The 71,178-nt window shown below is 40.4% G+C and overlaps 4 protein-coding genes and 1 long non-coding RNA gene across 7 annotated transcripts in view; 1 reads left to right on the top strand and 4 right to left on the bottom strand.

Moving 5' to 3' along the window:
• LOC117822648 overlaps positions 1-514 on the top strand; it is a 10,350-nt gene extending 9,836 nt beyond the window's left edge. Inside the window, exon 3 of the long non-coding RNA XR_004633233.1 lies at positions 1-514. This exon is cut by the window's left edge and continues 1,080 nt beyond it. This is a non-coding gene — a long non-coding RNA (uncharacterized LOC117822648).
• LOC117822646 (kelch-like protein 38) overlaps positions 1-6,972 on the bottom strand; it is a 10,404-nt gene extending 3,432 nt beyond the window's left edge. Inside the window, exons 1-4 of one of the 2 annotated variants that reach the window (XM_034697495.1) lie at positions 6,888-6,972; positions 2,965-3,036; positions 1,840-2,360; positions 1-181 (exon numbers count right to left, since the gene is read on the bottom strand). The exon at positions 1-181 is cut by the window's left edge and continues 1,062 nt beyond it. In XM_034697495.1, coding sequence (XP_034553386.1) covers positions 1-173 — 173 coding nt within the window. In that variant the 5' untranslated portion in view covers positions 174-181; positions 1,840-2,360; positions 2,965-3,036; positions 6,888-6,972. Of the gene's footprint in view, positions 182-1,839; positions 2,361-2,964; positions 3,037-3,381; positions 3,464-6,887 lie in introns of those variants that run through there. The other variant, XM_034697494.1, reaches the window with a different exon arrangement.
• A 30,144-nt stretch (positions 6,973-37,116) lies between these two features.
• On the bottom strand, positions 37,117-39,626 carry lratd2b (LRAT domain containing 2b). Its single transcript, XM_034698040.1, has 2 exons — positions 39,402-39,626; positions 37,117-39,111 (listed from the first exon to the last, which is right to left on the bottom strand). Exon 2 carries the CDS (start codon positions 38,912-38,914, stop codon positions 38,084-38,086), a length of 831 nt encoding a protein of 276 aa, XP_034553931.1. The 5' UTR covers positions 38,915-39,111; positions 39,402-39,626; the 3' UTR covers positions 37,117-38,083.
• Positions 39,627-43,598: 3,972 nt separating this feature from the next.
• Positions 43,599-49,903, bottom strand: nsmce2 (NSE2 (MMS21) homolog, SMC5-SMC6 complex SUMO ligase). Of its 2 annotated transcripts, none has more exons than XM_034697740.1 (6): positions 49,452-49,903; positions 47,842-47,954; positions 47,391-47,553; positions 44,735-44,826; positions 44,404-44,510; positions 43,599-44,054 (listed from the first exon to the last, which is right to left on the bottom strand). In XM_034697740.1, the coding sequence occupies exons 1-6, from the start codon at positions 49,564-49,566 to the stop codon at positions 43,943-43,945; spliced, it is 702 nt and encodes a 233-aa protein (XP_034553631.1). In that variant the 5' UTR covers positions 49,567-49,903; the 3' UTR covers positions 43,599-43,942. The 2 variants fall into 2 exon arrangements, with proteins under 2 accessions (XP_034553631.1, XP_034553632.1); XM_034697741.1 differs by having other exon boundaries at positions 47,391-47,544; positions 49,452-49,901.
• A 36-nt stretch (positions 49,904-49,939) lies between these two features.
• washc5 (WASH complex subunit 5) lies at positions 49,940-65,243 on the bottom strand. Its single transcript, XM_034697739.1, has 29 exons — positions 64,909-65,243; positions 62,994-63,271; positions 62,533-62,678; positions 62,233-62,317; positions 61,900-62,000; positions 61,423-61,615; positions 61,099-61,251; positions 60,839-60,952; positions 60,213-60,384; positions 59,908-60,035; positions 59,534-59,663; positions 59,036-59,148; positions 58,254-58,420; positions 57,877-57,952; positions 57,627-57,737; positions 57,023-57,163; positions 56,368-56,448; positions 56,088-56,189; positions 55,704-55,883; positions 55,466-55,590; positions 55,185-55,347; positions 54,951-55,053; positions 54,659-54,738; positions 54,349-54,452; positions 53,335-53,464; positions 53,114-53,210; positions 52,687-52,840; positions 52,414-52,501; positions 49,940-50,457 (listed from the first exon to the last, which is right to left on the bottom strand). Exons 2-29 carry the CDS (start codon positions 63,177-63,179, stop codon positions 50,401-50,403), a joined length of 3,480 nt encoding a protein of 1,159 aa, XP_034553630.1. The 5' UTR covers positions 63,180-63,271; positions 64,909-65,243; the 3' UTR covers positions 49,940-50,400.
• Between the last annotated feature and the right edge of the window lie 5,935 nt (positions 65,244-71,178).

The following is a 71,178-nucleotide window of genomic DNA, read 5'->3' as shown; positions in this document are numbered from 1 at the left end:
AGGACGTTACGATGACATGGGATCTCTGTGTGGTCTGAACACAAGGATACGTCAGTCAGGATGTTCTCCTGCCTTAGTCTGTTCAACTGCAGCAGCAGGCTGGACGACTGCTCCTGGTCTTTGTAGTGGAAGACCTTCTCAGCTGGTTGGTCCATACTGAGGATGGACACCATGATGTTATCTGTAAATCAATTCATTTCAGGTTTGTTACTATTATTAGTTTAAACCCAAACCTCCTCTTTATCTTGTATAAGCAGTGGTAGGTTGGTTTCTCATCTTTTGACCGTCTTTGGGCTCGGTGTGAACCATGATTATCAACCTCTGAATGGGTGAACAGCATCTCTAATATAACATGGTATCTAGTTCAACTTAACTGGATTGAATTAAGCTGCTAAAAAATAAGCATACTGTAATATCTGGTAACTAATTGGTTCATAGCAGGAGACACCTTTTTAATCTAGCTTTTAAACTGGAGTAATTTTTTTAGCCCTGGACTTCATTTTTATTATTTTAATCATTGCTTTAACATTTATTTATCTTATTTAATTATTTATTTCATTTCTTGTGTTCATCTGATCTTGTCAACACGACCTTATTTTTGACTTTTCTTTCCACTCTTACTTATTTTATTAATTTTACTGTGTTGATTTTATTTTATTTTTAAGTATTTTATTTATAATAATGCCTTTTATAATTTTACCATTGCTGTTGTTTTCTGTCTCCCTTTTATTTTGTAAAGCACTTTGGGCTGCATGTTTATATGTATGAAAGGTGCTACAACACGTTTGTGGACAACACGTAACACCGAATCAAACACAGAACACAGGGAGTTATAACTTCATTAGGAGTATTTTTCAAATGGATAAATCACAGCTTTGAACATCAATATTAATGGATGACAACATGTAAGTAAATTGTGTTTTTCCGTTTCTGAAGTAACTTGACTCCACCCTTGTCTTGCCTTTCTTTGACTTGATAATGAGCTTAAGTTTTCCATAAATATAAGGATAATATCATTATTGTGAATTTTTTGGGCCATGATACTCATGAGGTGAAAATATGATACTGTGACAGCCCTGGTCCTGTGTCATGTAGCCACATTTTAACCTGCAATTAGTCAAACGTTTTCCCCATAAGTCACAAAAATGAATGTCTTGCAACCCTGATTCCAAAAATGTTGACATGCTGCGTGAAACCAAGAAACACAATGCAACAATTAATGATCTGAGGTGCATTTTCAACTGAAGAAAGCACAAAGGTTTGGACTGATCAGTTTTATTAATTTAGGAATATTAGTGGTAATATACTCATTTATTTATTCTAATCTGCATTTTAGGAACAGAGCCTACAGTACACCTGAGTGATTACTTTGGAGACTTGCTGTCTAGATAGATTACAACAGAAACACCTGCACAGCTATTTCTGTTTGGGGATTGTCTTTTATCTTTTATTTTCTTGTCACTGAAAAAGTGGTGCTGCTCTTATGTAAGGGTGTTTTATGCAGAGCTTTAAATAATGTTTGTGCTTTCTTGTAGATAAGCTGTATGGATTTGTCGGCAGCATTCTCCTTCTTTTGCATGAATTAGAGATGAGAGCAAAAGGTAAAAACAACATAGATAAATGTAGTTTTCTCCATTCAAAGAAATATCATATCAAATGTGAGCTTCAGGAGATGATAATACACATTTCGAAAGTAAGCTTCAAGTTGAACACTTTGAGAAAACCTTTACTTTGAGTAATATTTATAGTGAACATGTTTAAAGTAGTCCAAACATACACACAAGTAAAAACATGAATAAATGTACAGTTTAGCTCATGAAGCTTTGCTGAATCTCTTACCTGTCTCTCTCTCTTCTCTCTCTTTATATGTTTCCTGTTAGTCCCGCTCTGTATTCTTAGCAAGATCTCATCAGAAAATCTGACTTCTTGACATTTTTCTGTCCCTTCTTCTTCCTCTTAAATCTCGTTGATGCTGTGTGGCTGTTTGTTCTGCAGAGGGCTGTCTCTTTGTAGGAGTGTGTTGCGTACTGTTTGTTGTTATGGTCCCTTTCCACGAGGCCTCTGTGTACATTCCTCCTCCAAAAATAGAGCCGCACTTTGGCAACACTGCTGCAGACTCACATGTGACAGGTTACAGCGCTTTCTCAGTCTCTGTCTGACTCCTTAACTTAGTTTCCTCCTTTACTTCCATTTTCTTCTGTTTTTCTTTTCCTCTTCTTTCATTCATCATTTCTTCCCTACTTCCTCTCTTCGGCTTGCACTCTCATTCCCTCCATCATCTCTGTCTGGCTCATGATTGCAGTGAAAACAGCTCTGATACTTGACAACATGTTTGTTGGCTGCTCACACTGCCGTCTGTGCTGGATAAAAACAAAATGATCCAAAAACAAGATGAGGTTGCTGTAGAAACTAATAGAGGTATGATAAAGTTAGCATGTGAAAAAAAGGACCAGTGACATTTAAAACATATTGCCCTGAATATTTACATCATACAAAGTCACCAAGTTCAGTGATATGTGTCTGTTTTAGCACGAGGCTGGGGTCAGTGGAGAGGAATGAGTTTTTTGCCATCTGATTCTACATAATTTGGGTGTCAGGCGTGTTTCATCCTAAAAGAATGAAGAAATAACCTACTCCACCTTTCCTTCAGTGACACACGCCAGCATATCTCAGTCTCAGTGTATTTCTTGTTTCATATTCTCTGAAAAACATCAACTTTCCTCAGTTTTCTGGCAGTACAACTGTTTCCCCTTTCCTCAAAGTTAGAGGTAAATCAAGCATGCCAGGCTTTTTCATCACTGCATGGACAGAAAGTCGAATGCAATCATTTGGTCATCATGGAGAGAAATATTTATCTTGAACCCTGGCTTGTTTTCAGAGCTCAGCAAATGACGCATTAAATAGCTGCTTGAGATACCAGGAACACCAGAGGTTGGTTCAATGTGGATTACACAACAACATCACCTGCTCGGATCATGCAGTGCTTGTGCTTAATAGCCATCCTTTTGCACATTTTGTTGTCTTCTTGTTTGTGTGCTGCAAAACAAATGAGAAAACACCAGTTAAAGCTCCTTTTAGGAACTTTGATTTGAGCCAATGTGTTGGAGAGAGTGGCCATATCTCTTTGTGGAATTACTCTTGAACATGTGAAGTGTTTTTTTGTTTTTAACCAAACTTTCATCTGTTGAGGCACAAAAATGTACAATAAAGAAATGAATAATCTTGTTGAATATGGTCTGTTTTGCTCTTGCAGCTCTTACAGAATTAGTGGCGTACTCCGGCTGTTTGAAGGGCAGGGGTGAAAATATTATTGGATCACAACTCTACCCTACTTTTTCAGTTTTCTGTACACATGGGGCAATATTTCATAATGTGCCTCACCTGGCAGTCTGGTTGTATGTTGTTTTGTTGTTTCCTCGTTTATTTATTTGAATTACTCTCTGTGCACCTGGTCTATGATAAACGTCACCCTGGTCAGCTGCATACTGTGTATGCAAATGACTGATAATACATTTGACTTGACTTGTGCAGTCTAAATTAAACAGCACCATCTAGTGTTTGTGTGTGCAAACACTCTTTTTATGAAAAATGGATTCTGTCTCTGACCAGCTCCCTGAGATGTTTAACCTTTTCCTGCTTACCCACAGGTTTATATCAAAGTCAAATACACAACAACGAGGTCAGCTGAATTGTAAGGTTATAAGTTATCTATTCCTGCAGGATAATCCTTGCTGCATCACACAACTAAATGTCAAACTCAGTGTCTGCCCTTTCAGCATCACTGGCATTAAAATTGTCTCATGCATCTGTAAAGTGAAGGGCAGAAACTTAACTTGTTCCTCCAGAAGACATCAGTATCATTTTATAACCCCCCCTCTCATATTCAGAGCTGTGACTGCATCCTTTAAAGTGACGCTCATTGTCTGCTATCTGCTGTTCCTTCACCTTGACAAAAAGGACTCATTAATGTTCCGCCTCCAGGCAAAACAACTTATATTAAAAGTTAAGGCTTTGGCACGCAGTTTGCATCAAAGCATTTTCATGCAGCAGCATCACTGTTGCCTCCCACCGCCTGGTGCTGCGTCTTCATATCACTAAATGATTATCTTCCCATAAACACATGGTCTAATAGAGCCCATACCCAGGGGATTTAGATCTCTCTGATTAGTATTGTGTTTGTGTGAGCGTGTGTGTGTGTGTGTGTGTGTGTGAAGGACACAGCTCTCCTCGGTCAAATAAAAGAGTATGTGAGAGCAACATGGACACCGAGTTCCCTGTCAGTCTATTTCATGTTCTGCAATTGACTTAATTAGATTACGAAGTGCACGACTGCAGAAAATCATTGGTTTAACGTACAGTCGGCCTATGTATCCTTTTTTTATTTATGAGTTGAGATTGTGAGTAGAGTAGAAATTAATTAAAAGGTTTCTGAATACATGCACTAAAGGAAATAAACCATTGGCTTTACATAAGAGATGGGTCAGGACTCATCTCCAAAGCTCAGATAATTATTCCCTTTCATCTATGTTTGCTCAATTTAGGCCTTTCTTATGAAGACGATGAGAAAGTGAATGAGACCCTTTGTATTTGTGCAGGTTAGTGCTGTTCCACTGCCCATTAGGGAAATGTTAAAAACCAATAAGACATCCTGCAGACAATCATGTTTTCTGTTAGTGCTCATCAGCATCAGATCCTGAACAAAAACTCACCAAAAAAGTGTTTTTTCTGTTTGACTGAATATGGAGCTTGTTTTTTTTCCCTACGTCACGTTTTCTCCTTAATCTCTTTATTTTTTGATAAATCTGAATCAAGGTCCTTCTCTCCTGTCTATTTCGATGACTCGCCTTGCAGGAGCTCTGTTAGCTTGCTGAGACTTACAAGCTTTGCCTCAGTGATAACAAGACCGGCAAAGACATGAATAAAATGTTACTAATGATTCTCACTTTGCCAGTGAAGATGCATCACTTACTTTCCATGATTAACAAGGTCAATAAAAATCCTTATAAACACTCAGAGATCAACAATAACTGTCCCCATTAGTCAAGGTCCTCTGGGGATGCATTAACATTTGTTAGTCCCATATTACAATGGTCTTTTTGTTGAGGTAAACTATGCTAAGTCTAAGAATATTGTTTCAAATATTATTTCAGATTCGTACACTTTTATCTGTCCAGATTTAAACAGCTATTCTGTCAGAAATATGACAGAAAATGAGCATAAGTCCTCACATAACTAGTTTGTTGTTGTTGTACGGATGATGGCCTTAGTGGCCTCTGGTTTCTATTATTACTACAAACTTCAACACAACATGCATTGCTGTGATGTGTGCGTGTACTGTCCTATTATGACTTATGAATTTAACTCAGTGTGTTTTTCATTTGTACAAACACATCAGAATTAGAAATGTCTTGTGTAGTGTATCACATGTTGGGGGGCAGGCCGGTGAAATAGCCATTAAACAACTTAACTGTCTGTTTAAATAAACTTTTAAAACCCGTAACTGCCCAATATCATCACAGTAAAATCATCCTCTGAGCTTTGAGAGATTTAGATCATTTTAAAATGTATGTCTTATGGAATATTTTAAAAGGTTTGCCTCAATCTTCATTGCAACAGTTTGTCAACTTTCACTCTAGAAGTCTCCATAAAATCCTCAGGAATATCTGCATTAGATTTTTCTGTTGCCTGTCGTTGCCCTTCCCTTTGAGCCATCAGCTTTCTCTATAAAAGCCACATCTCAGTGGAACACACAGCAGATGATAAAAACTGCAGCTTCAAAATCACACTGAAAAAGCTACAAGATACTCAACTCTGTAATCAATGAGTTTCTATGATAGTTTTCAACTGGAATAACATTTTGTTGTTGCTGGTGTGAATATCTGTCTATGTGTGTTGGAGTGTGTGTGTATATTTGTGATGTATACTGCTCTGTGTTGTGTCCAGTGGTGGGTGTCCTGTTTATCCAGAGCTGTTTGAAGTGTGGCTTGCCAAGGTTATGGTGGCCCTGAAGGTCAACTAACATTTCATGATTACAAAAAAATCATTTTGCTGAACGTGAAAAACCCTTCACGAAATACAAAACTATTGAATGACTCTGAAAATACCTACCCAAGATTTTCAGGTTTACAACTTAAAGATTGCTCAACATTTTCTTCTGGTAAGCTTAGTTTCACTTAGTTTTTCTATTGAAAGTCAGAGGTGGTGATTGGTTACTCGCCTGTATGGTTTCATAGAGCAGTACTGTAGAGTAAAATGACCTGATGAACGGTAATAAAACAATTATATCCTGTGTAAATACATGTACATATGTAAATCTAACACTAAATCACTTAGAAGTTTATGTTGAAGTCGTCTGTTATAGTAGATTTGATCCGTGGGTGCAGTGCACACACAGCTCTTCAAAAAAAGCCAACCCTGATATCATTTTGCAGCTCAGTCAAGTGTTGGACAGTTGAATTAAATAAAAAAACACTATGAGAACAGAAGTAGGTTTTATTGTAAGCCCCCTGCAGATACCAAACATTACTGTATCCACTAGGTGTCAGGCCAACGTTATGCAGATCTCAGAGTGCTGAAAAGCTGAGTCTCCTGTGACTTCCAAGAAAGTATCAAGGCTAAATGCACAGTCAGAGTAAACACAACAGATTCCCAAACTGCAGAGATAAGAACTGTCTGCCTTTTATTTGAGCTTTTATAAGCCGACATGACAGAAAATTTGACTCCAAACAAAGAAAGAATTGAAGATATTAATCCACTCAGATATCTTCAGGCGTTATTTTGTTTTACTGCTGCAGACGTGCAGTTACAGCATTAAATTCAAAACAACCATTTACTCATACACAGATAGCAAAAACAATTGAGACCGATAGTGAGAAAGATGTGGTAACCTCTTGAGTCGATCTGCTGTGGGGTATGACTTGCAGGCGTCCACGCCGGCTGCTCTGAGAGCAGTAATCTAGCTTTGAAGGAGAGATGTCCACGCGTAAATCAACAAAGAGAGAGGGAGGTTTGAGGAGCAGCCTACAGAGACAAAGAGAGAGAGAGAAGAAGGTGTATGGATGTGTGTGTGTGTGTGTGTGTGTTTCGGTACATATACACACGCTCAGGCGGGGATGAGGTCTTAAAGGGCTTACAGTTAGCTGCTTAAAATTCCTCTGATGTAACCAACACATGCAGGACATGTTATTTAGTAGGAAAAAAAACATTGTAGCAACAAAAGATGTGGAGGGGAAATGCCTTGTGTTTACTTATTGTGCCCTCTAGCTCACTCAAGGTTCCTCCCTTGTTTGTATGACCACCGCTGTGCAACACGTCCATTAGAGTCAGCAACAGTGTGTCCGATTGTAGGTGGTGGTGTTTGTGTGCTTTTATGGCTGCTGTATATTGCTACATGTGCTGAAGGGAGGGACGAGTGTGTGTGCATGTGTGTGTGTTCGTATGTGTGTGCAGCAGATATTGATATTCTACCTGCAGCAGAAGCTGAAGCCAGTGTCTTTAAAGTGTCAGCCCTCAGCCAGCCAGCCAGGTGTACCTAAGGTACAGAAGAGGAAGGGCGAGAGAGGGAAGAGAAGGGAGTAAAGAGAAGGAGATCGAAATATATAGAGAGAAAGAGAGAGGCCATGAAAGACAGCAGACATACAAAGGCAGAGGAGATGAAGAGGCAGACGCACAGAGAGGAAAGCGCCACAGAGGGAGAGAGCAAGAGAGGAAAAATATGGAGATGGGAGCGGGAGGAAGAACACTTTGGCGGGTTTTCTCGAGGTGAAATTACTCCTAAGTCTTTGAAGGCCTCTGTGTCTGCCCTCCTCCTCCTCCTCCTCTCAGTGTGTTTGGGTGTCAGCAGACAGGCGGAGAAACAGATGGACTCAGAGGGAGTGATGGATGCAGCAACAGGCGGTGAAAATGTCCACTTTCAAAACAGAGGTAATTATAGGGTCAGTGAGTCCATGAAAACTAAAGAATAATTCTGCCATTACACCGACCAGAAGCTAACATGTTGCAGGACTCCAAGGTGAATAAAAAGGATTCTGTTTTACTTTCTTCTGTGTGTGTCTCAGTTTCTTTGGTGCTGGCCTGCTGTTGCTATTGTCAGCCATGTTTCCTCTCATACACTACTGAAAGGTAAACAAAAGGTGCTACTAGAGAAGGTAGAAACAGCACACAGTACTAAGATGAACACAGACTTATAACAAAGAAAAAAAAACCTTCCCCATCATCACTGAGACTGTATGAAATAATCTTACCTCCATCATGACTTCAAAAGCGTTAGCTTGCAAACAACACTTCTTTGAGTTCTGTGTTTCCTGTTGCAATCTTTGTTTTTTAGGAGCAGGGACCACACTGTTTTGCCTCTAATAAAAGAATGTACTAAAGATTACTGCTTGTCAATCACAGATAGCTGCAACTTAAAGCATGCCTTAGTAGGGGGGTTAGGCTAGATAAAAACAATGCACAGTTCCACACTGATTGAAGAGCAAACGATTGCCAGGTAAACAAAAGGCTGACTATGAATGTGCACCAATTGTCACAACTACTAAAACAATAACAAGAATGATTTAATGAGTCATTCCTCAAATTCTACTTGACCTGCACCGACGGTGGGCCACACACCAGTGAAAATTTGGAGTGGCAGGTTGCAGTGTCACTTTTAATTGCTTCCTTTGAAAGAGGCTTTTTGCTTTTTCTGTTCAATGTCACAAACTGAAGATACAATTCTTGACTTTTAGGAGGCAGTGTGCCAAATCATTCTTAAGACACAGGAATGTGCTGTTGTTTTCAGGACAAGCTGAGGGAAAGAAAATGGGAAAATGTTCACTAACATGATAAATCAACTGGGATTAGGCTCATTTTCTAATCTGGTTTCACACAATCGGACTACTTTTCTGAACCAGTAGAGTCCCCCCCTGCTGGACATTAGATAGAAAGACGGTTTAAGGCCCTTTTTAAATCAAAGGACTGCATTTGCTTCATATGGACAGTTTATTAGTGTACCCAAGACTTATTTCAACCATATAATTTTAAAATGTTTCAACTTATAGTGATAGACTTATCATGTGACTCTACATTCGTCCCGCCATCCATTATCTTTTCTGCTTATCCAAGTTGCAGGGGACTGGAGCCAAACCCAGCTGTCGTTGGTCAGGTACCCTCTGGACAGGTCATCAGTACAGTTCCCCTTGACTCTGCAGAGTGTTTGTGTGGTCTTTCAGCATATTGTTTTGGTTTTACGTCCCTGAAATTGGTTGTTTTAAGACTCGCTCTATTGCTCTCATTAGGGTTGATCAGCTGAAACCAGAAGCTGTTCTCATCAATAAAACTACCTAAAGAAGAATTCTGTAGTTTTTGCCTTGTATCAAAAAGTAGACAGAGAAATGTTTCAACTGGCCAGCAAGCATTAAGCAATCAAAGATCCAAAATGTCTTTGTCTGAAGATGGTGGAGACCATAACAGTGCAACAAGGAGAATTGACTTACAGTTGTTTAAAGTGTCGAGAACATCAGTTAATGCTCGTTTAATCTCATGAATCTGAGATTTTCAGAGAGAACAAAGCTTTTATGTGTCTACTTTACAGACTGAACATTCACACCTGGAGGCTTTCTACAGTCTGCTCTGTTGGCCACGGATCAGTTGGTGATAATAGCCAAACTCCTTTGTGGCAATGAGACGACTCATTTCTCCCTACAAAAGATATGTTCCTGATGCACACCTCTCAGCGATGATTTACCATTTCTGATCTTCCTCTCATACCATCCATCTTTTCCTTCTGGTTCTCCTCATCTTCAGCATGTTTTCATTCCTGCATTCACATAACCCTCCTCTTCTTCTCCTCCTCCCCATCTTTTCCTGGAAACCTGTTACACAGCTCTTCTCCTCCCTCATTCCTCAACCTGCCCTCTATATCCTCCCCCTCATTACCCTCCCGCACATTTCCAAACACTGTCCATTTAAAAAGAAATGTATCTCTGTGGCAGAGAAAGGGGAGGATGACTGTTCTGACCTTGTGTAAGATGGCTGTGATTTGTCAAACCTGAACCATCCAGTGCCTGCGTGTGGATTTACTCAGAAGCTAAACACTGATACCAGACTCTCTGGAACAAACACTCAAATGCATGAAGCACTCCTCCTACTTGTTAAAGTGTTTGAAAGCCCTAAATCTGATATGGACAGACACATCTCTGGAATGACTGCATGTTGTTACAGCTACAGAAGTGACTTAATTTCAGCAGCCAGATATCATTTTCTGCATTTGATAAGAGCAGACAGAGTGTTCGGTAGAAAAAACACAAAAGGAATACAATTGTTATCTCTGAAAATTGTTCTCTGCTCTGTTCAGTATCATCCTCTTTGGCCTCAGGACATGTTATCAAGTTTTCTTCACTGAGAATCAACTCAGAGAACTGTATCAGTAAACCCACATTTGCAGTTTTGTCCCATCTGCACTCTGATCTATTTCCACCTGACCTCTAAGAGTTACACTGAGTACCAAGAAACTGTGTAACCAAAGAAAACAGTGCAGATAATAACTTTCCATCCACAGAGAAAGGCCGAGCTGGATGCCATTTTCTAATATCACTAAATAACAGTATTGCTCTGTGTTGTCACACCATCATGTTGAGATAGCTTTGCCTTGAACTGCTGTGGGAGAGAGGCCTTTTGTTGACAGAGACATGGTTTACACAACCGACATGTTTGCATTGCTGTTCAACACCCCGAAGAAACTCAAACCAAACAAGACTTTTCAAATGCATTTCAAACATTTGGAGGAGTGTGAGATGTAATGTAATATGTTTTTTACTTTAAGGTTACTGGGTTTAAATATATAGACTGTCTTTATTATAAAACCAGCATAGAAAACAAAACATCTATTCAAAACTCTGGCTAACAGAAACTACTAGCAAACAAACCCATGAAGCCTGACATACTGAATATAATAGGTACTTATAGGCTACTGCAAGTTCAGGGAATGGTGATTCACAGTGTGCATACAAAAAGCTGAAAAACAGACAAAGACTGCAGATTGACCAACATAAGAAATGTTTTTTTCATTCTCTCTTTTGTGCTATAAAATAATGCAAGTAACATATGCCTTAAAATGTAGATTAAAAAATGCACAGGTGCCATAAAAAATGTGGGTTTGTAAAAGGCACCAACCTAAACATCAAAGAAATTCAAAGCACTCACAAAATTTTGCTCCTATTTTAGAAGCAAGTTTTATTATCATAAGAATTTCTGAAACAACAAATCAAGCATCAGCTTTCATTCATTGCAACATACATCATGTGAAGTTTGGAGAGCATGAATGAATACTCCTTTAAAAGCTTTGCTAAGAAGACAATATCAACTGTACGGCAGTGTCAGCCTAAAAATGTTAAAGCTAAATGTCAATAACAGGGAGCCACAGGGGTTGTCTTCAGGCACACTCACTAGAGTCAAGAGTCATGGATAAAGTTAAGAGCTTATATTCGCTCACGGCATATCTCATGAAATCTACAACGATCAGGAAACACGCTGACCGGTTTCAACTCTCACTGGGTCTTCATCAGGGCATGGAGACAAAACAGAAACAGATGAAACTCATTCATAACATCTCATGACCTGGAGGCTGAAACTACGTATTCCCAAAATGTTTGCAATGATGTGTCCTGAGCAAATAAAGGCTTTTTACTTTACCCTTGACTCTAGTGAGAGTGCCTGAAGACAGCCGCTTTGGCTTCCCTTTATTGACAGTGACGCTTTCGTCTTCTAGAGCACCTAGCTTTTACCTGCAGTTTACTATATTATCTACATGAGCACATATCTCTTTTTTTAAGGCTAAATGTGCCTGAACAAGAGAGTTTTTTCACCTGATTTCAACATTTCAAATCATGTGCCCCATCCTTATTGTTGGCACCTGTGTCTGATTAGTCTCACCTGCCCCTAATTAGCCCCAGTGTATCAAACCTTTGTCTTCCTGTGTTTCTATGTCAGTTCATGTTCTCAACCCTAGTCCCCATATGGACAGTTCTTTTTGATGCTGCTTGCATGTTCACCTTTTGTTGGGTCTTTTTCCTTTTGTCTGTAGATATAAACCTGCTACCCTTGGGCTCTGATCAGTGAAGCTGCTTCCTTAAAGTTGAATTAATTTCATAGTCAGCATCTGTTTCCTACGGTGGCCCTGAAGACCAATAGTAATAAATATTTCAAAAGTGCAAGATATATTTCACAAAACACAAATACATTTCACAAAACACAAATACATTTCACACAACACATACATTTCACAAAACACAAATACATTTCACAAAACACAAATACATTTCACAAAACACAAATACATTTCTTTATTTAAAAAGAAAAAGAAAAAACCGGCACGTGTATTCTGACTCAAAGTAAAGTTAACGTCTGAGTGAAGGCCAAGGTGATTCTGAAACGTTTAAAGTGTTTAAACTTTGACTAACTGGAGGTGTTTTAACTCTTTAACAGTAATTAAAAACAAGAAGAAGAAGAGTGCAGGTAAGAGTGAAGAGCTTCTTTTAAATTCTTTAAAAATCCTACAATGTGATTTCCTGGATTTTTTTTTCTCATTTTGTCTCTTATAGTTTAAGTGTACCTCTGAGGAAATTTACAGACCTCTCTCATCTTTCTAAGTAGGAGAACTTGCAAAATCAGTGGCTGACTAAATACTTTTTTGCCCCACTGTACATTTCACGAAACAGAAATACATTTTACAAAACCCAAAAACATTTCACAGATCACAAAATACATTTCATGAAACCTGAAAGGCCCACATAGGATCCGGTTGGCATACCACTTGCTATGCCGGCAGTCAGCCAGCAGGGCCGGATGTATGCCAGATCCGGCCCAGACCAATATCCTAGGTGGGGGGTAGGACCGTGGTACGTGTTTGTGATTGGTAAACCCAAGTCTGTCCGGCTCAGTCATTTATCATTTCCTGTTTACAATGGATACCAAAATAGCAGAGCCAGCGGGAAATTTCAAGTGTTTACCAGGACGGTAGAGGAGCTTGAGTTGATAACTTCTCTTTGTTTTTTAACTTCCTGAGATTAAGGAGTCATAACTGGGTCAATTTATTCAACATTTGTTCATGGAAGGTCTCAACCCATCCACCTCTTAATGTCATGAGAAGTAATTGAATCAGTTGAGATCATAAGGATAAAGATCCTCTGGGTACAGTACATGTAAAAAACAAACATGGCATATTTAACTTTTTCTTGTTTTTTTTAAGTTATATTTTTGTCCGTTTTGCCTTTATTTGAAATGACAGCTGAAGAGAGACAGGAAATGTGGGGAGTTGAGAGCGGGGGAAGACATGCAGGAAATGGTCGACCGGTCGGGAATCCAACCGGCGACCCCTGCGACGAGGATTGTAGCCTCTGTATGTGGGGCGCTTAGACTGATAGGCCAACAGCGCCTCGGTATATATAACTTTAACAGTTCCTGACTTATTAAATACAAATGAGTACCTGCGTAGTTTCAGTATCCAACTACAGGACCAGACGAGAGTTTCATCAATTATTATGTGCAGACTCAAGCCAAGGCTTTTGTAAAAATAACGAGTAGGCAAAGTTTCCACCAGGCCGGAGGAGATTTACATACAGTTAATCATGTCAATATAGTCCAGGAGACAGGTGGCTGAACAGGAGCTGCGTATGTTAATGTGTGAGTCAACGGGATGATGTTTTTTTGAATCAAGAAAAGAGCAAACTGGTCATATTCCCATGAGGAGGCAGATGGAACAAGACTCAGTGAAAATATGTCAAATATTCTAAAATCAGCCGTGAAAACTGGCCACAGAAAAGATGAACAAACCCGACAACAGAGCCTCACATGAGCATCATTCACAGATTGTGAGGAGTAGGGCTGTAATCAAGCTAGCAAAGCAGTTAGCATTAGCACAACATGTCCAGCAAGATAGAAGAGCTTGTATGCATCTGAATAAGATGTCTGAAGCCTATTAACAGTTTTAAGTTTCTCAAACAACCAAGCAGACATCTCTGCCTATTTCACACAGGAGTTAGTCCAGGGTTTGTAACAGAGAATATAATATTAAAGGATTGAAACATCTTGATTGCTGAATGTCTCCTGTGTTATGTTACACCATTCATGTTATAAAAACTTGAGGTTTTTCTTCAACAGGTTTGAGGCTGTTGGTGGAATGGGGCTGGCCATGTGCTAACTCCTGGATAAAAGATCAAGCAGTGTTTGACACCTGTGGGCTACTAGCTTACATAACAGGAAACCAGGAGCCCAATTTGGACAGGGAATATTGTGTGCTTAAATCTGAGGTTAGTAATACAATAAAGTGTATTTATCTACAGTATGCTCCTTTCACTATAAGGGCCTGCAGTTTATGTACAAACCTTTTTGGCATATAAATAACCAAACTTCACAACACAGGTGCATGAATATTTTAAAGATGGCTTAAGTTACTAAAGATAGAAACACATTCTGCTACTTTTGAGTTCTCCTGTCTACATGAGCGATCAGAAGCAAACCAGTTATTTCATCTTCAGAGGTCGTTGAGGTAGTGGGAGGGGAAGCCCGCCCCCTTGTTTCCACAAATAATGACCATTGTCCTTCTGCCGGCTTAATAGAAAAACACAGCAACACCGGTCCACTTTAACGTCTCCCCTGTTAAATATGAACAAATGTGAGTACAGGGGGGTGAAGGTTATTAAAAACCATCAGTCAGTCAGATTGGTACTCACAGTATCACTACACTGCTGCCAGCCTGAAGCTGTACACGTCTCTGTGGAGCCACTGATATTGAATAAAGACATGCTTGACTCAGAAAATAGCTATGCTATAAAATGAAGACACAGTTGGAACTTTGATTTTCTCTTAAGGTTTCAGATTTGAGTGCTCCTGCGGTCCACATGGAAACAGAGTCAAACAGAGATGTGGAGGAGAGCGTTTCATTGGATTTGATTATTATAGACAAGACCTGCTATTACAGTACTGGTCTATACTTCCACATCTTCCCCTTTTATTATATAGATGGGCTTTCAGTGACACCTTGTGCACTGCAAGTCTTAATGTAAATGTGGGGAGAAGAAAAATGTGATTTCAATTCACGGCAATCCTTTAGGGTAAGAAAAAGAAAAGGGTTACCAGACACAAAATAACCACACTACGGCCTTTGATCCAACCAATGAGCCTAAAAGTAGCCCTGTTTTGTTTTCATATTAGAGAGGTGGGTTTTTTTTCTTTATCTGTATAATTTGATCAGGGATAAGCCTCAGAGCCCTTCTGTTGTATTATCTTGTTAAATGTCAGAGCAAGCAGGAAAATAAAGAATTGGGTACATGCATGTGGCTCCATTCTTTTTCTTAATTAGAATAAAATATGATGAAACAGGGTATCAAATAAACATTTAGACAATGTTAAAGGTTCAAGGTTAATGTTTAACTCGTTTGAACCAACCTTTATCAAGCTATGTTTTTTATAGTTCCAAGTCATAACAAATGTTATCTAAGAACACTTTACAAAAAGAGCAGACTGTACTTTTAGTTTAATTAATGTCTGCCTTTTCTTACAGCTGTGACCAGTGCTGGATGAGCATCAATGTAGTGATAGACATCAAAGAACAAAGTGGAACTTTTTTTCATTGGTACTTTAAACGGTGACTGACTTTGAAACAACATCTCCTTTATAAGTCCTTAAAAAAGTTAAGTTCAGCTGATTTAAATGTTGCCACTCTGTTGAGTAACCTTTCAGAGTTTAAAAATACCAAAGGCTATAACCTGTTTTCTGATATATTTTTTTAACATTAGAAGTTAAATTAGATGTGATTAGTGGAGATAACCGTGCTAAGTTTGGGGTATGCCCTAAATGTTTATAATGCATACAGCATTGCTTTGAAAAATTCCCTTGTGGCCATCATACTTCAACTCCACTGAGAACCTTTATACTTCAATACCAATGTCTGATTGTGATTCTTAACATTTGTTTTGCTCATGCAGAATCAGTGAGTAGAGATTAAAGCCCTTTTATTATCTGTTGTCTGAGGTTGTGTTGTGCGTGGCAGATTTCTGCTCTCTTGTCAGTCTGTATGATTTTATCTCAGACTTTGTTATTCATATCTGGATGGGTAGGTGTTTGGTTTGAAAATAAGACGACCACGTTGGAAATAGGAAAAACGTTTTCAGTTAAGTTCTTCTGAGCTGAGGTGACATTTGGCTTTGATTGTCATCTACAATATATTACATATACAGTACATATCCCTATGCACATTTACCCGTCTTTGTATGTCTGAGCCTGCTGAACTCACTGCCCTGGTATTCAGTTCATTTATGCAATATTGAATAAAACATTGTGGGTCTTGGGCTGAAATGAAAGAGAAAAGCTTCATGCTGTATATGCACAATAAGAAAACATCAGTCCACAGCCCACAGAGCACTGATGGCTTTCTTTCCAACCAGCCACTTAATTGCTTTCACCCTGAGCCCCAGACCTAAAAGAGTCCTTCATTAGTTGGCCAAAATGAAAACCCAGCAGGACCATGATGGAAGACCACTGATTCAAACACTTACTGACTCTCCCTGTCTTTTTCTCCTTTGCTCCCCTCTTCTGACCTGTAATCCAGCTATCAGTTGTCCAGGCAACAGCAGTGGCTACCGTTCCGCCACGTGCACAGTGCTGCCAGGTCAGAATGAAAGTGCCTGGAGGGGACGATGCAAATCACCCTTTGCACCCCACTGGAGCTCACCGCAGAAAGCCTGAGCATAAGCCTGCCCCGAGGTTTTTCTCCCAGCAATGGTGCAACACCTCTGGTTGTTATTAGTGTTGTGGTGTGAAAGATCTCTGCCGTTCACATAAATAAATTAAAGTAATTCCAGAGCTGATGTTTGTTTCACCTACAACAGACCTTAATGTGGTGTTTAAACACTGACTGTGTGTGTTTCTTGCTTATTTGCTGCTTTGTCAGATGAATATTTTATTGATACATACAAATATTTATTTTTGCAGAAAAAATAAATTCTTGTTTTACAAAAAAATCAACACCTTTCAAATTAGACTGTAACTTTTCTGAAAGTCCACATATTTCTACCATTGAGACAGGCACAATGTTTCCATGTATCAGCTGCTGAAATGATACACAGTGAGTCCAGGAGGGGGAGGATGCTGTTGGAATGTATAAAGTTGTACCGAGGGAAAACACAAACAGTGCGTGTGCACACACTGCACCCATTCACTTACCCCATGATCATGTGCTTCATTAATGCAAATACACACAAACCATGCTGTCTAATGTCGTACATGGCATCAACAGCCCTCATCAGGCTCAGTGTTGTTGAAGAATTAGCTCACAACCTTATGCACTGCAGCTCTCAAGCTGCTCCATAATCTCCCCTGCAAACTTTGTGTGAACTCTGGTGCTCATAATACCTTCATTCAGGAGTCAATGGCATGTGGAGCAATAGCACAAAGCAGAGCTCCCAAAATGTTTCTGTAGCAAAGACTTCTAAATAAATTTTCAATAATGGTTAAATAAAGTCTGTCTTCTCAGATATTGTATTTCCTTGCATTGAGAAGGAGGAGTAACAGAGAGCTGCAAGGTAAATATATGACATATACTAAATATGTTATACAAAGTGGTACAACATACTAGTAACTCATAATACTTTAAAACAGTCTCTATCATGTATTATGCATATGCTGTAACCATGAAGTCTTAAATATTCATAAAAGTAGACAAATTGATCATAGAATAATGCAAATACACTTACAGATGTACAGCACTTAATTGTGTTAATATAAGAACGTTGCAATCATTTGGGAATTTTTTATTATCTAAGTGTACAGCTACAGTCTACAGCAGGCTGTAAAATCACTAACATTTCTGATTGCTGATACGTGCATAATAATGCAGATATGGTAAGATGGAACTAAGAAAACTTGTTTAAAATTATATATTTTAAAACAGGGGTTCCCAAAGTGTAGGTCAGGACCCCCTGGGGGGTCACGAAACACAAATGGGGGGTCGTGAGATGTTTTCCAGAATGTTTTTTTTTTTTAATTATCTAAAAATAGCACATTTTACCCATTATAGTAAAAAGAATCGACAAAAGTTTTCTGCCTTTCTTTTTGCTAGATGACTCGTAAGTTTAGGGTTAGAGAACAGTTCATTATAAAAAAGCATCAGTAGCAATAGGTTAATTCATAACAGCACAGCAAACACAGACACTTGTTAATATAGATACTTTTCTGCAGACCAGGTAAATGAAGCCACATTAAATCCCTTTGATGGACAGTGGGGGTCACAAGACTTTGGCACCTGTTTTGGGGTCGTGGGCTGAAAAGTTTGGGAACCCTTTCTCTAAAATATAGAATTCATATTTGTCCAGTGGATGTTTATAACACATACAGGCACTACTTACAGGTTTAGTTGACACACAAGCTGCACAATCCTTTTGTGAATCAGGCCCATGTAGTTGTTACACTTGACACTTTGTGTTGTTGGTGCTTTGTTTTTTTTTCATGCAAATATCATGAAAAATATACTGTTGATTTATGTACTAACAGATCATCCAAGGAGTGTGTGTTTAAGCTTTTTCTATGAGTAAAATCAGGATTATTGTATTGATCTGTTTGCAGGAATTAGCGCCATAGCTGAATTTTTAACCAGTTTAGTGTTTCTTGAGCTGAGACTTTTTTCTGTGGCAGCTGATACTCTAAGCTCCTGGGAGAACGGGTTCAGGTTGTTGAGCAGAGAGGACAGGAGTCAGTCATAAAGATACGATCAGGACATGTTGCACACCCATCACTGCTCTCCAACTGGAGACAGGGTTAGCAGTTAGGTTCTCATTCTTTGGGAATCAAGATAGCTAACTATCTCATTTGTCAGCCCATGAACTAGCAGAGAGTGTTCAGCTTTGATGGCTTAACATTCGCCAACCTCTGGCTCATGTGAAGCACCAACCTCTCATCCAAATCACTTCTGGCTCCAGGAAACCAACTTTACAACGACCAAAATACTCAAGGCTTTATGTGAACGTTGACAAACAGAAGGATGGCATCACAGCAGCTACATGCATGGATGTAATCTGAGACAATGAATCTGCAATTCAGCTGGATGTCATTAGTTTTACTAGCTGAATGGAATCCAATTTTCTGATAGGAAATTGGATGGAATTTAGTAATAAAATAAAAGTTTATGGACGTATTGAACTTAGACAGAATAAAGTGTATTTACACATCTGCCCCTTTTTACAGGTTAAAATATAAATCTGCATTACAGGAAGGTATCAGTCTGGTCATTACAGCAGTGACACAAACTTCAACTGTGACAGATATTTGAAGGGAAACGTCAGCCTCTTTTTTCTTGTGTCTATTTCTCGCTCAGTCATCGTCTCTGTCTCTCTCAGTCCGTCACCCTCCTCTCATAGTGTCTGTCTGTTTTAAACCTATCCTCCCTCTATCTGGATCCTCCCTGACTCTGATCATAAAGACGGCTGCTTTTGGTTGTCAGACAAAAGCAGATGCATGATGCCTGATAGCATTTACAAACTCTTGTCAACAAATGCTGGGAATTATCCATTTTTCATTGGAGAATGGTTAGAGTTTATTTTCTGGCACGAAGCGACAGAAAAGAAAACATAACAATCTATCAGAGTGATGGCCAAAATAGCAGTCTTGAAGTTTAATGAGAAGTGGAGACATAATACAGCAATTTACCATTCAATGAGCTGATTTACTCAGACGAGGACCATCAGCATTTTTCAAGAGAAAGTGAAGATTTGGAGTTTAATGGTGTGTCTGTGAAGCTTATGGTACACACAAATAACAAAAACCTTTAGGGCAACATCTGAGGACTTGTGTAATTTAGACAGGCTCAACATAACAGGGCTTGAAAAGTGCTTGATGTCACACTGAAATGAACTTTATAACTTCCAATCCCTCTGAGTCTTCTCTCTAGTAACAGTCTTTTCAGCTGAACAAAGTCTGACACCTGAATCAAAGATCGCACTTTGTGCAAACTCCACTCACACTGATTTGATTTGTGTCACTTTGTGAATACTTTTTTCTCTGTCCCCGGTTACCAGACCTGTAAATACTCATCCTGACCTCAAGTAGCCCGTCAGCCGCCCGAGATAATCCCCAGCCTCACAGAGAAGCGAAGAAACTGTGTAGAAAAATCCCCCGGAGAGAGAGTGACTGTTGGAAAATTCTCAGTGACTTCTTTTTCTTATTTATCTTTGTGACAGCGGGTCCAGACGAAGGGACGACAAAGAGAAAGACAGTGAGAGGGAAGGAGAGAGGGATGCTGGCGTGTTGGGGGGACGCTGTGATCATGACTGGCAGTAGAGAGACAACAGCGTAGGAAAGAGATGGCGGGGCCACAGACAAGAGCGGCAATGGTAATGCATGTCACATCGATGAGGCCTCGCAAAGAGAATTTGGGAATGGGGTCAGCGCCTCATCCCGTCTCCCAGCGTTTCTGCTCAGGGCTCTTACGCTAATTTCCCCTGTTATCGTTTGTTTGCTCTTTCTCTGTATTCATCTTTTCTTTTCCTCCAAACTGCCTCTGCTCCTCTGTGACTATTTCCTCCTCTCCTCCACTCTAACAATGGACAGTGTTTATCCATCAGCCTTGTCTTTGTCTCTTTCCAAACTCTTTCCTTACTCTTTACAATTCACTTCTAGTGTGTTTACTGAACTCTAAACTTTCCTCCAAAGGCAAAGAAGCCAGAGTTTAGCAACGGCCTGTTAGGGCCGTACATAATGGGGTTGTCCATTTATGTTCAGACTAAATTTAATCCGGAGAATTATATAAAGTTTAAAGTGTTTTCTTTCAACAACCTATGAATTTAAGCCTTCTTTTTCCAACAACTCATTAAAAGCTAAGGAGCCCTGTTATGCTTTGCAACATTCACTTCACTGCAGCATTTTAAATCTAATGTAGATAGAAAACTCTTGGGTAAAGGTAATGATGAATGCTTGCTTTCAGGAATCAAACCACCACAGTGGTTGCATGGCCTGGAAACTCAACTGAGTTCAGCTACTTGGGTTGTGTTAAGATTTATTCGTAAAACTTTAAGATCCAGCTTGCTACGCTCCTTTAGCATCAGCTTCAGCTTGTCATCAAATTCAGCTGACATCGCTCACCTACAACATCTCTTCATTTTCTCAAGTGTTTCAGGGTTCATAGTTTGTCCACAGAGTTTACACGCCATAAAAATTACAGAGATCAGTGTTATCCATAAAAACACTGACCTTGGCCAGTTTTGGCACGTTAGCAATTTGTGGTCTGTATAATGTTTTTAGCTAATTTGGCATGTCTAGCACACTAGTTTGACGTGTTTGGGGTATTAAACATGTCTGGTGTTCAGTGTTCTCGAAGCATGCCATCAGCTGGAGTAGCTAGCTATGAACTGATTAGCTTAGCATAACGACTGGGAGAAGTGGCAAAAGGTAGTCTTGCTTTGCTATTAGGTTGTTCTGACGTTAAATCCCTAGTTATGACATATTCTGTTTAATATTGATTAAAAAAAAAAGCCCTCAAGTCTCTGCTGCAACTTTTTCTTGGTAACCAAAAACTTAGAAATAACTTCCCAGAGCCCTGCCATCAAATTGAGGCTAAAAGACTAGCAACCTCACTGCGGGACAAGCTTCACAGAGAGGTCCAATACATCCAATCCATTTTTATTTATATAGCACATTTTAAAAACAACAAGGTTACCAAGGTTAACTCTTATGTTGTGTTAAAAGCCAAGGAGTAAAAATGAGTTTTAAGACATGATTTAAAAGTATCCAGGGTGGGGGCCATTTTGACTTGGGTGGGTAGCTCGTTCCACAGTTTAGGAGCTACCACTGAAAAAGCTCAGTCACTCCTCGTCTTTTGTCGGCTTTTTGGCACGACGAGACGCATCTGATCAGCAGACCTCAGTGCTCTGGAGGGGGCGTAGATGTTTATGAGGTCAGAGATGCACTGAGATGCCAGACCATTTAGTGACTTAAAAACAAACATTAAAATCTTTAAATTAATTATATAATGGACAGGGAGCCAGTGGAGGGAGGCGAGAACAGGGCTGATATGCTCATACTTGCGGCCTCCTGTTAAAAGGCGAGCAGCCGCGTTTTGGACTACCTGTAAGTGAGCGAGGGAGGCCTGGTTAATGCCAGTGTAAAGTGCATTACAGTAGTCCAAATGGGTCAAGATAAAAGAATGAATCATGCGCTCAAAATCATTAAAGATACAACAGAGTTGATTTTGGATAAAAGCCTCAGATGATAAAAAACTGGTTTTAACTGCTGAGTTTATTTGTTTATCAAGTTTAAAATCACTGTCCATTTGGAAGCCAAGATTTGTGACTATGGGTTTTACATATGTCTGCAGGGAACCCAGGTCTATAGGAGAGACACCACTGGCTCGACTGGGTCCAGACACCATGACACACTCAGTTTTATCTTCATTTAATTTTAAAAAGTCAAAAGCCATCAATGCCTTGATGGAGGTGCTCAATAGATGAGTTTACTGATTTCTATCAAGAGATTTTTGAAGAGTGTGATGCTAGGCTAACCTGCCAGCTAAAAGCCTCTTACACACTGCAATTCCGCAACGCACTGGAACAAAGTTCAGCCATCATCATTTATATCTGTTTTATTCAACCGTTATTTAACCAGGTAAGTCATTAAGAACAATTTCTTATTTACAGTGACGACCTGGCAAAAGGCACAGCCCTTAGAGGGGTAAAGGGTCAGGGATAACAGTAATGACAGAAACAAACACAAGGGTAAACAAACTTCAAAGACAAGTTAAACATGACAGGGCAGAACAGAGCAAATAACCAACAGCGACAGCCGGAGTCCAGGATTAAAAGCAGGTGCAGGTGCGTTTAAGAGTGTCCATGAGAGAGTCCCTGAAGGCTGGTTTTGAGATGCAGTTTACCAGTTTTATAGTTTTCTGTAAATTATTCCAGTCTGTGGACACAGCAGACTGAAATGATGACTGACCGATGACTGAATGTGTTTTGGGGATTTTCAGCAGGATAAGGTTGGCCGAACGTGTATTGTAAGTGGCAGGTGCAAATTGTAAGTCTTTGTACTTACACATTGCACCCTGAAACAACGTAATATTGGTGTCCCAGCGTATCATTTCACATCACATTACGGCGTTGTAGAAGCACGAAAGGCACGGCTTGTTAACACACAGCGGGAGCACCACACACAGACACTCAGACATGCACATACACAAGGGAAGTACAGATATGGTCATTCTTCTTGCTGATGGCGTGTTTGGATTTTGTAAGTTATATAGCAGCATCACTTTTACTTTGAAGTTGTTTGTTTCATAACTGGTCAAAAACTTCTCCTGGCAGGTTTAATCGTCCAAAAACTTCTTTCCCAGCTCTGTTGTTAATCCACACCTTTGTTGTTTCTCTGCAGATCCCCTCCTTCTCTTCCTCTGAGAGCAAGCGGGTGGCATTAGTCTGGGTGGGCGACACCAAGGTGTCCAAAATCTCCCTGCAGCCTACTGCCTCACTGAGCTGCCCTGTGGAGCTAAAGAAGAAAGCAAACAGTTCTAATCATTACCCACACCCTCCTCCACCGCCCTGCTCTTTCCTCTCTGCTCCTTCCCACCCCCTTCCTCTCATTAAAAGAAGTCCGAGAGAGAGCCAGCCTGCATACTGATGCATTGTTAAGCGCTCTTAATTGAACTTGAAGATTCTTAATGTGCCATCATTCAAATGCTTAGTCTGTGTGCTCTCGGCTGCTTAGTCCGAATTGCCCTCTGCGCTGCATTTATCTCCACCTCCTCTGCTGCACGTCCGTTCATCCTTTGGTGGAGGGGAGGACGGCCTCTGTGGCAGATTTGTGGGCACTGAGGAAAAGGACATTGACTCTCTATACAACAGAGGGAACAAAAGGGTTTACTCCATGCCAACTGGGAGTTTCATCATCCGCCAGGAGAGAGGGAGAGAGGGTGAAGTGAGAAAGCAGAAGAGAAAGGAGGCAGTGGGAACAAGCCAGAGAGTGTAAAAACAAAGTTATTGGACTTGATGGGGCAGGGTGACATCAATAGCATCCCAAGCAGGGCCACAAATTAGCCAGGCGAGAAGCGGCACAGCATGGGAGCCGACAGCTGGGGCCCTACGCGCAGTGCCACAAGGGGATTAGCGGGGTTTCAGGATCTGACACCAAGGGGATGAGCGTCATGGGCAGAATAAAGAGCAACTCGAGGATTAGAGAGCTTCCCGACACTCCACCAACACTCATGAAGGGCTTAAAGGGCTATAGATATCATTAATGAATGGACAGAGCGAGAGACAGAGACAGTTTGGGGGGGTTTGTCTTTTGGCTTTTATGCCCTCTCCCCCCTGCATAGCCGGTGTGATTTATAATGATCATACAATCCTCGTACATACATTAAAAGCCAATGAGAGGCGGGCCAAAGAGGCAAACTGCCTGAGTGTTGATCATTCAACATAACCCGCAGCACACCAGACACGATGGCCGCCGCTGACTGCTGTATGCTCAACTCATGCCACCCGCCGAAGATTAGCCCTGAATTATTCATCTGACAGTCGTGGTGAAAATGCCAAACATATATTTGAATATTTGTACGCTTTTGTGTGAGTGAACAGGAACGAAAAGATAGTATTCATTGTGGTGCGCAGGCAGTGGTGCTGCTGGGATACGTGTAGGTATCAAATTCTGCATTCAGATGCAGGGTATGGGGTGATTTGAGGGGCGGCAGAGCTGTGTCTTGTTTTATAAAAAGGAAATTGCTGAGTTATTTTCTGTAAACAGTCCGTGCCTTAAGATAGGAGCAGCCCCAGCAGCCTGTCTTCAATACCACTGCAGGGATTTGACACCCAGATAACCTTTGTTCTTCAACCTAAAGACAAACTGAAACATGAGGAAAAATCTACACTGCTAAAGAAGAGGTTTGAGTCATCACAGGACTTGAAGTTTGCAAATCACCAGCAGAATCTGTGGACTTAGAACTAGCCTTTTGATAACAGAACTCCCTCTGAGCCAAATGGGATATCCTGAACAGGAAGGCGTGTGGAGATAACTCTGCCTGTTGTTTAGGAACATGGAGTTACAATCTTCTTCCTCATCATCCTCCTCCTCCCTGTGTGCAGTGCTGATGGAGTCTTGGAGTCATGAAAGACTTAACTACTTATCACTGGGCTCGCTGCTGCTCATCATGGGCACAACTAGATTTGCTGAAGGGGCAGAATGCTCTTTGATGAACTTCAGTCAAAGTTTAATGAAAGTGAATTTGCCTTGGCGCCGAGACCTCAGCTTTCTCCTTTAGGGAGATCTCAGGCTGTGACTACAGGAGCATCTTTATATCATATTATAAATGCATTCATACATTTTTTTTGAGATTATGCTTTGTTCAGAATTTTAGGAGTAACAAGCTGAGTACATCAATCCATCAGGAACTAATATACAGTCCCATCAGTTGTTTTAGAGAATCACAAATGTATCAACTGTCTATTGGTTGTGACAGCCCTGTTTAGAGTTTATGTTAGGTACAAGCGGCAACCTCCAGTCTAAAAATATGAGTCCAATGCTGAAGTGTTCAAACTGCAGTTCATCGAGGATCTGCTTGAGAATGGCTCCGGAAGTACCGGAAACCACATAGACACCCATTCAAAAAAGCTGATCTTTACAGCAGAAATAAACACGTTTACAGCCTGGTACAAAAGACCAGTGTAGTCTGGATAGCTCATGTCTCGATCGGCACACACAGGGGGTGAATTTTTTTCTAACGTGGTAATTTCAAAGATATTGAGATTACGAGTCTTCCAATGAGAGGCACAGCTGACTTGATTGACAGGTGGGAACACTGTAGTTGTTGGCTAGGAGGCTCAAAGCCCGCCTCTTTATGTAACACTCGCTCGACAGCAGCAATATGGCTGCCGCCGCCGTTTGACCTCAAAACAGCGCTTCAGAAACAGATGGGTGACGTCACGGATACTACGTCCATATATTTTACAGTCTATGGTTAGGTACTTACCGTTCACATGGTCTCTTTGAGGTGCTAGAAGAGCTGAATCACTCTTGCATGACCTGGAACACCTGGGCCTTTTACTCCACCCAGGAAATAAACACCTCAGTCTCTTTTATCGCCAGACCAGTGTATGCGCTGATGTGTTTTGTTTTGTTATTGCACTCCTAAACACCTCTCACTACAGTTGGTTCACACACCCACATGGACAATACTGATGCAACAGACCTCACACACCTCTTAAAAATAATTACCTTGCAGTTTATTTAAGTTAATATTGTCATAATAGTTCATTTACTTTGGTAACTCCTGTCTCCTCCTGTCTCATGTCATGTCCCAAAAGTCTGGTACTGACATGCTATCGGTCAGTACTGCCCTGTTGACAGGTATTGGCCTATTAGAAAGTAATTTGTTATTCACTGATTGCAGTGAACAACAAGCAGTGCTGAATAATTTAAAAAAACATCAGTATCAGGATCGCCTATCAGATAAGTTGTTGATTGAAATGTCAGCGCAAGTATCTGCCGTGATTTCCGTGATCCATGCACCCCTATGTACTCACATCTGAGAGGAGAACAGAAGGATCCAGTGCTGGGCCTCATTCTTATTTTGTTCCTTACTTATACATTCAAGTTGTTGATTCCCTTTGTGCTCAGGAGTCTCCGTCTCCAACTGTGTGCAAATGCAAAAACATCTCCAGTCCTGCTGCGTCAGAGACGCCACACCTTGTCCTTGTGTACAGTATCCCACCATTGTTTTTCAAGATTCCCATAGAGCTTCAGGAAGAGAGAGTGTGTGTGCGTGTGTGTGGCAGTCTTCTTTCCCTTACATCTGAATGAACAAAGCTTTCATGATATGTTAGAAAATTCTTCAAGAACACCGATTATAATCTTGTGTATGCGAGGTTGTTTTCATTCACAGGGATTCTTGTATCCTGAGTGATGTTGCACAGAAGAGCCTTGTTGTAATTATTGTGCTTCAGTTCTCTTGTTACTGCTCAGTATTTTTGTTGACAGGCATTTAAAAAATTAAGAAGATTTTGATAAAACTTGATTAGTATGAAGAAACTTATCAGTGAAACACTGGAATAGCAAAAGTTGTTTCTATAAAAGCAGCTATGAAAGACTTCTTTTTCAAGTTTTGATTCAAAAGCTGCGATAACAAGGTAAAGCAACACAGCTTAATTACTTCTTTTTTTAAAATGGAATCAGGAGTTTGTTGACAATAGATGTCCAACTCAGATGTTAAAGTCGAGCATCAGAAAAGCTTCAGAGCATACACTCGGGTTCATGAAAGCAGCGGTGTAGTCATTACCGCCTCCCATTTTCACATTGAGATTTTAATCATGGACTACAGTATTTCTGACTGATGTGTGTGCACAAGTTTGTGTGTGTGTGTGTGTGAGTAGTGTACACACAAACAGCCATGCACAGAGGGGGGGTTGTAATACATCTTCGTAATTAGTCTCATAATTATAAGGCAATAAACTGCAGTACACATGGGAGACTGATCCATCTCTGGGATAGTGCAATTACCCCGCTAAGATGTGTTGCTGTGACAAATCTACAGAAGCAAAGTGGAGTTCTGCACTGCTCTGCTCAAGAAAAACACACAAAACACAAGCTTAGTTCAGGACTGTGTTTAAAATATGTGGGAGAAGTATTTATGTGTTAAAATAAAGGGTTTATGTTGTTTATTTGACCAGCTTTTTGGGGTGAACATGGACTGAAAATCCAATCATTCCCTATGAAACATCATTCAACTTTAAATTCCAGTCCCGTTGCCACTTTTTTTCTGCACATTCTCTCCCAAAAGGCTGTCTAGACCGTCAAATCACTGGTCTTCAAATGCTGATGCACAACAGCTCGTCTTGGAGTCCTCGTCAATCTGCTCGGTGTGGTGATATCGCACGGCCACTGAGTGAGTCTAAATTGGCTTTGCCTCCATTAGCTCCAACAGTGTCTCATTATCAGCAGCCAACATCTAGCCTGCAGGGTCAGACCTCTGCTTCTCCGCCACCCACTAGTTCTACACCACACAGAGACACACATGCACTGAGCTCACAGGTACGCACAAGCAGACACACACACACACACACACACACACACACACACACACACACACACACACACACACACACACACACACACACACACACACACACGTTTACTATTTCTCTTACATTGGCATGCAGTCACTCTAATAGCTCCATTTCCATGTCTTTGATTAAGCCAGCAGGATGTTCAGGTTGCCACTGAGAAACACCTGCTTTCTTAGCCGACACCCACAAAGGATGATGGGATGCTCCTCAGCTGGAGACTGAACAAGCTTTTCCCATTGGTTGGCAGCTTAAAGAGTGAAGTGGTTAAGGTTTTGTGTTGACAACATAAAGTGGAAACATCAGTGATTTATTATGAATGAACATGAGCGTGGAAACATCGCCTCTCCTTATCTGCACAGCTGTGAAACATAAATGTGCTCATTAAAGCCTCAAACACATGCAAAACACATGTACACATGCACCAAGCAAAGGTTAAACTGGCTTAAATTACATGGACGCACACAAAACTACACACAGAAAATGTCATTGTGTATAACCTTTTCTAAACAACATGTAGACCTTTTTTCATTCAGCATCAGTGGTCACAGTCTGAACACGAACGTCATGCCTGCAAGTCAAACTGCGCCAAAAATAATGGATCACTGATTCATGCCTGGATCTTTTCTTTCTGTTCCTTTTGTCGATACTTTCAAACGAAGAGAGATCAGACGGGTAGGCTCAGACAACAGCTACAGGTTAGGATGGAGGCATGAACTAGTATATGGATTTCTACACACTACATCATGTTGATTACAAATTAGTCATGACTCATGGCCAGTTCAGCCTCAGCGGGTACTCAGCTGTTCTTGATACAGTTTCTGGTTACCTCTGAGTTTAGTTTTAAGGAAAAAGTTACACTCTTTAGGAGTCCTGGTTTTTAAAATATGAAGTTGCTTTCTTGCTGCAAGTTAAATTAAAATGTTACAATGTTACAATGTCATTTAGCAGACGCTTTTATCCAAAGCGACGTACATACGAGAACAAGAACAACACAAGCAAAGATCTAGACAAGAGTAAACAAGATCAGTAAGGGTAACAAAGTGCTTCAAGTCAATTTGGGTGCAGGTACTGCCAAGCAGTGTAAAGGCAATGCACAAAAATAAGTAAGGAATTTTTTTATTTTTTTCCCGAAATAAGGAACATCTACAATGAAGCAACCAACCAATTTAAGACCTTCCATTATCATCATCAACAATTAACATCACCACAATAATGACCAAAGTACCAAGTGCTGGGTCACTCAAGAGCTGAACACAGATTCCCAGAGTAGAGCAGGACAGTGTGAGTCAATTGTAGCTGGACGAGATGGTCTGCCACTGGGGACAACAGTGGAGAACAGTCTAGCTAAGTGCATAGTGCTTCCTAAAGAGCTGGGTCTTTAGCTGTCTTTTGAAAGTAGAGAGGGACTCTGCAGATCGAATGGAGTTGGCCAATTCATTCCACCATTTAGGGGCAACAGAAGAGAAGAGTCGAGCTAGTGATTTTGATTTTGATTTTGAGGCCTTGTGTGCTGGAAGCACTAGGCGCTTTTCAGAGGCTGAGCGTAGCGGGCGAGAAGGGCAGTAGACCTGGATGAGGGGTTCCAGGTAAACTGGAGCAGTTTTGGTTACTGCTTTGTAAGTCATGATTAGAGTTTTGTATCTGATGCGAGCTGCAACTGGAAGCCAGTGTAGTGAGATGAGCAGGGGAGTGACATGAGCTGTCTTAGGCTGGTTGAAGGCCAGACGTGCTGCTGCGTTCTGGATCATTTGCAGAGGTTTAACTGTGAATGCAGGGAGGCCTGCCAGTAGAGAGTTGCAGTAGTCAATGCGTGACATTACAAGAGCTTGAACCAGGAGCTGTGTTGCATGTTCTGTCAGGTAGGGTCTAATCCTCTTGATGTTATAGAGGGAAAAACGGCAGGACCGAGCAATCGAGGCAACATGAACCTTGAAGGTTAGCTGGTCATTGATCATGACACCCAGATTTCGGGCAGACTTAGTGGGCATGAGGTTTTGTGATCCAAACTGGATATTGATCTGTGGGTCCATAGTGGGACTGGCTGGAATGATAATAAGCTCAGTCTTGGACAGGTTGACAAATCTTGATACCACTCTCACACCCGTCTGATTACTACAGCCAATTATCAAGCTTACAGCATGTATGATTGGATATATAACATTAACATAAGGTCACAGGCACAGTTTGACAGCAGAGCTTCTTGGTTTCAATGAGTGCTTACATATGCATTCTAGCAATGTTACCATTGTATCCTATGAAACCTATCCTATTTGAGATAACTAACCACAGTGCATCCCTTCTGGTGCATGTTTTGCCACAGTATATATGGTCTGACTGCAGTCTGAGAAGCAAGAACAGAGATTGGAATTCAGAGATGAGATGAGGACTGTTTCTGTATTTGCATGTAGATATATGTTCATGGACATTAACTAGAGCTAAATCAGTGCCAGTTTGTTAAGAGATTACATTACCACAGGTTGTGTTTGATCCTTTTAGCTCTCTGTATGGACCGCTGACCTACGTATAGCTAACGTCTGCGGAAACACTAGTGCACAATATGGTGACAGTTATATACCAGACCAATATTAAAACAACCGTTATCTGAAGTGATGATTCCTCTGATCAAAGTTATGATTAACTCTAAATAAAAAATGACTGGAACAACTCACCAAACAATAGTAGAGTCTTTATTGGCTCTTCTCATAATAGCAAAAGTATTGTATGTCAACATGTCCACCAGTCTGCAGCTTTAATGCCTCTCTTTCATTTACATGTGTGTAGGGGAGACCAGGGGCAAGTGTAACATTTCTTACGTTTTCCTTTATTATTCATTGCAGATTACTAGAAATACTCTGGTCATATTTTTATGTAAGAAACAGATATATGTGCACTCTGTAGAACTCAGCTTTGAGTTCAGACACCTTCTCCTGTTGACTCCGCCTCACACTTGATAATGATCATGATGAGTGTTATGTAGCTCTGTCTTTGTGTACAGGAGGAACAGCACTTCTCTAAACCACGTCCAGTCATCTTAATATGTGCAATTCACAAAGTTTAATGGGGCGCTTGACAGCATGTACATGTGAAGAAAGTCTGAGTCCTAGAAAGCAAACAAGGGTAGAAGGAAGCCATGAAGGACAGAGAAGAGGTACCTGATAATAGGTTAGCTTTATTCTTCGGTGAAGGGCATAAGGAAACCCGGCTCTGCCCCTGACAATTAAACTGACAGTGCAGAGGAGCAGCAACAAGGAATTAAAATTAAAGAAGAGCAAGAAGGTTTGATAAGCGCTAATTTGATTCCCTGGGATCTGGGAGGAAGGTTTGAAAAGACAGCCGGGAGGGTGGGCTCAAGTAATGGTCAAAAAAAGACACTCTCAGAGGATTAAGGCTCTTACTTCTAACACTCCAGATAAAAAACGTGTCCTTTTTCCAATGTTTTATAAGTTCAACCTTGCTATGTGTTCCAGGATTTTATGTTTAAAGGTGCATACGTTTATATTTTGTTATGTTTTATGAGTTTTTATGTTGACCTCTAGATATTTAGGCTTTTAATATGACACAAGCTGACTTCTAGGTCAAAAAATCAAGAGGAAAATCAGAGAAAACTGAAGAAGACTAAAAATGAAGAGAGAAAAATACAGTGATTTCTGAAAGAGGTCTACAACTGCATAATAAGCATAATTGGACCGTCCGCAATTATAATTTTGTGCTTTTTAACCTCTGGTAACCCTGCAGTGTTGGTGAGTAGAGCTGGAGATGTGGAGCGGGGTGTCTAGCAATGACTCAGGAGAAGATGAATGTTGATAGCTATTGAATCAGCCTGGCATAAATAATTGAAGTGACAAACAGGTCAGGGTGCTTGAAGGCAACAATCCTCAGCCACGTCTCAGTTCAAGTATGAGGATTTAATAACCACTCTGATTTCTGTTCCCCTGCTCACAGGTCGTAACTCAAGCTCCCTCTATTTCTGTCCTTTATTTTTTCTGTATTGGTTCATTTAAGCGTCCCTTTCCGATGACACAGGGTCAGTTTATTGACGGTGTCCTTGGGCCAATTCTTGTTTCCTTTCTCTACTTATGCAAACCAGACAGCTCTGACTGACTGGACACGACAGCTCAAACTAAAATAGCAGCCAAATTTATGCTGACAAGCTCCTCCTCAGTTCCAGTTGTCTGAGAGTTTCTGTTAGACAACCAAAATCAAAGATATCCCCACATTGTCTCACAAAGCTGTCCTTACACATGCTGTCTTGTATCCGCACCCCGCTTTACTCACTACATCAGTATTCTTGTTTCCTTGTTATTTCCTTTGAACCGTCATGATGCCTTTGAACGGATCACTTCTGAGCAAAGCAATTCCTCCCTTCTAGCGTTTAACGGCAGCTTTACCTTCACAGCTTACTGCTCAGTCCTTCGAAACCACATTAGTCTTGGAAAGTGAAAGGAAGCACAAAGAAAGGGAGGGAGCATTGGTTCCCTGCGTGTGTGTGTGTGTGTGTGTGTGTGTGTGTGTGTGTGTGTGTGTGTGTGTGTGTGTGTGTGTGTGTGTGTGTGTGTGTGTGTGTGTGTGTGTGTGTGTGTGTACAAGCATGCAGACCCAAAGAGTGCCGTTGAAGCACAAACAGAGTAAACTGGGCTATGGGAATGTTGCTTTAAAAGAAAAAGAGAGCAACTGAAAAACTGCAGGAACTGGGAGTGAATGGACTTTGGTATTGTGCAGCTGAAAAAACAAGCAGGCATCCCACGCCGGGGATTGCAAGAATCACACATGGCCCCAGTCTGAGACGAACAGTAAACACAGTCCAGTCCAAGCCAAACTGGTGGAAGTCCAGTGTAAATTATTAACTCACAGCAGGTCGGTGGTGATGTTAGAAAAGTTTCCAGCTCCAAACAAAAGTTATATGAGTTGCTGCACTTTGGATCGATTCTTATTAATGAGCGCAGTGTAGTTAATTTCAGAGGTACATTATTTTCTCTCTAATTCCCAGGAAATGAAACTGTCTGTGCAAACATGATTCAGGTGAGTGGGCAGTGCAAATAGCCTGACAAACAAACCCCTCTGCACTCTGTTTCTGTCTACAGCAGATGGTTTTATGGGTGAGGAAGCAAATTGATACTTTTTACAATTAACAGTAAACATGGCTGCAAAGTGCCCCGGTTTTTAAAGAGTTCAAGTCACTGCTGGCAGAATGTGAAGCCCTCAGTGTGGCACTTTTTATCAAAGGCTGCTGTACCTAGGTAATCGTTTCTACTATCTTATCTTACAGGCACACACTCTCCCCGACAGCCATTCATACATTTTCACCGGTTAAAGACGAGTCCTATCTATTGGCACAAACTTTCACACTCTGGAGATGCCGTCTGACCAGAAAAAGTGGCCTAAAATTAGCAATCCAATAAAAAAGAAGAGCCCCTGAGGTGAGTTTCATGTTCTAAATAGTCAAGCACATACACTGATATCGTCAAATGTCCTCAGACTATCCATCTCTAAGCTACGCACTGTTTGTCCCACTTGGATAACAATCTCACTGCGGCTCCAGGCCTCATCTGAAATAGACTTCCTGTAGGCCTGTCAGATAAGATCTCCTCATGAGCACACTCCTCTAAACTTCAGACATGTTTGCGTGTGGGAGGAAGTTTTGTACATAATGACATTTTGTAAACACAGGGTGGGTTTGATTCGAGCTCTGGCTCACCCCCAACTTTCTGTGATGTTGCCAGTTTAGCCTGAGGGGTGTGGGCTCTTCTCCAGCCCTCCAAAGGAAACACGACAGACTGAGTGGCCAAAAGGCAGACGTGAGTGAGACAATGTGTCAGACCAAAAGCCTCCCCTGGTTTCACACTTTTTGTATCAGAAACTGATCACTCTCAGCGGTGACATCTAAATTACTTGGATACAGAAAAATGTAAGACGCATGGAGTTTTTAATTCTTGTTGGCATCATCTTCGTGGAAAATTTAGAGCGTCCTTACTGAGGAAGCTTTCAAAGAGGTGTTGGTATGAGCTATGAAAGGCAGAGAACAAGCTTCAAGTATGCAAACATGAATGTAAACAAAACACACTTAAAGCTCCTGTGAGGAACTTTCTGTTTGTGTTACCTCTAACCTCGTTCCTGATCTTGTCATGTGCATGTGTGAGTCATTTCTTCTGATACAAATCTCCTCCTGCCCTCTCAAAAGTATCACCCACTGATGGAAAATAAAACTATTTATTCAGCGTGGTGTCAACTGATCCATCACCTACCCCCACGCAGTGGTTACATGCTTTCAAGATTACAAAGTAGAAATCGTCCACATGGTCTGGTTTGCTTTTGTAGGTCATTGAAAGTCATCACAGTTCACTTCAGCTCGTTTTATAACCAGCTCTCAACTCTTCCCAGGAGCTTTAAACACGTAGAAATAGGCTTTAATATAGGGGAGAGCTTTAAAATATATTTTTGCTGTATTTCAATGAAAAACATATTCAAAAAGTTTGCTCCTCATGAATACTTTGTTTGTGTACTTTGGTCACTAACATGAAAGTAAAAAAGACACTTTGTTAGCTAGAATCCTCAGCAGGGCCACTTCACCTGCCAAGACAGTTAACATTACAATGCAATACAACTGAAATTCATATTAATCAGGCTGACAGAGGGAAGTTTGTTTCTTAGCTGCATGAGTAAGCTGTCTGTTATCACTCATCATATCTTATCTAGTGTAGTTACAGAAAATGAAAGACACCCAGTGGACGGCAATGTTTTAGCCAAGCGGCAACCTCCGGTCCAAAAATCTAAAAACTGCAGTTCATCGAGGATCTGCTTCAGAATGGCTTCGGAAGTACCGGAAACCACACACACACCAATTAAAAAAAAGCTGATCTTTACAGCAGAAATAAACATGTTTACAGCCTGGTACAAAAGACGAGTGTAGTCTGGATAGCTCATGTCTCGATCGGCACACACTGTGCAGGGGTGAATTTTTTTCTAACTCGGCAATTTCGAAGATATTAAGATTACGAGTCTTCCAATGAGAGGCACAGCTGACTTGATTGACAGGCGGGAACACTGTAGCTGTTGGCTAGGAGGCTCAAAGCCCACCTCTTTACGTCACAATCACTCGACAGCAACAATATGGCTGCGGCCGACGATTGGTCTCAAAACAGCGCTTCAGAAACAGATGGATGATGTCATGGATGCTACATCCATATTTGATACAGTCTATGGTTTTAGCATGGAGGGTCCCTGTTTTTTTACAATGCATGTGGCCAGTTTGATGCTGCTTTGCTGATAAATAGAAAACACTGATGATTAAAAAATAACCTTAAAATGTTCAAAAAGTTTTGAAACGTTTTAAGGGTACAAAATAATATTCAACATGTTTACAGGATCTCAGTGATTTGGGGGCATGGCTACGAGCGGTAGCACTGACTTTTGCATGGGTGGCATGAACTACATAAGCATGGCTACACTAATGAATAGCTTTCCTTTACCCTTTCTATGTCCTCTAATCATATCTACTTTAACTACGGACATTAGTTGTTGCAACACAGCCCAAATAGTTGATTTCAGAACATATTGACAAATAGCCAATCATTGTCTGGGATTTGGGGGCGGCCCCTGGGGTGTCCAATCTCATTTCAAGGGGTCCATGGCCGCCCCTGACCATCCCCTGGACCTGTCTATGCAATGATACTCTGTTTTTATAGTCTGATGACTAATATTAAATGGGGAAAATCAATTATGTCCATAGGGTAGCTTTAAAATATCAACAACAAAGAAGCTTAAACAGAACAGTACAACTCAACTTTATATAAACTGAGCTGAGAGACAGATTGATTTTCCTTTTCTGTGACATGTATTACTTTTTAGATTAAAGGGAGAGGCCAAAGATAACCCACATGTCAGAGGAAAGGAAGTAATAGTCTTTATCATGCGAGTATAACTGCATATGAGTTTTGTCACCATAGTGACAAACACAAGTTGGTATCAACAATAACACAACTTTTCTTGCAGCTGCTTCAACATTGTGTGCTTCACCCAGTGCTGTGGGTGCTAAAAAATGACTGATTATCATAAATATGCATCACACACACACAAACACACACGCAATTTATATTTCATCACCGTAGCAGACCACGGAGGATTGAAGAAATGCTAATGTGTCCGGCAGCTTTCCTATTTAATTCTAGTGTTGATGATGATCCCGCTTTGGGTCCACTGGGACCTTACCTGCAGCTAAATGAAACAGCATTATCTCCATGCAAATATAACCTGAAGAAAACAAACAGGCAGAGTAACTCATCTGGTGACTGTCTGCTAGGGAGTCATCAGCTTCCTCTGAAACCCAGAGGAAAAAAAAACTGTTCTCAACAGCCTCAGAGGCTGCTGTAATTTCCGTTTGCAGCCTGTGTGTGTATGTGTGCGTGTGTGTGTGTGAAGGTGCTATGAGGTTTTTCACAGGTTGTTATTGATTGATATTTCCTTATATTACCATTCAAGCAGATACATTTTTTATTTAGGTGCTAAGACTGCCTCTCTGTCACAGTTTCAACCTCATTCTATTCCCCCAAGTTGATTTATCACTACTTCCACTACTTCTTGTACTGTATCTTTAAAAGAACCTCTTTTGAATGAGATCTGGCTGGATGCAAACAGAGCCTGTTTATTGGCATACACAAACAAATCTGCACCTTTGCCCAATATTTAATGAACGCTGTGATTCCAGCTCCTCGAGGAATGAAAGCCAAACATGGGCGAAGAACATTTTACGCCCGCGGCTAAACTTTTAAAAAATGACTTATCTTCAGCCGGCAGAGGTGTAAACAAAGAGAAATGTCCAGCACGGTTGCAGCACAACTTAACACACACTAACAAAGCTGATGTTTAAGTAGTTTGAGGCAGCTGCTGCTCTGAGGCAAATGTTTAGATCAAAACTGGCAGCACTGACAGCTTTAACTGTAGGGCATCCAGCACTCTTCACAACACAACAACAAACAAAAGGCTGGGATCATAGGAGCTGAACAGGTAGGTAACACATGCATCCTCCAGGGTGTCAACCAGGATTGTGATAGTAGTGGTGTAGCTGCTTTCAAATCCTCTGTGAAGTGCAAACTGTTTTTAATGGGGTTTATGGAGAATACTGAACAGCCTCTTCTACCTTTATATGTGTTTGAAATGTCTGATTGCACCAACATCCACGTAAATCATTTCAAAGGTCACCAACAATCCTTCTTTGAAAAGAAAAAAATGCTTTCCTGTTCAAATATATATTTATTTCCGTATTCCTTCATACAAACATCTTTTTTTCTCAAAAAATAAACTGTAAAGAAGTGCACATAGAACAGTGTGCACAAAAGTCACAGAGTGGGTAAAGCTGTGTGATGGTTGGATAGAAAGCAACAGAAGGGAACCCTCAAGGTTGACACATGATAATAAAAGCACAATGTCCTGTCTCTTCCACTTTGTATTGATGTCCAACAACACCTGAGTTGTGCAGGAGCGAGCACTTTCAGCTCTCTCTTCAGGTAGAGGAACATTTGAGAGCGTTGGCTCCTGTGTGCAAAGATTCATTGGATTAGAAAGATAATCATGGGCAATTAAATTCTGACTCCAATCCCAAGTGATTAGACTGCAGGTGCAGCTCCGAAGCAAATGTATCCAACAAAACAAGTCACTTCATTTTGCCTTGAGAGTGCAAAAACTCATTTTTCTTAGGAGGGAGGAAGTGTTCTATTTTCACGTTTCTGATGCAAATTAACTTTTGTGAACTTTGTTTTAACCCTCGTGCTCTGCTGTGCAAGTACAATGCTTTTCCTCTTATTTTGAAGAAGAAATAGAATTTCTATGATTAATTCAAACTCCCTCTAAAGATTCACTTTGTGTTTGCAGTGTGGCACATGCATCCAAGCCCACACACGGAGCTCTTCATGATGAGTGGAGGGATGAAGATCCCTCAGCAGCAACACACATACTTTGATTTTAAGCATGAAAAGTGTGCATTTCTTCGTTGAACCGTAAGCTCCAGATGACTGAAGCAGCCATTAACTTTTCACATAATCCTCCTCTTTGATTTCATGTGTTGCGTTCAAGTGGTTGGCAAGCTCCTGCATGACAGCATCTTTGCCAATGTGATCGTTCCTCCTCTTTTCCATGATCACGTCCTCCAGGCTCTGAAACTCCAGGACGTGACTCTTCTTCTCTGAAAAGAGTAATTTCAACCTGTATGGCTGTTTTCCAATCCTTATCTCCCCTCCGATCTTAAACTCCCGTTTGCCAAACCGGCACCAGGCTGCAAAGCACTCAGAGTTCCTCCAGTACAGCTCTCTGTCTCTGGAGCCAACATGGTCCAGGGCGTTGCGCACGATCACCTCCGGCGGGAGCGCGCGATACCTGTAGAGGCCGTTCACTATCCTGCCTTTTTTGCCCTGACTCACATCAGTGAGGAAGTTGTTCTTTATTTCCGCTCTGTGCAAATGAACCACCTGGAAGTCCCCGACGTAAACAGCCCAGTGTGGATACTGTCCTGTAGCTACAAACTCCAGCAGGTCTCCAGGTCTGCAGTTGTTCAGCAGACTTTCCGCAGAGTGCGCTGGGTCTCCGGTGTTCCTCTCATAAGCGCACTCCTCCCGGTAGTAAATGGCGCACTCCAGCTCGTCCTGCGGGTCGAAGGGCTTCTCCTCATTATTTACCGCGCGGTTTTCAGATGAAAAGTGGTCTATATGGTCGTCCTGGTCATCGTCGCCGTCGTCATTGGAGAAAATATAAGAGACGCCAATCCGCGGGCCTTCATCATCCGGGTCGAACCCATTTGGGTCCGACGTTGGCACCTCTGCGTAATTTAAATGCGTTAGTTTCTCCACCTGGTTCCCCATAAAGGTGAAAGGTGGATAGAAGGGGAGAAGGCTGAGCACGGAAACAGGATCCGCCTGTTCTAGGCGCACTCAGGCAGGGGAGACGGAGAGAGGCGCAGGGTGGTGGAGTGTCTTAACTAAATCCAAAGCGGTGAAGACGGGCACCAATAATCCATGACCAGCTGTATAAATCCTCCAGATAAACTCCATACACACACCTGTAGGGGGTAAACAAAATGGCAGCTTAAATGACAGTCTCAGAGCAGTGGAGAGGACTATCTATAAGTAAAGCTGACGCGTAGTTTACATTCCCAACAGGTGTGACCTGACGCACCTGTTGACTCAGTTTCCACGAGTCTCCCCAACTAACCCACTGCTGTTCATTCATCATGAACAACACTTCAGTGTCTCACAGTGTCACACACATTTCCGCACACATGTTCGTCTTTCTTGTCAGTTCATCTGTTCAGACCGGTCTGTAGAAACTCTGACCAGCACACGGACTCACCTGCAGCTCGGCTCCTGAAGCAGACAGCAGCTCTCTCCCTCACACACTCACACAGACACAGACACACACTCCCTCCTGGTGTCACATCGGTAAAGTAAACAGGAATTCAGTCAGTATTAGCTCCTTCCTGTGCAGCAGGCTGTTGGTTTGCTCTGCTCTGCACACTGTCGGTACTCTGAACCACCGTGTTTGTTGCAGCGAAACTCACCCAGGATCTGTGGCTGCTGGGAGGTGTTATCATTTAAAGCGACAGTACACCTAATTTTAAAAACTCATTTACATGAAATCTCCACTTCGTTTGAAATGAGAGGAAGAAAATCCACCAGCTGAGTACAGTAAAGCACTTTTTTGAGTGTCTTATCCTTAAATTTGATTATTGAAAAAATGTAATCAATCAATCAATTAGACTTTATTTATAAAGCTCTTTTCATACAATGACATTGTAACACAAAGTGCTGTACATAAAAACAACTTAAAATAGAATCAATTAAGAAAGAGATCCCACCCCGACACCAAACCCACCCCACAATCCTAAGGTTAAGAACACAATATATGTAACAATAGTAATAAAAAAATAAAATAATAATGAAAACAATTTTTAAAAAAGTTGCTGAACGAACTGAGGAAACACTCTCATGATATCTTAATGAGGAAACACTGGAGCTAAAATAATATGTTAAAACTCAACACAGGAAATTCAACTCATCAAAATAAAATACATTTCTAAGACAATAAAACACTAAAATATTAAAACCATTAAAAGAAAATAATATACTATAGTTAAATAAATAGATAATACACAAAGAAAGAAAGAAAGAAAGAAAGAAAGCTGTTATAAGAATGAAACTCAGTTAAAGCGAGACTTAAAAGGTTGGTCTTGAGTTTACTTTTAAAAATGTTTAAGCTCTGTGCAGTCCTCAGATCTTCAGGAAGGGTGTTCCACAGGTGTGAGCTGTGATAATAAAAAGATACCTCACTGTGAGTCTTTGTTCTTACTTTAAAGTCCACTACCTGAAGACCTGAGGGCTCTCACTGGCTCATATGATAAAAGCAAATCTGATGAATAAGAAGGGCCAAGACCATTAAGAGATTTAAAAACCAAAAAACTTATCTTAAAATCTGTTCTGAAAGATACACCCTGTTTAATGTTTAATTTGACACATTCAGGGTAAACTTTACAGAAATCAAATGAAAAACAGCAATCTATTTAAGATAATATTGAATAGTCTTTTAAAAGTAAATTACAAGGATACATCCATGAAAAAAAAGTTTTAAAAAATCATCCACTCTGTGTAAACAAAATAAAAAGTTGGGAAATTATCCCTTCAGGGGTAAGTACAGCATCAAGTAAATACAGATTATCTGGATTATACATTTTTAAAATAACCATTTTCAAGAAATGTTATAAAACAAGTTGAAGCCTGTGGGCTTTTATGAAAAGCCAAAGTGGAATTCTTTCTTTCTCAATCATGGTTATTTATTTTCAGACAAATAGAATTTGTTAAACCCTGACTGAGGCTAACTTGAGAGCAGGTGACAATAACGTCATGAAAACAGTGGTCAGATGTATCATGTGTTCTTTGTCTAGACAGTTATGTGCTACTATGAAATGAGCTCTAAGAGTAAAATCAGATTACAAAGTGAAATCTCTTTAGCTATTTACACCATCCATGTACATATGTGCAGAGACTCATGATGTTGTTTAGGGGTTTGGATCATAAATACATGAAAATAATAAAAAATAAAGACCAAATACTTTTAACAGAAGTCTGAGGTATTATTTTAGACATGAATAACCCTTTAACATTTTCATTATTGTATTAATTAAATGTGCTGCAAATACAAGAACACTCATTTTGATACAAGTTTACTTCAAAGAGAAATGTAATTCGTTCTTTATTTTCATTTTCACTGCAATTTGCCTTGAAAACACTGGCATAAGATGTGTGAATCTCTGCAGCTGAAGTCGGGTTATTAAAGCAGTAAAATTCACGCTGCCTGAGTTGAACTTCTGCAGCGGACTTTGTTTTGATTTGTAATTGTAGGAATAGCAGGGGTGTTACTGATAACATTAACAATGGCTTCCTTATACACAAGTGTCCCAGAAAGTCATGGCGGTGTGACAAAGAGCAAGAATGCTCGGTATCATGACCCTGAAACAGAGACAGCTAAATGGTCATGTGTCATTGTTTAGTTTGTTCACACCTGTCTAAATGTGAGTGAAGGTTCATGTTCTCTGTAATTTCAAGTCATGCAAGAATTACAGTTGCATCAGTTGTAGTCATGTTAACATTCTTTAGTCTGGGTGCTGTTTTTAAAAGTTCTGGTTTCATTTGCGGTCATAAAAACTTAAGTCTGGTGTAAGGCAGGGTTCAAAAACTTTTCAGCCTGTGACCCCCAAAATACAGATGCCAAAGACTCACAACCCCCAGTGTCCCTCAAAGAGATTTGATGTGGCTTCATTTAGCTGGTCTGCAGAAAATGACCCTACCTATATGAGCATGTGGCTGTGTTTCCTGTGCCGCCTACTGCTACTGATGCTTTTAATAATTAACTGTTCGCTAACCCTAAACTTAGGAGTCAACTGGCAACAAAGAAAGGAAGAAAACTCATTACGTTTTCTATTATCAAGGTTTTATTTCAAATTTAGCTACTATTTTTGACGATATTTTTTTACTACAATGTGTAAAATATACTATTTTTAGATAACTTACAAAAAAAAAAAAAAAAACATTCTGGAAGACATCTCACAACCCCCCATTTGTGTCTCACGACCCCCCTTTGAGGTCCCGACCCACACTTTGGGAACCCCTGGTGTAAGGGAAATCCCGTTATTTACTGCAGGTAGAGGTCATGAGAGCAGTCTCATTGGAAACATGTTTTCCTATACATCTCTATAAAAGTGCATCAAGAGCACAAGAAAACAACGCTCTATTTTAATCAGAGTGTCACACTGTTTGGACTTAAACACAACAAGCAGGGGTACAGAAACATGACACCCAGATCAAAGCTGAATTCTGTAGTGCCAGTCTCATCTCTGCCCCTCCCTCTCCTCCAGCTCTGGCAGCCGCCCGGTCAGGCCTCCAGTGCCAGGAGGTGAGACTGTTCACTTCCAGCCAAAAGGTAAAATCCTCCTTGGACAAGGCAGATACCGAGGCTTACAGTGTCTGCGACAGCCATTACACCTCCTTCCTGGAGCTTTGAACAGATGAATGTGAATTCCAGATCAAACATGACCAGAAGAAAGCAAACATCCACGGGGAATTGATTGTTTTTTTTCCTCATCTCTGTGCGTCTGTACAATATTGTGATTAACTTCTGAGTTAATTTACAGCTCTGCTTCCCTCTAAAGGAACCGCTCAATAACTATGATATGGGGAATGTAATGTTGCCGCCTATTTGTGTGCACTTTGCACAAATTGAACTGCTATTGTGAAATTACCTGTGACTTAACATTTTGAGGTAAACAAGATTAGATTGCAAAGGGCTAATTCAAGATGAAGCAGAGTGGAGAGAAATAAATGAGTCAACATCATCTAGATCATTTATTGCCAGTTAATATCTTCATCAGGAAATGCTCTTAGTGCTGCATGACGCACCGTCAGGATAGAAAGGCCAATTACAAATTTAAAAAATGCCTGATGCAAGGTTATTAAAAGATTAGCGTCACCTAATTTCATCTGAACACAGCCTTTGTTTGTTTCTCTTTGGAACAAAGACCCCTCACAGTGGGCAAGAGCAGGCAGGAAGGGAGAGATTTAATCACATAAGAGCATTCCTGCTGATGTTAAAGAAAGATTTAACAGCTCATTCAAAAAACTTGCTTCTGAGGAAATTCTTCTCATGTCTTTGAGTTCAATTCTTCAGTTAGCCACACTTAGAGGAAACTTCCTGGTTTTAAAAATAAAATCCATGAGTCACTGAAAGATTTTAACATCTGCTACATTAACTGTGATTCATAGATTCAATGTTGAATGAGTATTTCCTTCTTTTCTGAACAGCTGTCATTAAGGCTCCTAACTTGGCTAACTATCCCAGAGTATCACTGAAGCTGAGAATAAATCATCCTGAGATGAAAACTTTATTTCTTCAGTTCTAGCTCTGCAGACTGCAGACACTGCTCTCTTGTGGTTCTGTAAACACACTGCACCATACTGATGAGGAGCTATTAGACAAATCATTTACAAACCCTCCAAATTATTCTTACAATCTTGCTTTTTTTATTTTAAATATTTATTAAAAATATGCAGATTTTTATTTACATTCAACAAGGCTGGAGTCTAAAAATCACCCTGGGTGAAACACAAGCCGGTCATCACTTTTAAATCCTAATCCGACTAGATAACAGAATGTTGCTGAGGTGTAAATTACAAAATTAAAAAGTGAATGTTTTACACAAACATAAGCAAACAAAAATCATTCAAAAAACTTGTGAAGAGAACTGTCCCCAAATTCTGCACTACAAATTCTTTGTTGGCATAAAAGTAATCCCCACAGGAAGAGCTTTTAGAATGAACTTCTCTGAGGATGAAACTGTGGCTTCATGTCCGGTTGTTTTGTCTCTTCTGGCTCTGGATCTTTCTCCTCAGCATTTGGTCGGGTACCAAATCTGACTCTTTCACATCTGAGTTCCCACAGCCCACCACAGGACAGCTACAGGATATAGACACAGAGAAAAACCTCATCATCTGAACATTTACATTCAAGAGAGGGTGAGTTGAAAAAAGTATCTCTCTGCTGTTATTACTATTCATGTAGTGTGCGCACAGTGACCACAATCAGGACTCAGACAATAGGCAGGTTTCATCTTTCCTCAACAGTGGGATTTAATCAGTGTTCCTCCAGGAGCAGCCACGTTTAATTTCATTCCACCATCAAAGCAGTATGATAAAGAAACTGTGAATTAAGCCTGACTGCAGGTCCGAGGCCAGCCTGCAGAGTTGTTTACAGCTGAAGAACCTGATTGGTGTTTTAAAAAGTACTCAAAGGGAGACTTTCTTACCGGCATTTCTTCTTCTGGCTGTGTCTGGCTTTGATTAGGCCCAGTATGGCTCCTTCATCATAATAATGGTTACATTTCTTATTCTTCACCGGGTTCACCATCTCCACCTGAGAACGGATACACAGCGGTGTGTCACAATAACACAACACAATGAAGATCCAACTAAAGTCTGATCAAAGTGTTTTTCTCTTCTTTGTTGATAATGAAACTGATTTGTTTTTCACAGAACGTTTGTATCCATGATTAGAACAACAAGTTTAAAGTATGAAATCGGATAAACAGAATAAACTGCTGTAATGTGAAATGACCATGAGCAGTGGGGGTGCTCTACCTGTGTGAGAGGACAGGTGAAGTTCACTTGGCTCTGTGTGACAGCGATGTCCTCGTCCAGCTCCTCCATATTATCCTCTGTCTCTTTGTTTGCTGAAAACGCAACAAACAAACCACTTCTTAATGTCCAATCACAGTAATCAATGCTTGACTGGATTGATGACATCACATTTAGAGTGATATTATGAAGTGAAAGACATCAATTACCTGTAGTCCAGATGTGTTCCAGTTTTACAAACAATATCATTTTAGAAATTGATCCACAACGAGGAACTACTAAATAATGTAAACCATACAGACATGAGGTCATACTTAAAGGTTAAACAATATATTTGATAACCCAATGACCTCTCTTTAACAAATCTGGCATTCAGCTAATTGAATGCTAATGTTAAGGCGTTTTTCGACCGGAGAGACTTTACCCCGGAACTATGTGCGTTTCGACTGGTGGACCCAGGGCCTAAATTTAGTTCAGGGGTAGATAATCTCCCCCCTAAAAAGCCCCTGCTGGGGGGAATTTGTCTGATTGGTAGATTAACCACAGTGTTTTTATTCCGCCCGTCGTCCACAGTAACATCACACACATCTGTGATTCACTTGATTTCTCTTACTTTCATTTGTTTTTATTTGTTCTATCCTTTTTGTATGTGTGTGTACTTTTCAAAAGAAGAAGCTGTGATTCTCTTGATTTAGCAGCTTGTAACAGTAGTCTTCTCTCAGCCAGCCACAAATGCGTCTCTCCCAGTGTTACGGTTTTAAAAGTGACCCTGTAAACTGGAGACCTTCAGCCTAACGTGTCAGTGTTTGTGGAGTTTACACAGCTGTTGAAACACAGAGGGAGTTTTAAGATTCAATATCCTCATCAGATATTTAATGATCATCTAAAGACATTTATGAGGGATGCATCCGGCTGAAAGTCTTCAGTTAACAGGGTCGCTGTTTAAACCAAAACACCGGTCGATCTCTGCCACGGCCTTTTGAGTTCAAAAGGATTTTAAAGCCGTGTTGAAACGTCTTTGCTACTCGTGCTTATCTCCTCTCAAGTGTTGATTCAGTGGATCCATCTGTGATGAAATATAGCACCATCTAAAACAGCGCCAGCTGAGTCTCTTCATGCTAACAGGCTAACTGTTGTGTTGCTCATAATGATACCTGCCTGCCCATCTGCTTCTATGGTGTCATCTGTGATGAATGGCATTCATCTTTGTTTTACTGCCCTCTACTGGTCTGGTGGTGTAGTGCTTTTACTTATTTTTTCCTCCATACGTCACTCGCCTGATTCGCACAATCTACCCTGGACTTCAGCGGGCGGTCGAAATGCAGACAACAATGGGGGCACACAATTTAGTTCAGCTAAAGTAGTTCAGGGGGCTAAAAGACCCGGAGCACATGGTCGAAATGCACCTTTAGCTTCTGTCTCATGCTACCTAATTATTACCTGTTATTTTTCCATAAAATAAGTTGATCATACATTTAAATCCAAAAACTACAACTACAACTTTCTAATGAAGATAATTAACACATGTGGCCAGATTCATGAGGTACACATGATCTACCATATGAAGATCAACAGAGCTAGTCCACGCTGAATGTGAGGTCAGAGGAAAGCAGCCATCAGTTTCTTAAAGGCCAAGAAAATGATTTAATCCATATGAAGGATTGATGTTTAGAAATGTTTCCCCACTTTGCAAAATAATAATGACTTAAAGTCAGTGAGGAGTTTTTATTTGGTTACAAAGCTGAAGGAAATAAATACTGATGCCTCTCTATGACCTTTAAAAGTAAACCAGACCATCAGCATAAAGCTACATTATTTCTATTATAGTAAGATCAAAGTCTGACACTGCTGCTGCGGGGTCAGTGCCACATGAAGTGATTCACAGCATGTTGCAAAGACACTGCTTTTTGGCATTTTCCACAGCATAGGTTCTGGATGAGTGATGTGTTTTACAGTTAAAAGAAAGGAGCTGTAAAGGTTCATAATATCACATATAGTTATATAACCCACACAGATGCAAACACAACACTCTTATCTGCTATCACAGCCAAACGTTTTCAAAACTACAAAGTAGCCTGTGCAGTAGTTCCACCTTCTAGCCTGCGTATTTTAAATTGCTTCTGTTGTCGTCCTAACATAGCAGCTACAATTATTAAATAGTAAGAGGTCATCCTGCACTGAGGTATTAAAAAGCACTCCTCAGAATGTTTCCCTAAACTCTTATAGTCAACACTGTAACGCCCAGCCGATAGGGTTATGTATATTTTATATTCAGCCTCAAAGAGATTACATTTTAAACTTCATCCAGTACCTTAAAATGTTTTCTCAAAACTCAAGGGACTGAGTAGACAGAGAAAATAACATTCTTGCAGCAGTAAATTGATTTATAATCTCTGCAGAGAAACTAAAATGATGTCTCTGCCTGTGTGTGGGCGGATATCTAATAAGGATGTAATAAGGACAATCTATAAAAAGCAGAGAATAGCAGCTACAGGGTGACAGGCAAACACAATTACTCAACAGTTAACAGAGGGAGAGGTGTGTGTAAAAGTAAGCTAATCATCCTGTAATAAATAACAAGCACAGCTATTCTCAGAGTGGATTAGAAGTCCTGAACACATTACACTGAGTCCAGTTGTGTGTATATTGAAAATCTGACCTTGGTTAGCTGAGTTCTTGATGCTCTCTTTGAAGGCCACAACTTTCTGGTGTTTCTGCAGCTCAGCGTCAGAGAGCCGGGCCATTCTTTCATTGAACTGCTCCTTCACTTTGTCTGAAAGGCTGAACATGGCCTCTGGCTGCTGTGTGGTAACCTGCACAGACTGGAGTAGGTCAGACTTTTTCCTTGACTTCTACAATTGGAGTCAACTTCAGTGTTTTTCTTGATCTTTTAAACTAACACCAGGACACACATTAAGACTTGCCACTCAAGAAAATCTGTGCGTACACTGCAAAGCAGGAGCAGCTGAATGGCCTAAACCGATGCATATACATATGTATTTTTTACATCTCAGCCTTTGTCAGTGACGCATCTTGAGGCTGACCTTTTCTGTGATTGAGGAGGAAAGGATGCTTTGGGCTATTCATTTGAGTGAAAGTGTAGCTCTCACCTCTGATGTTACTTTTTGTACAACGTCCACAAAGAAGTTAATCTCCCTGTCCAGCTTGGCACACTCCAGAATCATGGCCTCCATGTCTTTAATGCCGGGGTGGCCTGCTTCACCTGTAATCCAAAAGCACAAGTAAAAGCTGCTTTCTTCCATGTCACATCTTAAATTCAAAGCTCATTCAAAAATGGGGTTTCTGTACTGAAGAGGATTAGGGTCACTGAAAGAAAGAAATAATGAAGGTCCAATATATTTTATTTATAATAATTCTGAGAAAAAAAGTCAGAATTCTGAGATTAAAGAATTCTGACTTTAATCTAAGAACTCTGATTTTGATCTTAGAATTCTGACGTTAATCTCAGAATTCTGACTTTAATCTAAGAACTCTGACTTTGATCTTAGAATTCTGACTTTAATCTCAGAATTCTGACTTTGATCTAAGAACTCTGACTTTAATCTAAGAATTCTGACTTTAATCTTAGAATTCTGACTTTGATCTTAGAATTCTGACTTTAATCTCAGAATTCTGTTTTTTTTCTCAGAATTCTGACTTTAATCTAAGAACTCTGACTTTAATCCAAGAATTCTCACTTTAATCTAAGAACTCTGACTTTAATCAAATAATTCTGACTTTAATCTAAGAACTCTGACTTTAAAGGCCCTGTGAGGAATTTTGAAATGGCTGAGAAACAGACTGAAAATGATACTGATGCCTCTTTATAACCCTCAATAGCAAACAAGTCCATCAGCAGCAACACTGGCACCGTCTCTGTTATAATTTTTAATGCCTGAAACCGCCCTGGGGGGGTAGGTGCCAGACCAGATGATGGACATCTTGCTTCAGAAACTGCCTTTATTTGACTGTTTTCATGGAAAATAATCACATTGCCTGATAAAGTTGACTGTTGAACAGAACAGGATGAGGCTTTTGTTGAAAACACTACTTTTGCATGTATAGGACAAGAGATAAGAGGTAACACTTTGTCCACAAGGGGGGCGCCAGAATCGATACAAAACAAAAGTTCCTCACACCACCTTTAATCTAAGAATTCTGATTTTAATCTCAGAATTCTGACTTTAATCTAAGAATTCTGACTCTAATCTCATAATTCTGACTTCAATCTCATAATTCTGACTTTTTTTCCCAGAAGTCGACCATAATCTAATAATTCTGACTTTAATTTCAGAATTCTGACTTTAATCTAAGAAGCCTGATTTTAATTTCAGAATTCTTACCTTAATCTAATAATTCTGACTTTAATCTAAGAAGTCTGACTTTGATTTCAGAATTCTGACTTTAATCTAAGAAGTCTGACTTTTATTTCAGAATTCTGACTTTAATCTAAGAAGTCTGACTTTTATTTCAGAATTCTGACTTTAATCTAAGAAGTCTGACTTTTATTTCAGAATTCTGATTTAATCTAAGAATATCAAAAATAAATGAATTGGACCTTCATTTTATTTCTTCCAGTGGCCCTAATCCTCTCGTAGTTTCCTTGGATACAAATAATAATCCATAGAGATTAGACAATAACAGCAGTAGTAGTAGTAGCAGTAGTAGTAGAACACAAGCATGCAGTGGTTGACATAATAATAACATGAAGAATATTTACTCTGAGCTTCAGTCAGGTCCATCGCCACATCCGTCACTATGTCCATCCCTGTCCCGATGTCTGCTTGACATGACTTCAGGCTGGACAGAGTCCCGTGGACAGCACTCAGAGACATTCCTAATGGATCTTTAATCCTCTTTAATCCCTTTGGACTCAACCATAGACTTTATAAACTCAACAAATACAATTTAAGACTAATTCACGTCACGTTAGCCTAGCTTGCTAACGAACTTTAACTGTAACTTTGTAGCTTCACAAGTTAACCAACGACTCACTGTAGTAATGTTAAGATGATCTGTCTTAATCTGTATCTGTATCTGTATCTGTACGTAGAATATTTAATCCTGATAACACTGAGAAGTGAAACACATTAAGGAGACACAACAAACCCCTGCCGCGGAAATTTGACTGCTACATCAGCTAATGTTACACTTCCGGTGGAGATTTTCAAAGTAAAAGGTTTAAACAAATGAGCTCAAATGAAAAGAGACAGTGAAAATTCGTACTTTTATTTTGAAATGGCACAAAGTCATAACGTAGAAAATTGGCAATCTAGGTAATAGAACATTCAATTTTGTATCTACATACAATCTATCTTTAGTGCATTAAGACGATCATGGTCAATGAAATTAACAGGCATAAGTAAACATTTCAAAATACTTTTTTTCAAATCAGACATTGATGGTAGTAAAAAAAAAAAAAGAAAGTTGAAACATTGTTTTGCTGCTTCAGTTTCAGGATCCTGGTGTAAGCCTCCTGATTTACCCTCACAAGACTAACAAGAACATTTAAATAGTAGGCAGCAATTATTAATGTTGGAACTAATGTTAATCAATGATGGTATTAGTAACAACTGTTTTTCTACAATTACAAGTCTAAATGTCTGCATTAAAAAAAAGTTGATGGCAGCAGAAGCATAGTTTTCTGATGAATTTCTTCATCCAGATCTTCACAGTATTGTCCTGAACTCATCAAATATGAAACTGGGCACATGAGCTTCCACCACCTAAAGACACAAACAATAAAGAGAAATGCACAGTTAAAGTTAAAAGGAAAGGTAATGAGGTAATCCAGCTCTTCCAGAGACAAAAGACCAAGAAGGCTCCAGGACCAGACGGCGTGTCCCCCTCCTGCCTGAGAGTCTGTGCTGAGCAGCTGGCCCCCATCTTCACAAAGATCTTCAACACATCGCTGGAGCTGTGTGAAGTGCCCTCATGCTTCAAAAGCTCCACCATCATCCCAGTCCCAAAGAAACCCACCATCACAGGACTCAATGACTACAGGCCCGTCGCCCTGACGTCTGTGGTCATGAAGTCCTTCGAGAGACTAGTGTTGAGCCACCTGAAAGACATCACAGGCCCCCTGCTGGACCCCCTGCAGTTTGCCTATCGGGCAAACAGGTCGGTGGAGGATGCAGTCAATATGGGTCTGAACTACATCCTGCATCACCTGGACTCCCCCAGGACCTACGCTAGGATCCTGTTTGTGGACTTCAGCTCTGCGTTCAATACCATCATACCAGACATCCTGCACCAGAAACTCACCCAGCTCACAGTGCCGGCCTCCATCTGTCAGTGGATCACCAACTTCCTGACGGACAGGAGACAGCAGGTGAGGCTGGGGAGCATCAAATCCAGCACCCGGACCATCAGCACTGGCGCCCCCCAGGGATGTGTTCTCTCCCCACTGCTCTTCTCCCTCTACACCAATGACTGCACCTCAGGAGACCCCTCGGTGAAACTCCTGAAGTTTGCAGATGACACCACCGTCATCGGTCTCATCCAGGACGGAGACGAGTCTGCTTACAGACAGGAGGTGGAACAGCTGGCTCTCTGGTGTAGTCAGAACCATCTGGAGCTGAACCCGCTCAAGACGGTAGAGATGACAGTGGACTTCAGGAGAAGCCCCCCCCCACTCCCCCCCCTCACCATCCTGAACAGCACTGTGTCTACTGTGGACTCTTTCAGGTTCCTGGGATCCACTATTTCCCGGGACCTGAGGTGGACCTCCCACATAGACACAATCAGAAAAAAGGCCCAGCAGAGGATGTACTTCCTGCGTCAGCTCAGGAAGTTCAACCTGCCCCAGGAGCTGCTGATCATGTTCTACACCTCCATCATCCAGTCTGTTCTGTGTACCTCCATCACTGTCTGGTTTGGCTCTGCAACCAAACTAGACAAACACAGACTGCAGCGGACTATAAGGACTGCAGAGAAAATCATCGGTGTCGACCTGCCCCCCATCCAGGACTTGTACCGGTCCCGGGCCAGGAAACGGGCAGGGAGCATTACCGCTGACCCCTCACACCCTGGACACAAATTCTTCAAACTCCTCCCCTCCGGCAGGCGCTACAGATCACTGTGCGCCAAAACAACCCGCCATAAGAACAGTTTCTTCCCCCAGGCTGTCACTCTGATGAACACTAAACCATAACAGTGTCATACCTGTCAGATAAATACTCTCTGTAAATATACATGTAGATATACAATGCAACAATTCTCAAGCAGAATTCCATATTTCTATTTTTTGTATTATTTAACTTCTATTTTATAATGTAAAACTACCTCTGCAACTCACCACTGCACTTTATCATATTATTTTAGCCTGTACATATTAGTCAAGCTATTTGTTGTTTCTTTGTATTTATAGCTAAGGTTATTGTTATTATATTTTCATTTTATTTTTTATTGTAGTTCTTATTCTTATTCTTATTCTTATGCCTTGTACAAAGAGAGCACAGTTTACCAAAGTCAAATTCCTTGTGTGTTCAAGCATACTTGGCGAATAAAGCTGATTCTGATTCTGATTCTGATTCTGAAAGACACTAGGTTCAAAACATGTCTGTGGTTGTGCTTCATACAGGGATGGTGCTATGTGTTTATTTACAGCTTGAAGATATTACATTTTATTGTATAATATTACAAGAAGTCTATTGATGTCATCAAGGTCAAAGTTATACTACCTTGCGTGACAGTTTAGTGTACTTCACATAGTCTTCCAGGAACATCAGAGCTCCCACCACATCTGAGGGCATGTCAGGGATCTTCTGACTAGGATGGGATCAAATAGAAACTTAATTATGAGTTCATAAAGTTACACCAAGATATATTTCAGAATGGTGGTGAAGCAGTCCAAGTCAGAAACTGTGTATTTATGAAGAACTAGATAGTGGGACAGAGATGCATCATTTTCCCAGTTACTGAAAAAGCAGCAAAGTTTTGAAGTGTTTTTTTACCTTGTGCACTGCTCCATGATGGAGCGTATAAACTGACCAATCAGAGCCAAGAACTGCTGTGTGTATCTGGAGTGGAACTGCTTGAGCAGGGTGAGCAGACCAAGAACGAGCGGAGGCCAGTCGACTGGATCTGTGGCTTTCCTGCACGTCATTCCTGGAAAAACATCAGTCATGCTGATCATTTAGAAGAAGAAGCTTCTCATAGCGGTGTCTGGCACAGTGACAGAAAAATCCAATACATAATTTATCCCCTTCAAACCAAGAACTTAGGAAGGTAAATGTTCTTTAAATCTTCCTGATAAGTGGTTTGAAGGATATTAAGAAGCTTTGATGATGTAGTGCTATCAGATGTACATTCAAGTTTCTCTGCGACAGAAAATAAACGCCACATTGCCAAAACTATGAGAGATATTTCAACGTAACTTGCCTTGGTTCTTGCTGTACTGAAGTTTAGGCAGCTGAGCGATAATAAAGAGGAAGTTTATGATGGGGAAGTAAGGTAGTCGCTTTGTGGTGATGTAGATCTGTGAAAAACAAGAAAAATGATCAGTTCATTCTGCAGTCTACAACAAAAACAGATATTTGACAGATCGTAAATGGATAGCAAATAATTAAGAGCCAGTTATTTTTCAGCATAAATCTTCAGACCTTGTTGAGTGGGTTGTGAATGCCAGCAGCCTCCAGGTGGGCAGTGATGTCATACAGAAGAGTGTTGTCCTCTTTAGGGTAGGGCAGGGTCGGGTCCTGGTAGTGAGCTTCAATGTCTGCCAGCAGAGACCTGCAACGTTACAAAAACAGAAGGCAAGACAAATTTCAATCAGAGCAAAAAGTGGCTTAGTAACTGATGCTTTAGTTTAGTGTCTTCTTAGGAAACATCACATTTGTTTCTCAAATCAAACCGCAAACATTTTAACATAAAACTCCATAATATGCTTCTCCTACCTGGCAAGAAGAAACTGCATTAAATCATTCAGTTTGTTTTTATAGACTTACATGCTGTACATTTTGGAGCAATATAAAGCAACTGCTATCAAAAAGAAACACAATATGATAAATACTAGAGCACAAACTAGAGGAGACGGTGATGTACTGAGCCCAAAAAACAAATTCAGCCAAATGGTAGTGTCTGTCAGAGGCACACAGTCCTGGAACAAACTACCAGCGCATATTTGGGAGCTTGAGAACTATACCTTTAAAAAAAACACTTAAACATTGGTTAAAAACAAACCAGTCATGTACGCATGAATAATCTGTTTTCTCACTTGATGCCCGTTCCTGGGGGCTTTGGCCTCACCTTCCATCCTGTTTTTATAATCTCACAAACGTTTTGTATGTAAAATCTGTTTGTAAGTCAGCTCATGTAGTGTCCTGTTAACTGTTTTGTGACATCCTGTAGTTTTAAAACTTGTTGTTTTAGGTTTTATGTGAGTACATGCCTTAGGACTATGGATGAAATTTTGCTATTGTGCTTACTCCGGTATTTTTACATTGAGGCATACTGTTGAAATGTTGATTAATGTGCATTGTCCTAATCAAAATAAACTCAAATTAAATTCAATTAAATTCAATTAAACTGTGAGTATCTCTGTACGAAACAAAGCATCACTGATGATTATGATCGTATTGGTATTGTGTGCTCTGAGGTAGGGAGACTGGACTGACTTGTTCAGGTTCTCCAGCGCAGCAGCGAGATGTTTGGAGTCAAACTTGCAGGAGTAGTTCAGCTCATTAGCAATCTGCTGTCTCAGAATCTGCATCTGACCAACCTACGACAAAGATATCAATTAGCATCAAGAGATGGTTGACATTAAAGAGCGGCTTGACAAAACATGAGAGGTAGGGGGAAACTTTGAGATGCATTAAGGCATGGAAATACAATTTGAGTTCATGTTTCCAGATTCTAAGATTACTAAGCAGCATCTCAGTAAACGTTTAGAAGTAGTCATTCTTCTTAAAACATCAGAGAGCTTACTTTCATGATCGCCTCCAGATATGCACCCCAGATCTTCTGGGTTTTGGCCACAGCACTGGCGTACACTTTGCTGGCATTACCTATTGCAGAAAAAACATTCTTCTCAAGATCAAAGAGATCAAAATACAAAGATCCACCTTAGTTTTAAGATTTCCAAATGAATAATGATGATCTGATGATAAACATATTTATAGAGCACTTCTGAAAATCTGAGTTACAATTCACTTTATACGGGCAACAAAATGAAACAGGTCAGTCTCAGAATACCAAGAAAAGCATAGGGAATACCTACCCACAATGCCCTGCACCGGGTTAACAGCAATCAGCATAGCTTTAAACACATCCACCACAGCTCTGTCCCTCAGGATGGTCTTCTGAAGCATTGTCAGGAAGTTCTGAAGCAACAACAGATTTCAAAGGGTGTGATCATTTTAAAGTGTGCATGTAATGTGTGCTTTAGATATCATAAAAACCTCACAGACCTAAGAAGAGTCATTTCTGTGACCTTCTTCTGTTTAGTAAGTACCTGAAGTTCTTTGACGATCATGAAGCAGAGCAGACGATCCAGCCCGTTGAGGCCAAACGTACCGAGGGTGTTTTGGATCTCAGAGAACAGCCTATTGTTTGTGACTTCCTGGTGGCTCTTCAGGTCGTACCAGGTGTTCATCTGATCAAAGTAACACGTTATCCTGAAAGAGGAACCACAGTTTGTCGGTGAGCTTCTTTATATTATAAAAAATAATCTGAAGTTGAGAGAAAAGTGCACTTCATAAGAATTCCACGCGAGTTTCTCTTGAGCAGACGTACTTTGGATCAGTGATTCTTAGGATCTCTCTGCAGAGGCGACCAATGAATGTGGCAGACTCATCCACAGATGGGAACTTTGGGATGGGGATGTGGGTGGACTGGTGCACACTCTGCCAGTCCTGGATCTGATTTTAAGCATTGAAAGAACCAATCAGCTGAGTCAATGACAGCACCAGTCACTCACAAAGAGTCAAAGACCCAGAAACAGTAAAACACATGTTGCAGAGTTGACCCTGACCTTGGCCCTGAGAAAGCTGTTGCACTCTTGCTCCACGTTGTAGTTGATGATGCGAGAGACTTCCTCCTGCCAGATTTTGAGGCCGTAAATGCTGACGTAGTCCTGGATGTACTCGAACGACCTGTAGAAGCCATCCATGGTGGCCGCCATGTCCTTTAGCTTTGGCATCAGCTCACTAGGCTGAGAGTGGGGAAGATTCTTGTTTAGTCTTAGATTATTGTTGTTAGTTTCAGAGCAGGAGGACTTTGACAATTAAAAATGACAAAGAACAGGAAACAAGATATCTTAAGGTGTACAATGGACAAACCCTGTGACGCATGATGCATTCTAGAATATGAAAATAAAAGATGCAGCAATTGGTAAAGAGCAGGTCTGATGTCTGACCTTAGCCTTTGGGTTGAAGATCAGTCCTTTGTGCAGAGCATAAGCCACTCTCTTCACCAGCTCCTTCCTGATGCCGTCCTCCAGAAGCTGCTTCGGATCCACCTAAAGAACATCAGTGTGTCAGGAAAGCCAAATATACAACAGATCCTGTTCATGAAGTGCGCTATGGCTGATGTCAAACCATAATGAAGCATGCATGTCAAAACAGCTGTCTTAATTTCCAACCATCTTGCTAAAACCGAAAGCTCTGAAAATATGCAAATGAATGCATGACATTTACCTTAATGATCCCAACCAGAGTGGTCTTCATCATCAGGATCCCTTCAGTGAAAATTGAGATGTCGTGCGTGAGTTTGGCAACCTATAACCACAGAAAGAAGAGAGACGTCAGAGCACAACCATGAGATATAATAAAGTGTGAGTTTAATAAGGAAAATGTTGACGAGTTGGAGGAAGCTGAGAGTTCTACATCAATTTGTATCAAGATAGATGAATTCCAGCAGATATTTTTTAAACATTTGCCATCTTGTTTTGTTTTTAAGTAAAATAGAAAATCCAGTCGATAGTTGAACTCAATTACATTTAAATTGAAAGCATCTGACTACATTTCAAAACATGCTTTTTCAATACCAGCCTGAAAACTTCTAATTAATTGGATTCAAGTAAGTCTCTGCTGGCACCATCTGTTTCCATATTGATCCTTCTTTTTTCATTTGTGTTTCGCATCAAAAGCAGTGAGAGTGAAAAGTGTTGAGAGATGCCTGCCTGAATGATTGCTTCTGATCAATCAGTGTAAACACAGAGCCTCCGTTTCTGCTTTTTATCTTATACAATATGTGAGGAATTTTCTCATTACTTCAGTTACACTCTGAACACATTTGAGGTGCTACATGAATTATGTTACTTGGGTTTCTTCAACCAGATCAGTTGTTTACTTCATAGCGAGCCCCGAGCTGGGAGTAGTCCTTTAGCTTGTCCTTGTCGAGCCGCGTGGGCACCTCCATGATGTCATGGATCTGCAGCTTGATGATCTTGGCCAGAGAGGTGAACATGCTTTCAGGGATGATCTGCAGCACCTAGAAACAAGAGAATATCACCAAAACTGAGCACCAACATTAATCAAACATATGTTTGATGCTTCTTTTTAAGACAGACGATTTGAGATTAGTCATTGGAAGCAGATGGTACAAGATGCTGTGTGAGGAAGCATGTGTACAGCGAGGGGAAGCAAATCCTCTGGCATAAAGAAACATGGCGAATAGCTGATGAAACCAGAAGGTAATAAGATCTTAAGGTACACATCCACTAAGTAGCTGTTTTAGGGGGAAAATTTCTGAACAGATGGTTGTAGAGACATTAATCACGACTGCAGCTGTCGCTGCACACTTATCCAATAATAATTTACAGCATGCAGAGCTAATTTGTTAAAGTTGTAAAACCACTTTAAAACCACAATGAATTATGAGTACTATAAGAAATAACTCAGAGTGTGTCTCCTTCAGCCATAGGGATACAAAGACGATGAGTAATATACTGTACCTTCCTGACATACGCTACCAACTCCCCCGAGTAGAACTGTGAAACACTCAGCAGGTCGGCACTGTTGGCCTGGTTGATGCGCAGTAGAGGAAGGTCCAACGCAGACGCCAGCTGCTCACACATGGTCAAAAGAAAGTCTTTAAATATTTCAGGAAACAATCCTCTGAGTCAAAGCAGATTTATGGGAATTATTCTGTGTCTTTAGTCCATTTGTAAATGTGTGTGTGTGTCACACTCGAACCGTCCTCACCTTCAGGAATGTAGCTCTCAGTTTAGTGACCATTGATGGATTGACTCTGATGCTCTCCTGCATGATGGATGTGAAGCTGCAGAGTAAGAAGTGAGGCAGTGAACAACAGGTGAGAACATCAGCAGCACTGCGGTCTTCTTCATAGTTTATATTAAGAGCTGAGAAGACTGTCTGAGGAATTTGTAATAAAATGCATGAACTACAGTTAAGGTGGAAAAAAAGTGCCAAAAGTCCCCCCTGACCAATGTAATATTCAACAGGACTGTGTAGCCCTTGTTTGATCAAGTATTAATGTCAGATTAATTCCCAGATATTCTACTGTCTTCTTTGCCATCAGCATTTTTATATTGCTTTAATGTTTACAAGAAAATAAGCACCTATCGATGATCTGCCATGCGTAGGACAGGTCCCCGATTATCTGCATGGTGATGAGGACTTCCTCTTTGATATTAATGGTGCGGATCATTTGGTGCAGGAACTTCCTGGTGTCAGCCAGGAACTGACACACCTGTAGGTTCGACTCCAGCTGGTGGAACTCCTGAACCTGAGGACCAGGAGAAAAGTGCTTTTAGAGCCACATTGAATAGGACAGAAAACAAACATTTGACATCTGTAAGTAAGGATTTTGGATCGACTAACAGATTTAAGAAACAACCCTCTGCTGCCATTAGTACAACTTTCTGCTTATGAGGGTAATTTGGTGCTGGCTGCAGAAAACTCTACTGATAAATTCATTTAATGTGAACGCATTTACAAACGGCTCAATAAATAAACATAACCCAGTTTTTACAATTTCTGTGAGAATCATGTTTGTTTCATCTCTTATGTTTCAGTAGACTGTCAGAGTAGAAGGAGGAAATGAGGCCATTACAATCCACTGAGCCAGCAGGACATTTCTATTCTGTTTTCTGATGTGTCTATAATTAAAGCAATTCAAAGCACTGGATTTTTTGCTTTGTTTTGCTACTGTGTGCAAACAGTGTTCTGTGATTCATGTTTCATCTACATGTAGAAATCTAGGGTACTCAATGCAGATCTCTGGAGCAGCAGAAAAGAATACACTTGTGAAAATATGGTTGTCAAATTTAAACTCTCCAGTCAAAACACCTGATTGAAACTATAGCCATTATCAGCATTTGAATGTGATTGCCTTGCTGACCTCAACAAGAGCCTGTATGAGCTGGACTGTCTTCCTCCCGGCCGCCGTGGAGTCCTCATAGTTCAGAGACTCGATCTGTTTGGAGATTTCTCTGAACCAGGCCTGTAAGTTCTCTGTGAGGAGTAAAATAGGTGACTTGAACAAGTGGAGAAAAATGTTATCAAAGTACTTTTCACAAGCAGCAGTTTAGAAAATGTGTCTCTGTTCGAGAGAGCTAAAGTCACAGTGACAGAAGTAAGTATGACTGATGTAAATTTAATCCGCCTCTCTCTGCTTGTGTGTCCTTGATGCCTTTTTCTCATTTTGTCTCCTTGTCTCTGCATTTTTCTCCAAACAGCTTCCAGCTTGAACTCATTTAAGCCTTTTTTGTTCCAACACTGAAATAATCCATTACATTCAAAGCATGAAGCGCCGCAGAGCAGAGGTTCCTGTAGTCAGTGCCACTCCTTTGCTGTGTGTGTAATCCTTCACCTTAACCACCCAAATAGTGTAACTCACCATTTTTCTCCACCCTCGTGAGAGGTTTGACGCCGGAGAAGACTTCGGCCAGCTCCGTCATCCTCTCTGATCCCTCCTTCTTATAGCTCTCCCATTTGATCTGCTTCTCTGAGAGCATCTGCTTGAACATCTGGAGGAGGGACAGCACAGATGCTTAATCAATGAGCAAGGATTAGTCAGATGAGATACGTAATGAGAGCATTAAATTTGTGTCCTCTGCTGGTGACAGACCGGCCATATGCTGTCTCACTGTATGCTAATGGATGACAAAGCGGACACACTGTGATAAATGCAGTAAGCCGAATCAGCACTTTGGAATGATTCCAGATTTAATATCAAACTTTCACTGACTTTTATTGCAGCAAGACTCTCACCTCTTTAAGAGTGAACTCAAACTGTGCAGTGTCGAGCAGGAGCTGGAACAAGATCTTGGACTTGTATTTGGAGTCACAGAGGACCTGTTCTTTGATCTGACGGAGTCGCTTGTTGTTTGGATCATAGGCTGGAAAAAATGAAAAAGTAAAAGACTAAACTAAAAATCCTTTTCATCAATATCAAATGAAAAAGATCATGAGCTTGTAAAAATGAATTATGAGACATTTTCAGCTCTCACTGATGGATGAAAGTTATATTCAGAGATACTGCAGTCTTACAAGAAAGATCAGCCGAATGGTCCTACCTGACTCTGCAGAGTGCAGCATCAGCCATCGGATAGCAACATTACAATCTCTCAGGTAGTTGAGCAGTTTGGGAATATTGTCCAGGATGATCTCCTCCCTCAGGAAACCTTCTTTCAGCAGCTGCTGCACCTGAGGCCTCAGGCTCTCCATGCTGGCTGCATACCGAGTAGCCTAAACACAAGTGATGGGGGCGACGGCCGTTTGGAAATATGGTTAAAAGTATTCCCCATCTTGGGCGATGAATTATTTATTTATTCACTCTCACTAGTAACTACAAGGAAGCATGGCAAAGTCAGCAGACGCAGCATTAAATAAGAACCCCCCCACCCTCCCTCCTTCTATCAGAGTGCTGTTCTTAAAGACTGACACTCTGCATTGTTCGTCCACGTACTTCAGCTTCCCTCTAACTTTTCAGGGGAAGTTTTAAAAGGTCTTTCTAAAGTCCCCACTTTGATGAATCCCCTTGAGTGTGAATTTAGATTCTGCGCAGTCAGACTGGATCACTTCCAAATTCTGCAGACACAGTTATCAGCACCTGCATACAATAGAGTGCCACACTGACAGACTGTAAATCGACACAGCTAAAGGTTGTGTGACATTGAAGCCAATCCAGAACTTTCCATACCTGCTCTTTGATGTTTGCAGAGTCCAGGGTGTAGTTGAGAGCAGTTTTGGCAGCTTTGTAAGGTTCCCAGGCCTCCACTAAATTCACTGTGATCCCCATGTAGATACTGATAACCTGCAGGTGAAACAAACACACATTCAGGACAACATTCACTTTAAAAATGCTTTTATTCACATCTTTTCTACAAACATGTCACAGTCAAGGTAGATTAAGTCTGCAGGACGTCCACTGAAGAGTGCTACCATGAAGAAATGCCTTACCCAGTTATCAGGGAAGTACTTGTCCACTATCTCTCTCATCTTTGCCTGCTGAGTCTGCAGTATAGAGGGGCTGAAGTAGAGGCAAACATACAGCATGGCTGCCTGGTTCGCTAGTGCTGTGCTACGATGCTCAGGTAGAGGATATGCAGACACCTGACGGACAGGAGGAGACATACAGTTTTAAATCCAGCCTTTGAATTGCAATCAATACCCACTTAAAATGAAACATTTGCATAAAATCTAAAACATAACTCTGATCAGAAGAGACAACATGTGTAATTTGTTTTTGGTAAAATTATAAATGTTTGAGCAAATGTTTCTCACCTGATTGTAAATGTCATCTGAGCGCAGCCTCCCAATTACCATGCTGATAAAAGTGGAGCTGATGGGAACTCTACTGAAGTAGCTCTCTGGGTAGTTGGCCGGCCTTTTGGCTCCCGGTTGACTGGAGTAGCCGGTGCTGCGCAGGAGTTTGCAAATGTCATCCAGGTTGGAGTCAGCAGAGGAACGGGCAGCACTGAGGAAAAGGTGAAGCAAAAAAATACATGCACATCAAATCACATTTCATGCATATTCACAAAAACATATATAACCTAAAGGCAGGCAGAGACAGAATCACACAAACTAGAGTTTCACTCAATATTTAAAAAATGCAGTCATGTAAAATGACTTAACTTTGCTTTTTACAAACATCAACATTCGCTGATAATTAACTGAGCACAACATGCCGAAGAGTCAGCAGGAACATGCTGGATGTGTGTGTTTGATTTGTGTGGGTGGATGTGTGTATCACAAGCTCACCTGTATCTATAGTAGGAAACAAGCATCCTCTCTCTGACCTCTCCATCAATTTTGTGGTCAATAACCAGCAACATGACTCCGTAGAGATACAGAGCTTCACACTGCAGGGCAAAGAAAACTATTTCATCCGTGTGTTCTTGTTACATTTCTAACATGTGCGTTTGATCAGAAATCAATCTGTGAAGACATTCAGTCCAAATAATATTTACATAATTATATAAAACTATCAAATCTGTCATGAACTCATCACAAACACTTATTTAAAATATCTGATGACAGCTTGTTTTCATTGTTGTTACAAAATTAAACCCGATTTGCATTTGTGTGACTTACTAAAAGCTGTTTTCCATCCTCATTTAGCAGCACGGTCTCAAGGGTCTGCTGAATATAAACACCCTCATGTAGGTCATCCAAATATCTGCAGGAGAGAAAAATAGTATGACAACATTTTTCAAAGTAGTCCTTAATATGTTGTGTAATTTAAGGAGGACAAAAGAGGAGGAGTATGAATCAAGATCAGAGCTATGTTTATGTTTTTCAGTTTCAATGTCCTAAATCATGTCTCAGTATTTGAACTGGATCAAATGAAAGTGAGATAAAAATAAAGCCTTAGTACACCCAGTCTCCTCTTACCTGTTTAGATCCACTATGTATTTGTGGGCACTCTCAAAAGCCAGATAGAACCGGGACAGAATCTCTATGTTGTTTTCTCTAAACTCTTCATCCAAGTCTTGCAGCTCAGGTTTGTTCTCCAGCTTTGCCTCGTAATATTCTGGACCCTGGGGAGAATGTTTTTCATCAACACCCATATCTTTAAGAGAATGTACACACAGCTTTAAAGAAAGTGGACGTGGTAATACAGCTGTTCCAATACACATGGGATGACTGTCAAATGTTTATGTCTATGTTTTGAACAGAAAAATATTTAAAGCAAACACTGATGCAGCTATAACAGAAGAAACTATACTACTCCCACCTCCTAGTACTTTCAACTTAAAAAAACAACAACACTCAAAAGCAGTTTCCCCTGTTCCCCCTGCACATGTATGTTAACCTGTGTGAGCTAGGATGACAGGACCAGATGGAATCCTTACCTTAAAGTAGCTGAAGTCACAGATGATGTCTCCATATTTCTGCTGGTCGCTTTTGTCTCTGAGCCTGAAAACTCCAGGGATGAAATCGGAGAGACGCAAGAGCTCTGCAATGATGGCATTTCCTCTAGAAACTATCCTGAGGATGGCCTGACCGCACAGGTTGTTCTCAGCCAGGAAGTCCACCATGACAGCTTGAGGAGGAGGTGGAGGACGATGCTCAAAATGACCAAAGCCTGACCCTGTGTGAGCGCAGTACACAGACTTCTGGGATACTTCACCTGAAAGAAAAGCGAGACAGTTAAATATAGAAGAAGTTTTTTTAAGCTAATTTCTGCCCTACTGCTCTGCCATCTTGGCCCAGTTTTTCAGAAACTTTAATCTGGATCAGAATGATCTGGATAGGATTCAGTTTCAAAATTGGGTATTTCAAAAGCAGAGATGGGATCCTGCAAAAGTGGGATCCAGATTTGGTAATCCAATACTGCCCAGAATCCAGATCAAATGTTGATTTTGGGTATTTCAAAACTCTAAGGTGGAGATTAGGATAGGTTTGATGCTAAAAATCTGGATTACCCTGATCCCACTGAAAAGGTGGATTCAGGGTGGATTCAAGGTGGATGTAGAGACATGTAGGACACATGACACATATTCAATCATTCTTTTATTCAATGCTTGCCTAGTAAAGCAACACAGACCATACCAAAACAATATCCATTCTAAATTAAATAATTAAACATGAAATATTTTTAACTAGAATTTGAAAAACTAGATGCAAAAACAATAATTTGACATTTCTTCCTCAGAAATGGTAATGCCAGCATCTTTCAGCCTCTCATCAAAGAGGCAAATACAAAGCTAAGTCAGTTTCATCTGCTCCTCAACTACAGTGATCTGTTTCTCTACCCTCTCAGTTTCTTTCCTCACCAGATCCCAATAGCCACCTTGACTCTTGGGGTCTTTTACCGGAGGTCGCCTCCTAGGGGGCGGTTCTACCCCTGAAGAGTGGGGGTTCTCTTGCTGTTGTTTGTCAGTGATCGGGGCATTAAAAGCATTAGTATGCTGACATAAAAGTATTTTGTTTGACTTTATTTTTTTCATCCCAATGAGACATTTAATATACATACCATGTTAATAAAATGTATTACTTTGACCAACAGATGCTGGCCTATTCAAAGACTGCAAATCTAGATTCTGTAATCCTGATCTTGTGGTATCTGGATCAGAATGATCCTATCTGAAAAGCCTTTGAAAAAGCAGGACAAAACCTACAAGATCACTTTTATCTGGGATAGCAAAAAAGGGACTACAAAATCTGGATTATTTTGATCCAGATTAAAGTTTTTGATAAACTGGGCCCTTGTGATTAGTTGTCATCACCCACAGTGGTTCTTGAGAAGAAGAGACATCCAGCATCCTCAAAATGGCTTTAGAGAGTTGCTCATTACAGCACCATTACATGTGCATAGGTAATATATAGTATAATCACAGTGCTATGTGTAATTTTGAAAGTTTTTGCACGTTTGACTTAATTTCCCAGCAATGAAATGCCTGGTAAACCATTAATTTAAAGTAATCACTGTTTGTTCCATATCTTTCAGGTACAACACATCTGTGACAAATTCTTTCAAAGAGACATTAATAACGTATGAATCATTTGTATATTGTAATAGAATAGTTCTTCTCTGTCTCTTAATAGCAGGATGTGAAACCTGTAGTTATTACATGGTCATGAGATTACAAACTCTCCCTAACGTTAGCACGTAGCCTGTTAGCTCCTCTCCAAAGCCATAAAGCTTTAGAGGACAACACGCGCACAACACATCATTACAAACTACATTTATTAAGTCAAACTTAAAAGGATTGATCATTTGAATGTCTGGGATCATTTGATTCAAAGACAGTAGGAGATACTTGCCTCTTTGCTTGAGTCCCCTCTTCCCTGTTTACTTCCTCATGACCGACCACATGACTCTGCAGCGGGGTGCGTTTGATTCTGCACACTCAGCGCGCCGGAGGAGGGCGGTGACAACAATACCGCTCAAGGTTTGCCTCCCACCACGAAAAATAAAATGCACATATTGAAGAATTCGCTGTTAATGAATTACATGGATGAAACCTGCTGCAATGCAAATCAAATAATTTGATTATTGCGTAAAGAATCACCTACAGAATTCTCCCTTTAACGACACGCCATGGTCCTAAAACTCAGTCCATTTGTCTCTAGATGGCGACAAAGATCTACTGTCCCTCAGTTTAACTCCCTCACTCACTGTTGCGCCCCTAGTTACACTGTTAGCAGATTTCTGGCTCCACTGGGATGTAGTAATTTGCAGGGATGGAGTCGTGAGAATAAGCCTGAACCGAAACTAAACAAACACGACGAGAAAAATCTGAATAATTAGGGCAAGGCAAGGCAACTTTATTTGTATAGCGCATTTCATACAAGAGGGCAACTCAATGTGCTTTACATTAAAACATTAAAAGCATTGGAAACATGCAGACAAGCATAAAAGAGCACAATTAAAATGAAACAGAAATAAAAGGAACTTTAGAAATATATTAAAAGTAAATTTAAAATTTGCATTTAAAGTGAGTTAAAATAAGATAAGATAGGAAGGCAGTGGTAAATAAAAAAGTCTTAGTCTTTAATTTAAAAGAGGTGAGAGTTGGAGCGGACCTACAGCTTTCAGGGAGTGTGTTCCAGATATGTGGTGCATAATGACTAAACGCTGCTTCACCATGTTTCGTTCTGACTCTAGGGACTGAAAGCAGACCAGTACCTGATGACCTCAGAGGTCCAGATGGTTCACACAGTAGCAGCAGATCAGCAATGTATTTTGGGCCTAAACCATTCAGGGCCATCAGCAGGATTTTAAAGTCTATTCTCTAACCCAAAGCCAAGATAGAGAATGTATTTTATGAGGGTTATGTGGATCAGACAATTACTTTCAAGTAAACCAACTAATTAATTATAATCTATAGAATGAAAATTAGTTAAATTGGACAACTGAACCTTTCAAGTACTGGATTTCCCTCCACTCAGTGTGTCTTTACAGCTGAATTAGCAGCATCATGCATGACCAACATGTGGTCAACATGCATGAATAGGCATAAGCACTCATCTTTCCTTCAAATTCTGATTGAATTGGACTTTTATTACCAATAAGTCTCACACACTGGCAGGCACTTCCTTTAGGCAGTGTGAGCTCGAGGTTAATATCAGTCATATGGAGAGAGCTGTTTGTTTGACCTTTCACCTTTCTGTTGGACAGAGAGGGGTATCATCCCAGTTGCTGTCTGCGTGTGCCAGAGTGGACCGTCTATCCTTGTTATTCATCATTAAATCTATTGTGAAGCTTTTAACATACCTTTGCGTCATCTTTATAATTGCATTTTTCTTTGATATGTAAATGAGTCTCAGCTTCAGGGTATTATCTTCTGAGCGCTTACTATTTTCATTAAAGAGCTTTGATTGACAGGCAGCTGAGTGACAGGGGGTGTGACATATGGCAAGGTGAGCTCTGTTTAACGTCGTGAGTAACGTGCTTCTTATCTTGCTTAGTGAGGACAAGGGAAAAAGACAGACAGGTGCAATTTGGATTCATAGCTCACCTCCTCATTGACCCGGCTGTCCACAAACTACACACAGTGTCCCTGCGGCCACTGGATTTATTACCCGTTTACCATCACACCAAGGTCACATTCTCAGCAGCACCTGGGTCAGCTGTATGGGCTTACTGGGAAGCATCATGAAAGGTTTCACTAATGAGGTCTCTTACTACACACCGTCTTTATTAACCTCCTGGCGCCTTGAGGGCTTTCTCTTCTTGTTATCGAGATTGCTCTTTGTAGAATCTCTTCTGAGAATTGCTTTTATTTTGAAGAACTGGATTGCTTGTAATAAATCAAATGCATATGCTGGTAAAGGACTCTGTACTGCTACAGCAAAATCTTATCACACTGAATATTATTCAAATCACAACTCATATTGTTAATTCATTTAGCTATTGACCTAAGAGCGACTAATTGACCCTCATGTTTCTGCCCATTAAGAGCATTGATGGATCTCAGTACTCACTCCTCGAGTAGCCTGGCGGCCATTGACTGTTGGGTCAGGTAATTATCATTTGTCAGTGAAACCCTTGAATTGGCTGACAAATGATGATTGCTTCTCTCTCTGTGAGATACTTTATGTTCTAACGAGCTAACAAAATAAAAGACTTTGGGCACCATTTTCAAGAAAGAGTGACTTAGAGATTTATAAACTGGAGGTGAATATCAGCACTAAGCAGCTTTTTTTTCAGCTCTGCATGCTCATGGATGCAGAAGGTGGTCTAAATGCACAAATGCAAGGATTTTTCATGTATGTATGTGTACCAAAGTGCATTAGCATATATACACGTGCATGTGTACCCTGAGGGCCTGTATGCCCTTTATTAACAGCAACTTGACTCTATTCAGCTTTGCCAGTGATTAAACCTTTTCATGGCGGGAACTTTCACACCACCGTGAACTGTGTGAGGTGATTAAAGGATGCTCAATTTGTAGTCCGGTCCCACTGCTATTCTTCCTCATTGATCTTTTCCAGGCCCTTGAAGTGAGAGCAGCACGCAGCAGGCTCCTCTCATTGGAATGAGACAGGAAACATACCCTGCTCCAGTGTCTCTGCTCTACTGTCAACAAGTATCTCCGAGACATGTATCAAATCTAATTACAGCTGAAATTAGCTGCCATGTATGGCTGCTATTTGATAAACGTTTATGTAATTAATTTTGCTGTTTTTTTATATTGTTATATGGATTTAATTAAGTTCTTTTATGTTGAACAGTGTCATGAATATATATCAAGCAAAGATCCATAAATTACATGAGCTCAGACTGCTGATCCTTATATTATATGACACTCAACACAAGAAGATCAATTTTCATTCAATTATATTTAATGTACCCTGTGGGATGGAGAATTCATAGATTTTCATTGTTTTGTCACATTAAATAATTGTTTCTATCTAGTTCAATTACACAGGTACAATACACTCTAATGTTCCTGTATCTAACCCCTCTCAGGTAAATGTGTTACTTTGTTCCTCATGAATTAGACTGACTGAAATTGACTCCACAGAAGAATGTGTCTTACTTTCCATTACCCCCAGGAGCACACAGCTGAAACCCAGATACAAACACTTTCACACACAGTGGGGAGATGGGAAAAGGTTGAGAGAAAGGTTATTACATCACCAGTCCCACATGCCAAAACACTTCCACATGGAGTTTAGAGGTTAACAAGTAGTTTGAAGACAAACAGCAAAGGCTGATTGTGGTAATGTTCTAATATCAGATGTGATCAAGGGGCAGATGTTACCTTTATTGCAAGTCATTACTGCTGTCATACTTATTAGCATACAAATCGCTTTTGGGCCTATAGAGACCTAAAAGTTATTGCATGTGTAATTGAACCTGATCTCTGTTCTGTGATTGAGATGTTCACACAAGGGTTAAGCGTAGTGTGCATGCACACAAACTGCCTACGCACACAGACAAGCTTTCCTCTGTTCTTCTCCTTTAGTCCCTTTGTCCTTTTTCTCTATTTTGGTCTAATATTGAATTCAAATAGAGCGAGGACAGAAGAAGGGGCAGAAAATAGAAAAAAGGAATATGATGCAAATCATGTCTGCTAAGGGATCATTATCCTGTCATTAAAACATCAAACCCCTGCAGATGTTTCTGAGAGTCTCAAATATGAAAAAAACATAGCAAAATATAACCAACTAAAAATGTTCACTATCTGACAACATTTAACATGAATAATGATGACTGATTAATAGGTGTCATCTAAATTGGATTCTTAAATTGAACTTCCTATTGACAGTGTCATTGTGTTGTATTGTGTTCCTTTGCTGTGTCTGACCATGTTTGGGTTTTGTTCTGTTGCCGGTCCTGCTTTTTTATTTTTTGTCAAACCACTTTCAAAACACTTATTTAAAGGTGTTGTTTAAGAAGGGGTTATTTTTTTTTAAGTTACAATAAAACAACCATTAAATGCAGGCCTAATAACCTATATTCAAACAAATCAAATGTAAATGAAAAAGCCTTTTACACACATTCAGTAACAGTTTTAGATGCATACGTCTCTGCTTTTGTTTCATTACCAAAAATGTTCAAAAAATTTGAGTGTTTTATAGATCATGGTAATTCACTCTGAATTTTAACAGGGTCATGGGAGCTCTTAGTTTCTGCCACTCAAATTTATGTGACAGGTCCTTATGACTGAAGCACTTTGCAGAAATGATTGCTGGGAGCCAGAGTAGACTTTTACAACCTAATGGAGTCAACCTTTCGCTGTGGCCTCATTTTCTTTTTGCAGATTTGTTGTAATGGCATTCAAAATGAAGTAATAAGTAATTCATATGACCCCTGAGATACTTTTTTGTATTGCTATTCAAGCCACAGTTCTCTGGGTATGGAAATGTGGGTCTCTATCTGTTGTCCTATCAGCTGACCAGACCCTCACTTTGGACAAAACCATAACATCTCAGCAGCTGTTTGGAAAAAACAGGATAATACAGACCTTCGTGGTCTCAAAGGATACATCCTAATATTGTCCCATGGACAGCACATAAAACTCAAACAAAGCAAAGGTTAATTTCATCTAGTGACACTTAGAAATAATTTCCTTTTCTAAAAAAGTAAATGCAGTTGCTGGAATTGTCAAAAGTTGGTTGGAAAACAACGTGTCTAAATGAATATGTTCCTGTGCTGACATTGACACTGAACTCAAAGAGCAATGTGACAATGGCTTTAGCCCTGCATCAAAGATAGTCTAGCTTTAGACCTTATTATGGACAGACATACAGGAGGTTAAAGGTTTCAGCTATTCACCTATGAGCTCAGTGAATGAGTGATAAATAAAATCTTTTGTTGACAGTTTTCTATATTTTGAGCCATCCTGTTCTAACCTGAATGTCTTTGAATTTCCTATACTGTGACACCTTTTACCTTCTTATTAACTTTATAAAGACTTGACATCATAAGGTTTACTCCTACTCAAAGCACATTTAATTTATCTGAAGTAATCAAATTACTGATTAACAGAAATCTGCTCCTAGGGGAGCTGATTTAGCACAGCTGTTAGATTGCAAGTCCTGTGTACAGCGGTCATAGTCCTCTGTAAACCATATAGTAAGCGGGCAGCAAATCAAACCTTATTGCATGTCTTTCCACACTCTCTCCTGTGGTTTTCTACCCTGCCCACTGTTCCTACTCTTTCTTTGACTGTCTTTGAAATCATTGAAAGGCATACCAGTATATCAATGCAGAATTGTTGTGAGATTATATTTGATACCACTATTATGTCCTTCAGTCAGCTAAGTAGCTACTGCTAAACGTTGGGTAGTTTAACCCTTACACTACAAAGAGGGGTACACTGTAGCCTGGCTCTCACAAAAGATGAATCTCTTAAGCTTGCTTAAAATCAAATATATCTAGTCAGTTGAAACCATACTAAACCAAAATTATTAAAATTGAAAATAATAGTCTATGAGGGTTATATTATAGACTAAGCTAACTGGCTAAGCTAATCTAACAACCTGTTGGCAATAGTGACATATTGAACGCACAGAAATGAGAGTGATATTAATGTTTTCATCTAATTTTAAGATAGCAAAAAGAGACTTACCAAATATCAAACTATTTCTTTCTAATTCCGTCTGAGTTTTCTCCAGACCACATAGAAGGTGCCAGATATTCAGGGTATCAAGTGGCCCTCTACTTAAATCTGTGGGGATAATCCCACTGGCCTCTTCACATCAAGCCGTTGGCACTTCCATTTGTCACAGGAACCCTTCATTTCACTGTTCGCCCTGCACACTCAGATGTGATTTGTGCATTTCAGCATCAGTACCGGTGGATGAGGCACATCACCAAGGCCGTCAGTCTCAGCCAGAAGGGGACATTAAATTATAATATCCAAGGCTGTACATGAAAGAGGCACATGCACAATTACTTAAATGTAAGTGCTTCTGCATGTGGTGAGTCATGCCCTCCACTCTTGGAAATGCTCTGGTTTCATAAGATTGTGAAAAGTTTGATACAAAAAAAATCTGCTCTTTATTACACTTAATAACAAAAAATGAATTAATGACCTAAAGCTGAACTCAGAAAGAAATACTGAATCTCCATTTACCTGT

The sequence above is a fragment of the Notolabrus celidotus genome, chromosome 12, assembly GCF_009762535.1.
Source record: "Notolabrus celidotus isolate fNotCel1 chromosome 12, fNotCel1.pri, whole genome shotgun sequence".
Classification (NCBI taxonomy): Eukaryota; Metazoa; Chordata; class Actinopteri; order Labriformes; family Labridae; genus Notolabrus; species Notolabrus celidotus.
This window is presented reverse-complemented; position numbering and strand designations above follow the sequence as displayed.

Coding starts and splice junctions, on each gene's coding strand:
- washc5 (XM_034697739.1), bottom strand. CDS start 63,179: ATGGTGGACTTCCTGGCTGAGAACAACCTGTGCGGTCAGGCCATCCTC. Junction 54,453..54,658: donor ATCTGGAGGCGATCATGAAA/GTAAGCTCTCTG, acceptor TCTTTGTCGTAG/GTTGGTCAGATGCAGATTCT. Junction 50,458..52,413: donor ACACTAAACTGTCACGCAAG/GTAGTATAACTT, acceptor TTGTGTCTTTAG/GTGGTGGAAGCTCATGTGCC.
- lratd2b (XM_034698040.1), bottom strand. CDS start 38,914: ATGGGGAACCAGGTGGAGAAACTAACGCATTTAAATTACGCAGAGGTG.
- nsmce2 (XM_034697740.1), bottom strand. CDS start 49,566: ATGTCTCTGAGTGCTGTCCACGGGACTCTGTCCAGCCTGAAGTCATGT. Junction 47,955..49,451: donor GGACCTGACTGAAGCTCAGA/GTAAATATTCTT, acceptor TTTGGATTACAG/GTGAAGCAGGCCACCCCGGC. Junction 44,827..47,390: donor CAAGAACTCAGCTAACCAAG/GTCAGATTTTCA, acceptor TTGCGTTTTCAG/CAAACAAAGAGACAGAGGAT.